This window comes from Varroa jacobsoni, unplaced genomic scaffold, assembly GCF_002532875.2.
Source record: "Varroa jacobsoni isolate VJ856 unplaced genomic scaffold, vjacob_1.0 scaffold_1436, whole genome shotgun sequence".
NCBI lineage: Eukaryota > Metazoa > Arthropoda > Arachnida > Mesostigmata > Varroidae > Varroa > Varroa jacobsoni.
This window is the reverse complement of record NW_019214338.1, coordinates 100,477-153,789: the sequence shown is the minus strand read 5'-3', so window position 1 is coordinate 153,789 and position 53,313 is coordinate 100,477. Positions and strand designations below refer to the sequence as shown.

General features: G+C 40.8%; 2 protein-coding genes and 1 long non-coding RNA gene across 8 annotated transcripts in view; 2 read left to right on the top strand and 1 right to left on the bottom strand.

The window, feature by feature from the left end:
* The first annotated feature begins 9,894 nt into the window (after positions 1-9,894).
* LOC111270053 (uncharacterized) lies at positions 9,895-21,521 on the top strand. Its single transcript, XR_002686110.1, has 2 exons — positions 9,895-10,492; positions 21,040-21,521. It is a non-coding gene; the product is annotated as an uncharacterized LOC111270053 (long non-coding RNA).
* Positions 21,522-22,156: 635 nt separating this feature from the next.
* Zwilch (zwilch kinetochore protein) lies at positions 22,157-45,655 on the bottom strand. 5 transcript variants are annotated; one of them, XR_015314823.1, is made up of 9 exons: positions 43,412-45,422; positions 42,169-43,070; positions 36,560-36,853; positions 35,295-35,420; positions 34,869-35,027; positions 34,406-34,642; positions 32,883-33,095; positions 28,109-32,313; positions 22,157-27,529 (listed from the first exon to the last, which is right to left on the bottom strand). XR_015314823.1 is itself a non-coding variant. In XM_022850048.2 (9 exons), exons 3-9 carry the CDS (start codon positions 42,655-42,657, stop codon positions 31,588-31,590), a joined length of 2,244 nt encoding a protein of 747 aa, XP_022705783.1. In that variant the 5' UTR covers positions 42,658-43,070; positions 43,412-43,572; positions 45,517-45,655; the 3' UTR covers positions 22,157-31,587. The 5 variants fall into 5 exon arrangements, 4 of the variants coding, with proteins under 4 accessions (XP_022705783.1, XP_022705782.1, XP_086828467.1 ...); XM_022850048.2 differs by adding an exon at positions 45,517-45,655 and having other exon boundaries at positions 22,157-32,313; positions 43,412-43,572; XM_022850047.2 differs by lacking the exon at positions 43,412-45,422 and adding an exon at positions 45,517-45,655 and having other exon boundaries at positions 22,157-32,313.
* A 2,093-nt stretch (positions 45,656-47,748) lies between these two features.
* LOC111270049 (uncharacterized) overlaps positions 47,749-53,313 on the top strand; it is an 8,374-nt gene continuing 2,809 nt past the window's right edge. For both annotated transcript variants that reach the window (XM_022850044.2, XM_022850043.2), the window contains exons 1-2: positions 47,749-48,297; positions 52,628-52,814. In XM_022850044.2, the coding sequence (XP_022705779.1) occupies positions 48,133-48,297; positions 52,628-52,814 (352 nt within the window). In that variant the 5' untranslated portion in view covers positions 47,749-48,132. The remainder of the gene's footprint in view (positions 48,298-52,627; positions 52,815-53,313) is intronic.

Here is a 53,313-nt window from a genome sequence, read left to right as displayed (position 1 = left end):
AGGGGCTTCATTACCGGAATTTGAGGGATAATCGATAATTGTCGAATCTCTACGTATCTTATGAATCCATCAAAATTAAGAACTTTTTCTCCGAAATCGGCGGCCTTCAGTTTTCACACTGTTTCTGAAAATCAGAGGAAGAGATTCATAGGGATAGAGTAGAAGGTCTTCAATATAATCTCGATTCTAAGTGCTTGAGAATTAATCAAAACGGCTTGTGAAGCTTTAGATCGTACTTGGCGGTTGCTTCGAAGAGCACAATATCGATCCTCAATCGTTTTAACCATTTTTAGAATAAGCTAAAAAAAGCGTTTACTATTCTATGGAGCTTTTGATCGGCTGGTATTTTAAAATTTAACTCAATTTTTCACGCACCGCATACCAATATTACTTGAGGCACGCTTACTAAAATATTAATCATATTTTATATATATAAATAAATATATTAATATATAAATAAAATGAAGACATTTAATAATAACTATGAATAAATAAATAAAAGATTTGGAAATGACCAGTGAATGATTTACATCCCCAACTGAAGCCGTAATCCTGTTAGATGGTGGCTATGTTAAATCAAAACGACCGCCAGGAGTGACATACACATGTAAAAACTCTATCACATGTAAAATTTTCTTTGAACGATCTATTTTCGTATAGATGGTCTTCGAAATAGCACATAATCAAACCTGCTGTACTACCGAACAGAATAGGGTATTGCCGATACTTTTTACGCCGACCCTAATCACCTACGTGGATTGTGCACGAAGTGAGATCCGCCTATAATATTATAGATGACATTATCCGAAGCAGACATAAGCATCACCTTTTTGTAATACCTTCCAAATAAAATAAGCCCGTGGCTTCATCCAACAACCGCTAAATTCTATCTATTCCTCCGATGATAACAACGAGGTAATGGTGAATTAAATGTTGTAAGCCATTTATATGGCTGAGTATAGCCGAGTGTGCGAAACTCTTATCGCAGTAGGCCCCCGAACGTTTCCTTGCCGTAGGTTAGGCTGTACTTGGCCTGTTTTGGGTTTTTACAGAATGTCAGAGAACACTGTTGATGTACGCGCGTGCCTATATATCAGACGTTCATCTACCGAACGAGAACGCAGGTCTGGCTTGAGTAAAATTTCCGTCACTCGCTGCCGTAACGCCCATATAATATAACGTTAGATTGAGCTACTTTTTCAACGTATCTATTCGATTAAGTTAGGTTTAAAATTCAAACGACTAAATGTATAAAGCACATCGAATAGCCTGCTAGATAGACTTAAGCATCTATTGTATAGCTTAAATAATCTGGGACGTGCCCTTGCCTAGCTTTCCATCAATGAAACAACGTATGAAAAAAATTGTTACAAACGAGTGTCTGGCAATAAATGCGCGCCAATCAATTAGCGCATATCCAATTGGGAAGACTAGGACTTTATTCCTACAACAAGTGTTTTGTCGACTCGCCCACCCAAAAAGGCCCACCCAAGTCTTAGGGAGATTTTTAACCTCATCAACAGTTACAGAGTTGAAGAGCAGACGTTAGAGACGATCGCCCACTAAAACATCAAGTATCGTTAACATTGCCTTACTCAACCCTTATTTTTTTAGGCGTTTCTCATGTAACATCTTTCATTTTTGTAAAACGAAACATTTAGCGCGAATGCTGATCAACTGTTCTGCCGTGACTCTTCTGTCTTCTGCTATTTGTCACACAGACAGAGTGGTTTGTGGTTTGGCCGGTATTAGAAATCACGCACTGTTAGGATTTGTCGTGTCTGACTTAGCCCGCCGCGGGTCAGTGTTCTATCCATAGTCCATGGACGCGTCTGTTTTAACAGCCGTGCGTTTTGACGTCATAGGAACGGTATTGAAAGACACCGTCGTGGTGCCATATAAGTGAATTGGTGATGTGATGGTCATCGTGGGGCGAACAGAAGCCCATTCACTAGCTAGCGTCTATCGGTGACTTGGCCAGCGAGTCAAGATCACCACGTTGGTGGCGGCGGCGGCGGCGGCAGTAACCGCGAGACGGCACGATTATTTGACGGATTGGATATGTAATAATCAGCGACTGAGATTTCGCTGTAGACAACCGATTGCTACCTTCACCCACATTCAAAGATGCTTTTTACTATTTACCCAGTGGTATACGTCCATTGGCCAATTAACGTCGTCAAGTAATAATAATGATTTTTGTCATGACTGTTATTAGGCTGTGTAGAACGCTGCTGCCGACCCACGTTAATGATCTGATCCATTCAGGCGCACTGATGCCAATGACGGTGAAAACAACTAGCAATAAACGACAGCGAGGCATAAACATTCATAGCAGAAGCGACGTCGGGGATATAGTAGTCATTTGGGCTAGACCGATCTCTCTGAAATATTCACGTATTTCGGAGAGGTGCCGAAGTAGAATTTGATGTCCGTTGTGAAATACCGCCAGGGTCAAGCTATCATCGTATTGATAAAAGAGGAAAAATGTACAATAGATTACTGTACATATTCCCTTATCAATCACTATTACGACAGAGAAAAGAAGCAACACAAATTAACGAACATTAATTATTTAGATAATTAATCTCATTTACCAAGAGATAGGCCTCGTTGTTATTGTTAACGCAACACAAACCTTAAAGTATTGTCCTCCGAGTGCTACGCTATTAGGATGAAACCTACCGATGAGGCATGACGCTGGGGAATATTTGAGGGAAAGCATCAGAGTTGGCTTTCGTCCTAGTCCTTCTAACATCGCTTGCATAACATCTTGGCGCAGGCATCGGTGTCATTTCAATTGCCTCGGAAAGTAACTAGGGGCTTTATGCCTGAAGTAATGAGACCGTAGTAGATGAGGCATGCGGCCGGCAATAGGTCTTCCAGACATGGATAGCTCTTCCGTCGTACGAAAAAAAATAGCCAATTCTTGTTTAAGAGCTCAGCTGAATTTCAAAGCTTTGCAGCGTTATGTTACTCTAATGTATAGCGCAATGAACAGACACAATGCCCCATGTCAGCCTCCTGCATCCTGTAATAATGCAACGTTCTTTGAATCCATGCCATATCAAGAAAGGATTAATTGGGAACCATTCACCCGCCCCTGGTTTGATTGAAAACAAGGCCGGAATAAAGAGGGCAACAAAGACCGCCCCAGGTGTTGCTCCCGTATCGGCTGCAGGATAGTTAATTATTTAACAAAGCTTACTTGATCGGTTAGTTGGTCGTTGGAAACATGGCCCAACGAATGAAACCAGTGAGCGAGTCGATCTGACTGCTGTCTACCTCTACTTCGGCATAAATCTGGTAATGCACGAAAGGAGTTGACGTAGCAAAATTCCGAACACTTTCATCAGCAAATTGATTTCGTTGTCGTTTATGACCCACGGAATCGGCAAGGGGTAAGGTTTTGGCCTGCACGCAAGTATTATAGTTGTTTCTCCATTTCTGAGATATGTTTTTCGACAGGTGTGGGTTTCGAATGTTATTTGTAAAACCTTTTTATTGATCTCATGTTGTTCGGTGCACCAAAGTTGACGCATTGGTATATAGCCATTCCTTTGAAGCGATGAGTGCTTCTTCATACCTTACCAAAAGGTAATTGTGTTTCTACCAACACTGGAAACTTTTCTTGATGCGCAATACACTCGAACAGACCTTCTTTCTGCTCATTCGCTCTCCCACTCCCCGGTCGTAATTAACGGCAATTAACACCGTGTAGTATTGGTCCTAGCCTCAAATAGGACAATTTTAAGCAGGTTGACCCAACCTCTTATCGTCTACACTATGTCACCGTATCGTTTGTTAGAGCGGAGTGGTTAACTCCCGTCTGGAACGTCACGAACTCGCAAGGATATGCTGACTCTATGGACGATGGTGGGCCGTGTGCCGACAGTCGTAGTACAAAATGATTCTAGCCCTACCCCTCGTAGAAGAAATAAGTGCCTATTAAAGATTGCATATATGTGGTACAAATAAATGTGTTCAGGCGACCGTTGTCGACGGGGTAACGTTTGGCGTTGGTTGCACGCGAGATAAAATACGGAGAGGGCTGAAGAGCTTGGTTGGTTCTGTAGTCTGTTTAATAAACTTAATAGTTTTGCTCTTAGTTCAAGTTAATATTAACTGAACGAATTCGAGAGAATGTTTTACTGTCGACTCTTTTTTTGTTGTAAATGTTTAAGCTATCGCAATGCGCCGAATGTAAGTTGACATCTTCGAACCTTCTTCTAACGAGTAAGTTAGTGTGATTAGCTCGAACCGCAGCTGTAGGTTTCGTATACAACAAATATGATGGATTCTTCATTTGCATAGTTTGTAGCTGAAAGCTTGAATATTTTACAATGATCATCTTGCCCATCTCAGCGTTTATCGTTTTAACTCGTATGGTGTCAGGCAGTTTTTTTCTTCTTTTTACGAATGTCGGGTTGTGAGAATTATGATAAATTTCATTGCAGGCTATCTGGTGCTTTAACATTGGATTTTTTTTTCTTTAGAAGACACTAGAATAATATGGCAGCTATCTAAACTGCTTGTATTTCTCTTAAACGCTAAGGCTAAGTTTATATAAAGTTTAGTTTCATAACATAACATTTTCAACAACAAACAACTAAGGTATACAAACTTTTAGTATATCAGGATTTTGAAAACACAGGCCAACTGAAAGCAGCAGATGAAGGCTGACCAGCCTTTTGACCAGCCATTGAAATACACACATACGTCACATTTCAATTGAATAAAATCATACCCAAACCTTATTGCGATGCTACTATAAACAAATCGTTTCAGAGTTTTTATTAAATGGGGTACGAAAAGCGAGGATAGGGTATAGCAGCCCTCTTTTCGTCCCTCGAATATTGGAATTCGATGCACAGCCTCTAAGTCAACGGTCGACCCACGAAGATATGTTCTTCCAGACAGCAAAGGCCTCGGCCCCTTTCAGACCCAACGATATCCACAACGCGAACGTACATGAATCAAGGAAAGTTATTGTCTGGAAATAATGTTGCTTAGAATTTATGCCCCATTCATGAGGAGGAAGTTGCTATTAGCGAGAAGGCGCAATTTAGAGCATTGCTAAAATAACCAGCAGACAAAAATATTACTACGACTATAATAAAATCATTATTTACGTGAGCAAGCAAATATAAACAAGAACGAAACTAGTACATACTTCAAAGATGACCGCCAATTGTGTTCATATGAGGCAAAATAGATTGACTAGGCCTGCTCTGATGACGCTTATCAGCAATATCGATCAACATCACCAACAAACGACTGCGAATTTACTGTTGTTCTCTTCAAATGTACTGTGTCTCGACGTCCGGCTTCGGTTAATGCACAAGTTCCTAATATTTAGTGGACTTTACAGCAAACGTTAAACGTTCACATGTAAATAGTATTAACTTATTTGTTATCTATTTTTGCAGCCTTTACGCTATCGAACTTGATAAGTTTGCTACACACCAAATACGCCATCGCTCGTGTCGACCTAAAACATACATATTTAAAATAATAATCGCTAGCACGCCAAGCTACGCCAGTCAATTCTTTAATCCAACGCATAAGATCGTTCTTAATTTCGCTTCCATTTTCCTCCTTTGCAGCCTTGCCCACTATCTTCTGGATAATTCGCCCACATCCCGCACCGTTAGGGCTATCTCACAATCACTACGTGTGGCTCTGGCTTTCATCCAGAATTCACAAGGTAGATAATGCGTACCATGTCAGGTTGTTTATCTCGTTTCTTTTGTTGTTTATATCTAAATTGCAGTTTAGTACAGTCCTCTACCGTGCTTAGCTTCAGTTGTGTTTGCCCCCGAACGACATTTTATAATGCTTGGCCTCTGAAACGTCGCTAGATTGCACTCTTCTTCGCTTGCCCATATTTTTTTAGGTGCCTATCGAGCCCTGAACACGGAAAAGCTCGTTGTATCTAGTCCAACCAGCCCTTGTCCTAGTTAATCATGATATTCCAATCAAATTATGAATGGTCACGTGACTGGTAGATGCTATCGTCGTCAATTTGTCGGAGTAGTTCGACTACAAACAAACCGAGCTCCTTCCAGTAGATCTGAGTAGATCGATCAAGATTGCGCTCCTAGACTCGCGTTAATCTGGCTGGAACATCGAACGCTTTAACGACACCCACGAGCTTGAGGCGTCAGGCTATAGCGTGCATGCGTACCCGGCGCAGTGAGTTTTTCTGAGACGATCCCACAAGACCTTTCTGGTAACATCTGACTATTTACTGACAAAAGACGATCAACTGGGTGATATTATCCAACAACAAAAAAATGATTTCCATATCAGGTTAATCATATCAACAACATTGCACAACCACATTATTAGATATCTTTATTATTAGATATATTTTTTTTTCTATAAGCATGATCAGCGCTTAGTTAATAGAATTAAACAATTACGAATAATGTTAATTCGTTTTTGTCTCCAGCATTAGACTGTACATATAGTGACGTCGTCACACAGTCACGGCACAGTATCGAAGGATCTTCATTCTGTAAGTGCCGATCAATCATAAATCGTTAATTTGCTAACGATTTGACGATCGATTGTTGTCACAGTAGAAACACTACTATAGAAGTTAATAGCAGGAGCTGTCAACCATCGATGTTTAGAGCGTGAATTTAATTTTCAAGAAATTATCAAATGTATCCACCGTTGGCCAGGCCAGTGGTGAGAACTAACCAATGTGTTGCTATGATATAGGGTATTTATGATGCCCAGATGCTGGTTTGTTCGTATAACCATTTCTAGTTAAACATTTTCTCCCTTTGCGCCCAAGTTCGACTGGACAGAAAATGAAAAATCTGATTAAAACAATAATAACTTCTTAATCCTATATATATGTATGTATGTATAATCAGGCTAGTTTACGCCTTCTGCGCATCGATGTACCAATGATTCGAAATAATTCGGCGTCTTCACATGACAATCACAAGCGATATGGGTCAAGCATTTTATCATGTGTCATACATTCGAATCGAATCCGATCCCGTCAAATAGCCTATTGCATCCTCTATTTTACATTTACCCCATGTTTGATTTATATCCCATAATACATACAATAAAATTTATACTCCTAGATTGTTTCCCGAATAAAAAATTCGCAACGGTGATTAAATGCGACGACATCCAATCGAAAAAAATGTGTACATATCTAATGCTTGTAATATAGGCCAGGTGATGTAATTGATCCTATCACGGGGAAGGCCTTTTGAAACAATATAGGACAACGCGATTCCTGAAACAGCGGCAGCAGCAGCAGCACAAGCGGTTACGCTACCTGTAAATAAACAGTCGGTGGCAGGCTGGCTACCACCCACAAACGGGGCTCATTTTGAGTCAGGGGCCAGCTGTAGTTATCGCGTCATCTATAGCAAACACCTGTACGTTTGGCTATTCGCGCCGTCGGAGCATCTATCACCCGATGTCGTTCTCGATTTTTCGGTGGGTTCGAACTGAAATAGCTTAGCCCATATACATTACATTGAGATTTCCCAATGGTTGTTACTGTTATTTTGCTCGCTTACGCTTCCTTCCCGGCGCGTTGGCAGCAAAGATGCATCGCGTAACACAGTAGCGAAAGCGGCTTCTCATCCGCTACCCGAAAGCATTCACTCGTCGATCTAAAGGCTATCGTTATTACAGACTATGATACTAGCAACATCGCGCTTTGTGCAGTGCCGTACCTTTAGACCCCCTTTTCCTCCTCCATCAAGCTAATTATCACTGAGGCACAGTGAACCTGTCCGCAGAGAGTTACGGTAGCCGTTACCGTCCGCATTTTCGCCAGTAGTAGTCGACTGATAATAACAATCGCATCCGATGCATTGGTATCAGCAACTGTAGTGCCCCCTGCACTTCGGCAGATGATCTGACGAGTCGACGGGCAATGCTTCTACCGCTCGCTGTCTTGGTGCCACTTGGCACCAATGATCCGATATAGTGTCACGTTACGCATTGCTGCCGATCCAGCAGGCAGCATTGCTAACACCAAGACGATCATTTTGAATTTTCATTTCCAACGGTTCGCTCCTATCCCTGTCTACGACCTTACGAAAAATCCAAGGGATCGTAGCACATCAGCAACTGACTGCTGAATAGCGTAGAGCCGAACCGCTTAAGGATTCAAGTAGGCTTTAATGCTGGCTATTCGTTTCTTGCCGCTGAGGCATTTTACATTTGAACCACCAGCCGTTATAACCAGCCAGCGTTTGTCTGACCACCGATGCTGACCGGCGAGATGTGAGAGTTAATGGCTGACTGTCGCGTTGGCTGCCAGGCTGGAAGCACACTACAGGACAGCTCGCAACGATCAGCAACGACAGTCGGAGAACCTTAACAACGACAGAACCGATAGTTGCCAACGGTTAAGACGCAACAGGCATTGCTGTAGCGGGGTCCGGACAGTTGCCGTGCTTAAGTTGACCGGGCTACCCTCACTGAGTCAATGGTCGATAGTTCAAGCTGGACGTCACAAACCACAGATGAAGGGAAGGGGAAGAGCTGGTCTGAGGAGGGTAGCATGTTACCACACACACAAACACGTACATGAGGCCTCGTTCATTTGCATGCGTACATGCGTGCCGGTATTACTGATGACAAAATGATGGGAGATGAAATAAGGCGACACGTTGAAGAGATAGTGATCAACAAAAAATGCATACGTAGACGGCGAATGCTACAAAAACGAAAGACTCAAAGGTAATCACGATGACAGATTCGGCGTTGAAGGTGAGGGTATGCAGCTTTTTTTCCAACCAAGGACACTCAGGTGTCCTTCTCGGAGGTGGTTGCTTAGATTGTCGTCTCATGCCATTAAGTCATAATAATGACACTAATTATCATCACAGTTTAGTGAAATGGTTATAACAGAATTAGAAATCGAGGAATCATTGACTTGGGTCTGTCTAGCTGTGGATCGAAAAACCCACAAACTTCACCCCTTCGTTCGGCCAATACTCGATCAGATGAGTGTTGGCCCACTTGCTATTTTTGTCAATGTACACGTGATTTTCCTCCCTCACGTGTACTGTGTATAAATCAATGGGGTCTTCATACATATGCGAGCTAGACCATTCGACAGTTGACGATTTTGTACACGTGATATAGAACTGCGGTAGAGTAATATACTGTAAACTTTCATTTCTCTCTGAACTTCTTTTGGTAAGCTGCTGCCCCGCATACACACGTACGTTTTCTGCGAACAGCCGAAAAACCGCATTCAGTAAATTTGATCACAATGTGTTTATAACTAATTGGGACAGTTACCAAAAATCCGATAAATATCAGCCTATCAACACCGTCTTTCAATCTACTCTGTGAGTTATTGTGTTTCCTCACGCGCGAAAGCACGAAGATTTTACTGTACTAGTACTAATTGATCCGCCAAATATGCCATAGGCAAGATCGAAAGAGAAGAACGTTAAGCAAAAGTTTTCAATTGTGCTACATTGTCTCGCGCAGATCTGCCTGTCTTAGTTCGTTCGGTAGGAAACTATTCCGACTACCGCGACCGCATTTGTACTGACCGTTGCGATAACCACCACATGATTATACCGACAGCGCTTGTTTGATGGCCCGCCGCTGCGCAACCGGCCAGCTATCCCTGGGCCCTTTTTACGAGTGGGTCGGAACGCCAGTCCACGGCCTAGCACTAATAACGGCATGAGTGAAGGACCATTTCCAGACGTTACCAAACGGCGCAAACAAGCAACGCTTTTCGTTCCGTTTTCGCAGGTACTATAGCAACGTCGATGACCGAAATCGACTTTTAGTCAACAGCGTCGCTACCGTCGCCATAACAACGAGCAGTAGCAGAAATAGCTACGGCTTAATAACGAACGACGAACGAGAAATAGCGCTGGAAGAGTGAACTGGTGCCCGTGTCATAAAGTCGAAGGACAACGAACACGAACTACTTTGCCAATGGCTTTGATAGCACCACTAACAGCAGCATCAATGCTGGAATCGACGTCAATGTTGACGACATCGGCTGTATTATCACATTGCTGCACAGCCATCGTGGCGTCACCCCCCTTTCTCAGCGATGAAGCAGCGACATATAGCGACGTAAAGTGCTTTGGTAGAAAAAGGAGTACAAACCAGTACTTCAGTAACGTAGGACTGCGCAAGTACGTGGAGAAATCAAGCTACAAATCAATGAAGAACTGATCTAGGAAAACTTCGATCGGTGAAGTAAAAGAGGATTACGACCACGCATCGGTCGGCAAGGGACGCATCGATGTCCTTTCGAACTATACAATGATGCACTGACCGAGCGAGCAAATTATCGTTAGACTTTGAAAAGAAGCGAAAAATGCTCAATAACAGCAAAACATGAATTGAGAAACGGCAATAAGCGAACTGGTGACCGTGAGACGTTCCGGAAGCGCTCCGTCGTCTACTTCGGTTGGTGTACACTAGGCTTCCTTGACCGGCATTGTTTTTTTCGTCCTTCCAATTGCAAGTAGGTTTCACTGTTTGCCTATGAGACTACAGCTGAGAAGAAACATAGTAACACCACTAGAAAAAAATCTTGTTACTGAGTAATGACAAGTTATCAGAACTGTGAGAAACGCACGCTAATCCGGCAATAAAGTATGGGCTTTTTTTAAAGACACGCGCTAACTGCTACATCTATAAAATCCGTTAGAATTACATAAATACGTTTTATTTTGATATACAAATAACTTGCTCGACCACATAGCTTATCTTTGTGCCAGGAATATTCCTAATTTTTCGTCACCTTTGCTTTGGAGCTTGCTTTGGAGACAAACACTAAGGGAATCCTTAGCACAAGGAACCTTCAAATCATAAACCGCATTCTCTGTCATGCCTGCAACCGACAAGTAAATCGACTCGAAAACGTTCAGGGGAAAACACGCTTTCCAGTAAAAGTAAAACGAAAACAAACTGTTTGTATGGCACAACTCCCTACCTATAAAACAGACAGCGCTTGTGTAAAGTCCTTGTCGCTTATCTAAAGTGTTAAGTCATCTGCATTCGTTTTAGGGACGAAAGCTAAGGGATGAAGTCTTCTGGTAGTCTTGGGACCTTCACTAACCCCCTAATGTCGTACCTGCGAAATAACAACATGTGCGCCTAGTAAGACACGGGTAATGGTGTGGCAGTATGACTCTTCTATCTATTTTCTAGCGCAGGTATCTATATTTTAGTATGCAATAGTCAAAAGAGCGCCCGCCGCACATTGATTTTACTATTCTTGCCTTCCGAACCTGGCGTAGAGTACTGTATTAAAGTAATTAGGTTACGTTGCAATAATTAGTAAAAGCAAATTACAAGTTCTGATTTAGTTCAATGTATGCCGATCATGACTTAGCATTGTAAGCTATTCAGACTATCGAATTTTACTGCACATTAATAACTAGACTACAGGCTACCTCAGTAACGAGCTGCACCTCATCCTGAATTGGAGGTGACGCAACAGCCGTGGATGACATCCTTCGAATGTTTTTTTCCGCTTATTCGTGATTTACGCTTAACGATGCAATGTCCTCGTTGATCGAACGATATCCAGAGACGACCAGCACAAAAAAACTACTTCAAGATACCTGCTAACGTTGTATTACACCGGACTGAATCCGCAATACACAGTACTTCGACGAGGTATTATATCGCACTGTTGAACTTCACGCGAGTGACCTCGAAATCGTTCAGCGGTCTCCGTAGCACAAGCACTTGTAACACAATCACCGATTGAATGAGGCAGCCAAATTTGAACGAAGCGGAGCTAGGCAAAGCTTAGACACTTGTCTTTCTTTTTTTGGTATCGTTGTGAGAAGCAGAGTCAGGAACTAGCGATAGTAACAGCCGCAGCAGCAGCAGCAGAAGCAAAGAAGGCAGCTATACGTCGACCAACAGACATTTACGGAACTATCCAGCCAGTCAGTTACAGGTCCGCACTGAAACCAGCTGAAATAGAAACTTAGCCTGTCGTCGTTCCGTCGCTAGCTGAACAGACAGACAGACAGACAAGCAGACGGGCACACAGCTCGCCGGCCACACGGTGCTCACCAACTTTGTTGACTCTTTTTCTCCTTCTTACACGTGCCAGTTGGCCGCAGGAGCTCGTTCCTCACGAGCCTTCTCGCCCTCGGTCGGGAGTTGAAGCACAGGGTCGGTGTCGCCAATACTGCCGATACCGCCGCTGTTTTCGCTGCTACGTCAACTGATGCCGTTTCTGTACCAAAGACCCACGAAGGTCGGCCCAGTCTGTTGCAGGCAATCGTCTACGCTGAGCTGCTGCTGCTGCTGCCGCCGCGTTACTTCGTTGCTGCCGAAGCCCGTGATAGTAACGCGTGTTGCTAACGCGTTCGTTGCTAATTTTGCTATCGAAAACGTTCAACCAAGAGCTACTCCTTCTGCTGCTGCTGCTGCTGCTGCTGCTGCTGCTATCCAGTCAAAACGCTTGATGCCAGCCAGCAGTTCTGTGCGGAGCTTCACTACAGGGTATGCTGTTGCACGTATAGCGAATGCGGACGCGGACGGGGGGACAGCGAGGGAAGGCTACAATGAAAGCGAGTGGTATCTGCTTATCGACATTTATTTGCCTACTGTTTACTCACTACCTTGGCCAATACGCCGTTGCGTCTATTGGCAAGTCGTTCGCCGCCGCTTGCGAGTAGCAAGTTAACGGTATGGTCGCGAACAACATTCGCAATAGCTGGTACCGGAAACGGAGACCGTCTGCGCGACGTCAAAAGACGCCACAATCGTTTACGTGCATATGCGTTAGCCGCAAACTCACAACGATAGCGCAAAAAACATCGCACTTGTGGGTCTTGAGTGGCGCCGATGGTATGATGCTGGCGACGCTGCGTGAAACGTAACGGAATCGTTAACCGCCAGCTGTGGCTGCACAAGACTACTGCTATATTGTGAAGTAGCAGTACCGAATCTAAGAAGATCCAAGGAGAAGGATGGGAGACAGACGCCCAGCCCGGGCGGTCAGTGGGTCGGCGAATCAGAGAAGGTTTTTTTTCCAGCTGGCTGTACCATAATTCTGGCTGCATCAATAGTACCATGGATTTTGTTGACGTTGGATTGGGCATTGACTGGACTAAGCGCCATTCTGCTACAGAGTCACTATCGGATGCGTAATCGCATCAAATTACTATCACAGACTGCCTACAGTGCATATACGAATCGAGACAACGATAACTCTGTGATCGTAGCCACCATAACAGGACGAGGCCTGATTTCGTGCGCTCACTGCAACAGAATCTTGTTCACAGATATTTGCTAACAAAGACTTAGATTGGTGACTTGAACAAGAGTAGGTACTTTTTTTTTCGACTTATTAATTATCAAGGACTGTCCTTTAAAGCAGAAAGAAAATTTAGACTGGGACAAATTTTACGATCATCGAAAACGTAGAGAAACTGACATCTTAGGGGTATTTTGTATTGCTAATGATAAGATATGCCCGGAAGACGCGTCCATTAACATGCATCACCATGTTAATGGTTACGGTCAGTGTCTATCTGCCAAGTGATGCTTCAATCTCACCATGCTCGGCGACTTTTCGACGAAAAGTCACATAGTATGACATTTATGATTCGTTTGGTTTTTTTTTTTTTGTGTATAGGCGAGACTAACGCGAAATGCAGCGAACAAGAACCGTGTCAGCGGAAAAAAACAAAAAAAAAAAGGTCACACAGAAAAGATTCGGGACCCGCTGGTTTTTGATAGTAATATTGTTAATGATAACACACTTTATGCATTAACTTGCTATTAACTTATTTACTAACGATGGAATCGTCGTTTCAGCTACTCATCATTATAGTAAAATATATGTAACTTTAAAATTCTATCTCGATAAACATGACGTTGGACGGTCTGTTCTTAATCAATATTAAATATACTTGATCTCTAGTTGTTTCGGCTAGTTAATCTCAGCTTGTGTAAAAATTTTGAGTTGGTACGCTCTTAAGAGATCTTGTTGTGTTGCCGTACTCTGTAGATCTACGGTATCGAAGACGGCTGCATTGTAGGCGTCTCAATCAGCTCATTTAGCAATGGATCTTGAGAGATGAATGATAAAAAATGAATGTTATGAGTGTTATCTCGCCTAACTTTGACACACCAATATCGCAGTGTAAACAATCCCATACTCCGGAATAGGCTTATTGCGCATTCCATCCTACAGCCTGAGTGCCACAACCTGAGTTGAGATCAAATAGCTAAAAATGTCCTTAACAGTGATATGTATTCAAGATTTCTGACTGTGGACAAACTTTACGACGAGTCACATATTACTTTCGATTCTTGCTATTTTTTGGGCATATTTTTTATCTTCATTATAGTTTCACAAAAAGATATTCTATCTTAAGTGAAGCAAATGATGAAATTTTCAATAATCGCTTTAGACCTTTTTATAGTCGTTAAATATTTTTCCAATCAGAATTATCTTTTACAATAGGCCACCTCGTTGCCAGAATATGTTTCTCCGGAATTAAAGTCCCAGTGCCTACAGAAGTTGAACGAGGTCGAATAGAAGGTTGCCCATGATTGTTCTCGGTTTTATACGAAAACATTCAATCAAATACGGATTTTTCAAGGATAGACAGCTACATTTGTGTTACGTCTGTCATATCAATTCCACCCCATCCCCCCCTCAGGGTAGGCTGTGCTAAGAAAATAAGAGATACCTTTAGAATCGCGAACCATAAAACAAATATGGAAGGAAGTAAGCCTCTTTACCTCTCAACCAGTCACTCGTGTACACTACCTTGATTTCTGCCAGATCTAATATTTTTAGAAGCAATTTAAGCAATAAAATTCGTTGGCAGTTACTGGACGTTCGACGAGATATTATTGAACCTTGTATAGATGATAGTTGTATCATTGTACCCAGATCGTTATAGACGAGTTAGACTACGAGAAGTACCACTTTACCAAAAGTAAGCCCCCATAGAAGGGCCCATGTGAACAATTGGTTTGACCTGTTTAGATCCTGGCAGGATACTCTCTTCATCGAGCTGATTCAACATAAATCAGAGTGATGTTTCACCGTGAATGGGTGGGTTAGATGGTTGGATATATTGAAATATGAAAATTAACAAAATGCAAAGATATTCCGTAATGCTTAGGCGACGCCATTAGTTAGTTATTAAAAACTAGCTAGTAACTACTGCTAATGGTAAACAAAAGCCCGTAATGTAGCGTATAGAGCAAGCTGGTGTGTAATTCGCAGTGCTGTTTGTAAGTTCTGTTTATTTGGGTTAAAGCTTATCATATTAACAGCCGTGTGTTATTAATTCAATCACAGATCATGTTGTCGAGAAGCTCTATCGTAGTTCTGTGGGTAGTTACTGCTCCCTAGTTTTATTCAGTAGAAAAATAATAGAGGGTGACAGTTAATAGCTGGCTGACCCTGCTAATAGATGTTTTTCGTAGAAAAATTTATACAAAAAATGACAAAATGATATCTATGGCTTGTCTGCATTTCTGCTAGACTTTAATAAACCGGCATCATGCAAATCAGATCTATAGCGTTTTAATGGACCCGCTGAAACAATGGGTATTCATGTGTGTGAACGGCCAGAAACAGCCTTGTTTCTGGGCTAAGGATTTCTCAGAATCACATACCTTGAAACAGTTTGTCAAAGTAAGCTGATGAATATCATCGCAGCGTCCTTGACTGCATGTGGAACACAATAGAATACCTCGGGTTTACAATGAGGCTTTGATCAATATCAAAACAACCTCCGCCAGCCCCGGCCATTATGTCTTCGTTTCTCGTAGGGTATTGCAACCAGTTTTAATGTCTAGCTGCGTTCCGTGTTCGTTTAAGCAGCGATATACGAAAGCGCGATCGGTCGGCTTTTCTCGGTTATACATGAGTCACTTTCAGTAGTTAATATTGGACTGCATGATACCATGAAGAAACAACATGTCGTACCCAAGCAAATCCGATTCTCAGCCAGTCTTTAATTTTTCTGCAAAAAAATTCAATTAAACTTTTCTTTCTAAATGTGCAATCCTAAGTGTGTATGCTAGAACTCATGTAGCTAAAAGAGCGAAGTTTCCTAGTGGTGTATATCTGGATACTTTGAACCGCTAGCGTTCTTACGTTATCTAATTGATCTTGTCACTGGACGATCTATTCCTGTTTACACACTGTTGAAATTTTATATTCCTAAATTTGAACGTATCTACCTTCACTGACTAAGACTCAAATCATTATTATCGGTAACTCAGTCGTCCAAAACGAGGCATGCTCAAACAGATTCGAACTATATTTAGTTCGCCACAGAGTAAAATCAACGTTACAATGGGTTTTCTAATACGAAACTATATCTATTTGTGGATAAAAATACGCCCATTCTAACACGTTGGACTCTCATGCACAGTACCGTATTTCAGAGTTCGCTCCATGTTCTGGACAAGCCACTACCCATTTTGAATACATTCTTATCGATGTCCATTCTTAACGGTGTATTTATGTTTTAAATTTTCTCATCAAAAGTAGCTGAACTAAAACCAGCTTGGAACCCTGATCTCTCCGCTATTTTTTAGCGCCTTTAAACACGCGACGCAATGCCTGGTTTAAATCTAAGATCTACTCACAATTCCAATGTTTGGCTGGTGATTCTCACAAAGCCATACCTATCCGCAAAATGGCTCTTCTGTTTACCTCTACTTAAGTTATTGACCCACTAAAAGCTTTTTTTTTTTACACGCAAAAGAAACGTTAACACCATCTTCCGTACACTCTACAGACCTTCCGCCGCTACTGTTCGTGGCACAGCCATACAAATCGTCATTTCGACCTTTTCCACACGCGAAATATAAACGTTCTATCAATAGCTACCGACAACTGTGAAAAAACGCTCTGTTGTATTTTGTTTTATCTCAACATCGTTAAAGACAAAAACACAGGTACACAAGCAGCTTAAAACACTTGATGCTATATTTAACTACTTTAGTATTGTTTTTATAAGCAGACTGAGTGGGCTCAAGAACAGAGCCTTCTCGCTGGTAGGCTACAAAAAACTCTTTGTGTTTCTTTTTTCACGGTACTAGATTAAATTATAATTTTAAAACAACTTGTTTTATTTAGATTTTTACCGTTCTTAAAAAATCAACCATGTGTATAAGTGTTTTGTGTATTGTTATTATTATTGTGTGAAAATCCCAGCTCCGTTAGAATATCCCTATGAAACGTTGCCCCGCCCATGCGACCAGTTTAACAGACTGGCGTCGGATCATTTTACAAACGCTTTCAGTTAACAAGCAATATTCGGTAGGGCAACTTCTGCCGGAAAAACTGAGCAACGAATCTATATGCTCATGTCTTCTAATACTCATTGAACTTATAATCGAGATAGACAATACAATGGCACTTTTATTTCGTCCATAACAAGTTGATAACAAGATTCAAGCCGGCACCTGAGTAGCTGTCTGGTTACGTGCGTCTAGTATCCAGCAGCATATAGGTTAGAAATCGACTTACTCCCTTTTGTCTCTTACCTACGACCATCTATTAGCCTAAAGTTTGCATAACTTTGCCCCCGACGCCGTACATGATTACGATTACTAGTGTTGGTAAAATAAGTTACCATCTAAAAGGACGCGGCCTAATTTTATGAGGAATAGACGATTAACTTAGCTACGTTCTGTCCTAGTAATAGATTAACAGGTTTGCAACAAATGCAACACAGCCTGCCGTCGAAGAGCTATTCTATATCAATACGGTACTGAACAATTCCATCATTTCAGTAACGCATTCACGACATCTGAATATTGCACACATGTTCTAATTTGACTGCGTCGATCACCGAAATGCCCCTCTAATCGTAGTACGCACGGAATCACTTCGTTTGTGCGGCTGATTGTTATTTGGTCACAAATCCAACCGCCGTATATAACGTACATCTTCACTAAAGACCGTAAATCTGTGCAATCTACGTTGGCATAAAAGGTTATTTTTATCTACACTATGTCATTTTAAAGGGGAAGGAGTTCCTGCACAGCCGAGCGAAACACGTTAGACACACGTCTGCGATGATCCTTTCGCGAAGAGAGGAAATCTGTTCTTCTATTTGGTACGTGTATTAGCCATGGATATCTTCGGTGAACGACGATATCATCTGGCGCAACAGCGTCCACGAGCCGCCTAATATAATTGTGATTATAATTGACTAATTATAAAAACTTCCGCGGGCATAGCAATCACAACTATTTGACACTATTATTCCGCGTGGTTATGTCCACAAGCGCACACTGTTATATCGTAAATGTCTGTGTAGCAGCTAGTCGACATTACGAAAGAATATCTGGTAGATTATATGGAAAAAAAGTCAAAACTTTCTTTGTCCGAGACCTCCCCCAGACCGCACAACACCCCTCTGTTTATTTATCTGTATTCGAATGGATCTGCACAGCAGTTTCATATGTCTCTTTTTCTGTACAATCCAATAACTAAACTTTCCTCATCCCTATGAGTTCCTAGAACAACGTCAGAGATCACTACAACCTCTATATATATAGCAAATATACATAAGTGGTATAGCTATTTCTACGCGATTTTGACACTAAATTGAAATTTTTCTACTCAGTAAACTAAACGAGCATTCAGGAGGACTCTAGTTGAATCTATGAGTTTGTGTTGCAATTATGAACGATGGAAAGTAAGAAGAAGTTGTCAACAAACGTATTAGACGGTGGCGTGTCTACGGCATCCAATGAGAAATTACTTTCTAGCTTCACAATAAACAGCTCCCCTTCGCGTTGCTAACATATCGTCGCTTGGTAAGCAAAACACATTCATTTGTTAATTCTAGATATTTACGGGGTCGCTCCAGGTTTGTTTCACGAAATTAAACACCGATCTATGTTTAGTGGTGAGGCAAATTACCAATTTGCTCTACCACTATACAGCTAATGTCCAAAAATAGGCCGTAGAAACCCTTCGACGACTCTAACAGGCAGTTCATTGTAGCACAAAATACATTTGCCAGATTGGCCTTCCCTAGAATTGCTGTAAGCAGTTTTATGTAGCGTTATATATTGCCTTGGTAGCGTATGACGGGGCAAACATCATGGACACTATTTTCGTAGGCCAAAAAAAAGGCCCTGTTTTGAGCAGGCCCTTCGACGGATGTCGCAACGGACATTAAACTTATCTTCGCCCTGACGGGACATTATTTACGTCGGCGCCGTTTCGGCTGACGAGTCAGCCCCCTGAAAGGGCATGGAGGAAAAAGTGGCAGCTATAATGAGACACGAGATTGTTCCTTAACTAACTACTTGGGGTCTAGCAGCCGCCTGTGTACCACACACTATGTCTTTATTTTTTTATTTGAACCGACTTACTGATTCTATATTGGATATTGGTCCCGTGTGAAAGTACGCTTTATCAGCAAGTTCCACCGATTTCTCCTCTGTGTCAAAACATGACCGTTAGTGCGACTTGGGCAGCCAATAGGCGTATTACACATGGCAATTTGGTAATTACAGCACGACTGTACAGATATAGTTTTTAAGAATTGATTACCCTAAACTGATGTTTTTACAGTAGAAGATACACCTGGTTTCATAAGAGTGTTAGTGGGTAACAAACACCCTATCTCGTACTACTTGTGGAAAAGCCATATCAAGTCCAAGTCAGTCAACCTGGTAAAAGCCGCGGTCATAAAGAGCATCATATTGACCACTAACACGAGTAGTGAAGAACAGCATATTATTGGCCCTAAAAAGGAAGAAAACCATATGCTCTTTCTATCTAGATTATATGTTCAAATTGGTCAAAATTATAAAAACGTAAATATTTTATATCTTCCTGAGAACCTACAGCTGATTCAAAAGTCTTCGACGTATCTTGCGTACATTATACATTAACCAAATACGTGGATCTTCTCAAAAGTATCCTAAGTCTGGGTGTCATGTTGCTCGCATCAGTGCAATGGGCCATAAACTTGCATTTATTATACCAATAATGTCCTGCTTTCCTTTCTCGGACCCATGTCTTAACTGGAGAGAAAGAAATACTGCGGATGTCTGCCGTCGGACTCTCTGGCTGCGTTAACTGGGCCTTTTACTTTCGCTGTGAATTTATTTTTGTGCAGTTACCGCCATGTCGTCGGTTGCTTATGAGATTAGCCTACTCTAGTAGGACAACATTACGACTCTAGGCTCATCGTGTCCAACATGGAGATCTCACGTTGTTCAGGCGGGTCCTTTTGCCAGACTAATGCGACCACACCATAGCGAGTGACAGATGGCCATGTTGGCAGCCCCGAAGATAAACGTTACTTCGAGGACCTAAAGCTACCATCTAACTATAGAGGATAGCGCAATAGTTTCATTAGTTCTTCTGACGAAAGGTTTAATATCTAGTGGCTTTTAGCCACTAGATAATAAACCTGTAGTAAATACAAGGTAAAACTGGCCGACAATTGATAAAACACGATTTGATTGGTGATCCTAGACTCACAATCGGTACGAAGTATAGAAGATAATTAGCGTTTTTTTTGACTGAATAATTAATCAAGAATCAATATTTACGGTAATGCGCTGCTGTTTAGTGAACTGCGTGTGACTGGTGTGCAGTTTCAACGCACTAAAATGAAATTCAAAGTATCTAAATGTTTCTCCCCTGATCTAGACCATAAACGTGAAAAACTAAAAACTACCTTTATATAAAATTTCCATCGATTTGTTTATATTATATTATCATTTATATTGTTTATTTTATAAACGCATATAAAAACATGAAGGTTCTTTCTGCTGGGCGCTCTTTAATTTGGTAACATTTTCTGCACTCCTGAGTCATTTTGACGGAATAGCAGACTTCTACGATATTATATAACAGCATTATATGACCAGCGGCAGAGGAGCTCTGCTCAGTATTTTCCAGACTATTCCACCTGAATAAAGCTATGATGGATGGTGATATTACACATTTGTAGGGCTAAGTGTACGGAAGTATGGATTAAAATACGAAAACGATGAAACTTTTCTACTATTATTCGTATTCTTACCCCACAGAGGTTTCCATCATGTGCGACCGGTGTCGTGACGCAGGCAGCAACAGCAGCGTAGAAGAGTTTATCATTCGACCTCAGAAACGTGCGCATAGCGGAGACGTGATTGACTACCATCTTGGGAAATCCTGTGAAGGTCTGTTGTGCACCAGACTAACTTTCAGAGAACCTAACCCCTCTCAGTACGTTCACATGCTTATCATTAGTACTAAGGTTAGCGTACATATATCTTAAAACGTTGATCTTTTAACCGTTCATATTTTTTGTCTGATAGGAAAACATTTCAGTGTTGCCAAACTAGTTGCCTTCTATTTCTGTTTGCAAATCTCTGTCGTTATATACGTTCTGGAGAATGAAGGACTGTGTTAGACCTATCAGCTCGCCTGTTCGTTGGAACACCAATACTGTGAGCGCTGTGAATACCATTTCAAATCTATTACGGTAAAGGAAATAAACGCAAATTTTGGTAATCAATAGATAACCAATTATCTAGATCTTTTCAATCTATGATATATGACGACGATATCGTAGGTTATCTTAGGGTAGGTGAAGGAAAGTTTGCTACGCTCATTTAAAATCACTTAGCTATAGTTATTAAGTATTACTGAACCATGGAATATTTTTTGAAGAAACTATTCTTAAGCAGGTAGTAGAATCTTGATTCGTAATGATGTTGGCCGTGCTTTTCTATGATCTGACATATAGTGAACGAAAATGTTATAGGATCTAACTGACATGATCATTTAAAGAACGTTTAGCGTTCCATATTCAACCAACATCTTAAAACGTTTCATAAATTCTGGAGTCATCTGAAGGATCTACAAAGAAATACCCAATTACGCATTGTATATGATAGCGAAAAGTGACAAAGCCCTTAAGCTTGATGAACTACCATAGTTAATAAAGATAAAAACCAACGTATCGCATAGTGGCGTATAAGTAGATTTTACATGGTTGACCTACTTCTCTCACCATGACATGCTTCAATCTGGCCCCTACTGTTGCAAAAAAACCGTGAAATTATAACATAAACACTGCACTCGTCAGCTCGAAAGCCAATGAATGTTAAGTTACAGATTGGTACCACCTACCTTTTAGGTAACTATAGATCACATCGAGTGTACGAGTTATCGAGAAAGGAGCGTCTACATTTTATTTATTCTTATTAGCTTTACATGATTACTATTAATTTGTTTTATCATTAGTATCATCTCTCTCCTCATAATCCTCTTCCTCTTTCATAATCGTTATTACTTCATGTCTACTATAATAACTTTCCATTTAATTTTTTCTAACTATTGTTACTATTATAATTTTTATTATTATGACTACTTTATTATTCCTTCGTCGCCGGGTGTTTCTTACTCGTTGTATATCGACTACTACTTAAATCCCAACTTTATTCGGAGATCTTCATTTAGCATTGTCTACTATAGGAAATGGTCTACGTTTTCCCACTCAGTTCTGTGTAGTCTCGCCATCAATAGGATTAGCATAAACGGTGCCGACGACACATATTGGTGAGCAATGCGAGACCTTGCTAGCTTAGCTAGCTCGTGCTAGTTCCTACAGTGGGCGGATCGTCACATTGTGACAGTCGATCGCGTCTTCATTAGACTTTGCTTGTCCGCGTGCCCCATTCTCCCAACCTTTGCCTACGTCGACCTGTCGAACGTGTCCATGACTGTACTATTCATGTATTTGCCATTATTCGGTTTTTTCATTTGCATCTCAAAACCTTTTTCCTTCATATCAGGTCCAATATACAGGTGATGGAGCCATATGTAACGATAGATAGCTATACAGCTGTAGCAATCTCGGTAACGATTATCCTATACTATTTTCACCAGGAGTTTTCAGCGTAGCCGTTGCCACCTGGTAGCGTAAACACTCACAACGATGAATTCAGCAGAAGGTTGATGCATCTTTTCGTCAATTTCGTAGCCAGCCAATGAATATGTTGGATTCTCATCATTGGTTTTGCAATTATCAGTTATTCAGTCATCTGCACGCACTGTCTCTTATAGTTGCTCGCGTAGTCTTTTGCTGTTACCATACAATTAACAGGTGATTATTTTTCTCTGATGTTATGGTATAGTATACTTTGTCCTATTTTATCCTCCTGTCCTAGGGTTATCGTAATTATTATCCGCTATGATCTCTACTAGCGTATTACTGAGGGGTTATTTGCAAGGATTAGATCTCCTACCCGAACGCACGCACTTTCGTCCCGTTCATCCAGTCGTTAGCCTGATAATTTACAGCGCACCGTTTATCTAATTGGTGTATATTTCTAACGTCACTTAAACACCATCGAGGACGCGCCATTAGCGAGTTAGTTACAGCCATGTTTTTTGGTTGGTGCCGCTCACTGATGTAAAAATCATCTCGTGCACCTGCGTAAGTGTCCTGTCAATCGTGCTACTTCTATCCACTTCGTTTCTAATATATCCATTCGTTTTATTCTCAAGCAACAATCAGAGAAAAAAAAAACTAGCGAGATAAATACATCAAATCATTTGCACACATCCACCCTTCTTGATGACTGAGTATATTTTTTTTAACTGCTGAAAAACTTATGTACTTTTAGGGAATTTCCATGTAAACTTACGTCTGCCGCAATCATTAGACCTATTGAATAACAACAATGATTTTGTCAATTTTCTTTCTTTCTTTCTTTCTGTCGTTTAGTGTACGATTTTGTACATTTGTGACTACTGATTGCTTGGTTCTATACTGAGTCTATAATACGTAAGCACCGTCCAGTTTTATTGTGACTTTGCAAATAATCGGTCACGGACAGGTCTAAAGTCGATTTAGGTATTTTATCAAATACCATTGATGAACAATAGGAGGATATGGAGGTAATTAGTTCCTTTTAGCGTTGCGACGTCAATTGGTGTGACCGTACCCTGACTCAAATAATCACTCATAAAACTATGCCGCGTAGGTCCTCGTTTGACTTATTGTCAATCATTCATGAACTTCGAAAACCGTTCAAAGCTTACGCTAGATCTCGTTGCATGCGGCGGGACCCCGCACCACTCTCGTCACCTTCCGTAAACACGGCCTCTTGCATGCATTTTTTGCGTTCCCGTCAGCCTTACGCCACGCCTATGTAGATCATCTACAAATTACGTAGGCGTATCCTACGCCCAGGCGGTAGTTCAACCGGGTTGCAAGTCTGGTCACTACCCTTTATACTCGTCCTTTGTATCAGAAAATGCGTCACAATTCGCCTCGAACATTAATAATAATATAATTAAAAGTTCGTCTCTGTTCGATTTTCAGTAGAGAGAAAAATACGGTATGCGCGATTGTTCGCACTTAATGAGTATTGTATACGCTACGTACTACATATAATAAATGATTCAAGTAGTAGTGCTATAATTAATTATAATTCTTTGAATGTTTTAACAATTGATTACTGTCGTCTGCATCGGCATTATCATATATATATATATAGTAATCTATTATAGGTTCTTATATACAATTATAGTTTGAACAATGGTATGTTCAGTCAGTTATATTGCAGTACGTTGTTGTAGATGTTATCTGCGTTTACACCTCTAACGAAAGAAGAGGTTTTTCATTTTTCCTCGCTGTCTGCCTTTGCCTATTAAAATCCAATGTATAATATCGTTTCCCACTGAGTACTTAATAAACCATCGAACTGGCTCCAGTTTATGTTTAAGCTGCACCATAAACACATCCATGTTCCTGAGGGGAACAGCAGATACGACTCGAGCTATTTTAGCATTCAAGACGCATGAGCAGAACTTCATTTCATATTAGGAACGTCTGAGTACTGATGCCAGCCTAGAGAAGATTCCCATTAAAAACATTTGTGGGTAATATCTGTAGCAGCACAACTATCATCAGGAGCCATTGTTATTATTGCTATTGATATTTGATTTGAGATGCTGTTTTAAAGTCACTTTCTGATCGAATATACAAACTTTTGCGAATTGAATAAACTTTCGCCCGACTTCTCCGACGTACATACGGAATCACACACAAATCTTGACGGTATCACAGCGCGTTGAGCAGAGCTCGTTGACCCCCTGTTAGCGAGATGGATCTCGAACGCTACCGCCTCCGCAGCCCCGGCGTATCATCCCGCTTCATCTGTTTTCATCGTTCCGTCATGGAACGCTCATTGCACGTGTACGCTATTCACGCTACACAGCGAACTATCGTCGTTTTGTCATGTTTCGCTGTGTCACTGTCTTTTCTACCGTTTTTCTATACAGACGTTACGTCAACTCTTAGTTCGTATAATGTGCTTTTACTGATCCGAGATCTGGTTATTGTTCCGCCTTTCAAGCGGCTGAGCACATCACCTGAGCGAACGTGGGCATGCGCATTCTTCAGTCTACATCTGATATTCTTTTTCCGATACTGCATTTGCTATTCTCATTAAACTGTCGCTATTTTTTTTTTTGGTGTTAAAAATTGGGCATTGTTATGACAGAGTTGTGACAGAGGAAGGCCCTAGATAGGCAAAAAAAAAAATTGTTTCCAATTGACGAAAAAGCGTCTATATTTTTTGGTGCAAAGCTTTGATGATTTGCTTAGACATAGCTCAAGAATTCACTGGTGCAAAAATCATCATGATATTTTCAAATCAATGCTCTCAAAAGCTAGACTCGTTTGAATGTCGTTTTGACATTGATCCTTCATCGATATCGTATGGCTTTGATGCATGAAAAATACCAAGGCCGACACGATGACCTTCATAACGATTAGTAGCAATATTTCGAGCCATTTTACATTTTGACAGGGGAGCCTTGGACGAGGCCTAACAATCGCCATTGAGAATATCAAGTATCCAATTATTTATGCACACATTCCTTAGCTAATATCTTCAAAAAGAAACTGTTCCAGCAATGATTTGAACAGCTTTCGGAGATCTTTGAACGGTGGTGATTAATCAGTAAAAGTGCCTCCATAATTAGCAATGCCATATATACAAATCGATCTGACGCGACCCCCAAACGCGCGGAGTACGAATAGACTCGGTCGTACAGTCGCCACAATACCTGATTAAAAACTTTGTTCTAAGTATAATGTCGTGTGTTAGTTAGCTTGAATCAGCGTTTATGTCTCAACCGACAAACAATGCAATACTATGAAACTCCACCGGCATTCAAATACTTGGCACCTTCTAAGTTTAGTATAGATCTTAGTTCGGGCAGAACGGGAGAAAGATTCTCCCGTAATGCGTTGCCCGATGTCAGAGAATCGACTGTTCTCTAAGTGCTACCTTGCTTCTCAAAGTTGCTTAGTTACAAAGTGATTATTTCCTACGCGCTCAATTGTCTCTTGATGATCCCTATCGTAACCGTTTTCGAGCTATGCTCAGTTGTGAGATAACCTAGTTAACTAGCTGGCGTATTTCTATCCTATTCAGTTTTTTGCGGAAGACAGTCTGACTAAATAGGTGACAACAATTGATCTGAGTTCTCGATACCTTATGAACGGGAGCAAATTCGCTACGTGGCACCTTCACCGGCGATGTCAAGTCCTGCGACTGATGACTAGCCTGTAACGGTATCCCTCACGTTGTTCCTAGCTAATTGCCCGTTGATTATTATTGCTTGATTCAAAGCCCACAGGTGTGTGTATTCATTAAGCTGATGCATTCTGACCCCTTGCTATTATCCGCTTAGAATTCTCCTTCATTCTACGTTTCAGCCAAGGTATAGCGTTTTTTTTTTCCTAATCAGCGATGCTTGTGCTCTTTGGACGCGTAGAACTGGTTTAAATGGATCAAAACTCGAACGCAATGCCACCACTGGCCCCAAACTTGAACGTTTAAATGTTAGAAGCTGTCATACGAATTTTGCGACTGTAAACAATAACGACTCTCTGTTCCGACCAGCGTAGAATTCAATCGAACGGACACACAGGACTCTGCATATACGTGGTCATAGAACCGATAATCTCTGCTTCTTGGTCAAATCATGTTGGTCCAGTCATTATCAGAGTTACCATTGACTTGAACGCGCACGCTCAGGGAACGAGCGCCCATTCATGTCGAGCTTCGCTATCGTCGCCGCTATCAACCTTATTTCAGCATGTAGGTCATCCAGAGTTTATTATTATATTCAATGTTTACATTTGTTTTTTTTTTATAAATAATCTAGTATTTTAATAAATAATATAATAACAATAGTGTAGCAATCTAAGCTCTAACCATGTCGATATGGCTACTGTTGAGACAAAATGATATAGATTAACGATGGCCGACGTATTGGATATTTGCCCCTCTTGGCGTTATGATAATTGCCATACATTATCATAGCTAATTATTGCCTGTACAGCCATTATTATAGTCATTATAATGGAAATGATTTATTATCCGTTCATCTGTTCGTTTGCTTAGGATAGAACACAAGCGGTGCTTGATACGCGAATTTCTGTTGTTTCATGCAGTTATACTGTGGTCGCCGTCGGCGTCTGAGTAGCAGCGTTCAGACATTACTGTCATCCTGTTCGAGTATCGACTATCATCTATTAGATATATACATCATCTTCCCTAGAGAAGAATCCACTATTGTTTGAATAGTATTTAACAGATGCAAAACAAACTTCTGTATTGTTGCTAGATATACACATGTACTAGGTGGTTGAACATCTAGTCTTTCGTTTGATTCACACTTTGCAAGATGCGCTCAGCAAGTGACTTCGGCATCGTCATCGACAGCGTTACTATTATAACCATTGCTTACAATCATATGAAAACGGTAAAAAGGTTGCGCGGGGCGCTCGATTCTATTTCCTATCGAAGTGTCTTGTCACTAAGTTTCAACAGATCTGATAACGCGATTGACGTCAACATAACGATCCTATACTACATATCCTCGTGCTGCTTCTAGGTTTTTATGTCCATAGTCGTGCATATTTGTGCTATATGAATTGTACAAGATAGATAGTGTAATTACATCGATCCAATTAGACAATAGGTCTTTAAGAATAATGCTATATATTAGCCCGACATGAGACATACGGACAGACGGTTCAATAAAATAGGTAAATTAGCCAAGTCGTAACGTCATAACTATACTTACATAAAATTTAATAGTTCGAATAAGAAACGCGTAAGAATCGAACGCCTAAATGCAAGTAGAGAACCAACGGTTTACATATCATGGTTACAGAAACACTACATGTTACTAATCCACTGTTAACGTCAGAGAGTTATTGCTTTTAGCAAAAAAAAACTTCTAACACAATAGTTGCAATACGCTTCTTTCTCTACGAGAAATTAATATTTTCGTACGAAACTACTTTGCAATCGTACAGTTTGTCGAACAAAAAAACTGTGTGGTCGTCTTGTTAATTACGCACATTTAGAAGGACAGTGTACGGGTACTTGCAAACGATTGTCGTATAGAAGCGTCCTCTGGCGACGAAGAACTATCCCAAGAATAATTTCGAAAGGAACAAAAAAGCGGGTCCGTTACGAACAGAACGAAAATAACAGCTAAAATAATACGATCTATATTTTGTTAATGACATTCAACATGTTTTCTCGGCTTGTACAACCTAGTGAGTGGCTTAGTGGCAGCGCTGAGACGGATCTCCCAAGTCCTTGAACCACCAGCGGTTATCACGCTCGATTTATTGTTATCACATTGTCACCGGATGTTAAGATGCTCATAAACTAGTGGGATTCTAATGACAGAGATCATTAACATGAATAATGTTAAGGCTGTTAAAACCTAACTGTAGGCTATAAATGACGAAAGTGCGAGAAACCTAGAATAAGTCCATGTGCAGTAACCAGTTAGACCTAAAAACGTACACACTAAATCAGATGCCAATAAACGTCGTCAGAACATTGCGCCCAAACCACAAACTCTATTATTTAACGGCGCTAATTATATCACTGTAAATCATCATTTTATACGTTTTCGTGGTAATAGAATGAGACAAAGTTCCGCCGAGAAAAACTTTTGTCTATTTTCACTGCTACTGATGGTAAAACTGCCACCACAACTTGCGATATTCATCCATTTGACGCACAACGTCCTTATTATTATTATTGTTATTATCAGTAACGGTCGATTTGTATAACAGCATTGCATTTTATGCTTGCGATTTTTATGTACGTGTACAAAAATCATCTCATTCGGTACCATTTTATTATATGACATAACAACACACATGATATACATAACGCAAGCACATTATAACGCGGAAACAACCCTGACATTGTCACATAGTGGTAATATTCTCTCTGTTGTCAGGTAAATTTTCTTAGTTCAAGTTCATCTTAAAGTTTAAATCAAAATTTATCAGATTCATTCACCCGTTTAAAGGCTCTATGCAACTCCATTATACGACCCCGTGCCCAGATTTACCCGCCTATAACAACGAGTGAATAAACGCCATTCACTCAAAGTCATTCGATCTTCCGTAATTGTTTCCACTCGTGTACTTGTCCTCATTAGCTTAGCTATAAGCATGTGTGCACGGATAAACTTTCAGAGCAAAGTATCCCTAAGGGCTCGTTTAGAACAGAATTACAGTGACCTTTATAACCTGCTGGTAAACGCTCCGCGCAGAAAAATTGTTTACATTTATTGAAATGTTTCCATTTACATTAACATCTCATAACGATTCTGCACGTTGTAGAACAGTCATAATTCGCTACAACGTTAGTAGTACTTTCTATCACTTCTAGGATAGATCGTTGCGTCAGCCGTTCCCATACCTACGCAACGTTTCGAGCGTGGAGCCCTTCGAAGCAGGACTATGGACGCTGTCAACTGTAGGCCTGCATCATGCATTGAAGTGAATTATAACGGCAATGACGGGCCATCGCTATACTTGGGACGATAGGTTTACTGTACCGACGAATCAACCGCGCATGAGCTAAGAATCTTACCTGATACCAAATACATACGCGTATGTGCAGTTAACAGAAAGGAGACTATGACGAGACTTCAGACATCTCAAGTACAACTTTTTTTCGTAACATATCGTACTTTTCCTATCTAACTTGTCATGGTTCATCATGGTGGCGACGTCTTTTCGTTTTCGCCTTATAAATTCAGTTTCATGCAAAAAGTTTTACGCAAGTACTTTCCGTTGTCGTTTCTTGTATCTCACTCAATGTTATACAGTACTCACAACCCAAACATCACTTCCTCAGATCACCTTTTAGGTTGAAGCTGTTTCTTTCTCCACGTTTCTCGAGAATAAAGATGGTTAGTTCGAATCCTGAGGGACATCACACCCGATCTCACTATGATTTTATAGACTAATCAACTCAGAAAATTATACTCACGCCTTGTTAATACTCAATTTTTCAACGATCAGGTCATTTATGACGACAGATTTTGCATGTTTGGGGTATGATGGCCATTTGGCGTACGCCGTGTTTTTCTTTGTCATGTTATTATATTTTCACCGGCGTTTACTAGCGTGTCCCTAGTTGTTTCGTTTCTATATCTTTGTAAATTTGTTTTCTAATATGTACTTGTTCTTGATTTGTTTGAACTTTGATTTTAAACAATTCATTCTTTTCTGCTCCGGCACGATCCGCTTCCCGACCCCACCGAAGGTCAATGTCTATCTAAATACTGGTAAATAGGACACGGTCCTCGCTCGCTCCATGTTTTGGTTTTCCGTTACCTTGCATCCAACATCAGTCGATAGCTTGGTCCAAATCCTTATTTCAACGTGACCTTGGCGGGGTTCGCATGAGCACTTGTCTTCGCAACAACAACAGCTACTTCTAGTAATGGATGTAGATTTAGAGAGATTCATCATTGTATGGTGTTAATTGTTGAGGCGGGAATTTGTGTACAGAAGGATATTGATTTAGTTTGGCTGACAAAAGTAGATGTCTTTCGGAAAATACAAGCGAATATTCGTTGCAGAAATAAGATGAAAAAGATAGATACAACCTGATTGAAGCAACCAATCGCTTCTACAAAACAGCAGCAGTATTCGCACTGGTGGGGACGGAGTTTATACATCTACCCAACCGACCAGCTGAGGCAGATCGTGCTTATATTGCGTGTAACGAGCGGTTTTAGACATATTCGATAGGAGGTAAAGGCTAAAACACAACTTTGAAAAAAATGGCTAAGTAAACATCGATATGTAGAATATAGGAAAAAAAAGCCGAGTGAAAATCGTCACAAGAAATTTTGTAGCTTTTAGATGTATAAGCATGCACTTCTGAGACATATAAACGTCTGGTCACTTGTGTCATGTTCCTATCACCTACAAATATGGGTGAAAAATGGGCCGGTAGACAAGCCTACTTAACCGATAAAGACAAATGCATTACTGTGCTCTATGTGTATTGCTAGCTGACTAAACCATCTATCCACAAATTGTAATTGTAAGAGTACCGCAAAAAATTGGTATAGCGAAAAGATTTAAAGCAGAAAGGATACAAAGGCATTGGCGGGAAGAGAGATACGTGGGGCTGAGGCTAGGCGAGGGGTCGGGGAGACAGACCAAAGGGAATGAGATTGGATATAGAAATGCTGTTGGGGAGCACTGCGTCTGTGCGAGGCTGAGGTTACACTCATCGGAGCTTGTCTTGTGTACAGTTCACGAGGGTACAAAAATAGTCTGGATCTCGAGGACTGTAGTGCGCCTCGTAGCTTGTGTCCCTCGTCAGATGATTAAATGGGGCCCGTTGTGAGATGTGCGTAATAGTGTGCGCCGCGTAGGCGCCTTGCCGACTCTTAATCGAGGCCGTCCACTCGGATGGCGGTAATGAGTCGAGGATAGCTCGGACGAGTGCAACCTTTAGTGGGAAGCGAAACCGATGCCCAAAAAAAGAAGGCGCCAAGGGCGCTGGCGCAGGAATTGGCAGCGCCGGTTGCGTCGATGGTCGCGTCTCTATCTGCGATTGGGCCTGCAACTGTTTGAGTGCTTCGCGAGCGTAGCCGCTCAGATAATGAATGGGCAGATGCAAGTTCGTTTTGCACAACATGACCATATCGAGGACGCCCTGCACCCGAAGAAGCTCGTTGACAGCTGTGCCGAGGTCGGGAAATGATCGTAGAGGTCCTGCTCCGCGGAAGAATGGCGCCAACTGCTCAGCACTGGCGAGCTCGAGACCGCTGAATATGTGCAAATAATCTCGCTGCAACTTTTGGAGACCCATCTCAGCAACAAGCGTTAACGGCGTGACGCCTTGTAACGTCGGTTCGGAACAGAGTTGTGCGGACATATCACGTAGCACTTGCGCCATCTGTGTGTGATTGTTCGGCGCTACGTACGGTTTGATTTGGCCACTCGACACCTGTATCGAAAACAGTTATATTAAGTCTCGAATAAAAAAAAAACTATGACTTATGGTGACAGCAAGTTCTTTAAAAAATGTCTAATTGGACAGACGCTTTAATATATGCTCCATGTCGTGCAAAATTACAGCAATATGACATCGGAATTATAACAATTACTATCGATCATAGATGGAGGAAAGCACATCTTTAGGACAATTGATCTCATGTTGGCTAAGATGGGTTTATTTGTTAAATGTTAAATATTAAATTATCCAAAAACCACAAGTGCGTTTCTATGTGAAACATTAGTTGATTAAGATGAAAGAGTTAAGATGAAAAAAGCAATGGCGCAGCAATCTCTTAGTTTTTAGTAATTTAATAGAGATATGTCTGCCAGGCTTCAGTCCGCTATATTCTTTTTAAATACCCTTTTAACTAATCGCTTGACAACATATCATACTATTAAGTTAATACACTTCTGGTGCTCACTGGTGATCCACTAGTAGCTGTGAAAACCTAGTTCTAGGTGATAACTAAATAAAGAGATTTCCTATAGCAATATATTATAAAAGCGAGGCCAGCCTACTTGACTGAAGACGTACGACAGAGCGTCCTTGAGCTCTTGATAGTTGGCGCACCCATAGATGATTGTCCACAGTTCATCAGTGAAATCAACCGGCTGCCTTTTTGAGGCAACGACAGTTTCAAGACAGATATTAAAATCGGCCATGTCCCAAGCAGCGTCAAGTGCTGATTGTTTAACATTATTTGTTGGACGAATAACGCCTACCCGCGCACTCTGTTCGTCAAAAAAAATAAACATAATTCTGTTAAATCGAATGGTTAACGGCCATTAGGCGACTATGCTAGCAAGATCTCAAACTAGACAATATAGTGAAATATAATTAGTATCAACATCTAATAAATTACTTTAGGCTGTTACAAATTAATCCAGCGTATTTTGAAAATGCTAATTTGGCTAAGGTTATGTTGGAAGATGTTAGGGGTGTTTTGCTTTATTTTTTTACAAACTTCTCCCAGCGCCCTGGCAGCTTCTGTACAGCCATATACCGACCACTTGCGTTTCTGAATTTCGTTACCGAAGTAAATCAACAGCGCGACATGCTTGCCGATCAGCTGCCCTTTATAGTTTTGGACAATCCCGTAATTAGATCGAGAGAAGAAGTGCATCCAAGAAGTAATTGAGGCGTGGAGATGAGGTCAGGCGTTGTCATCAACCAGACTTAGTGTTTTCGATCCAACGATCAATGGGTCTCTTGAGAAATCAAGATAGACTAAATTCATTGTTTCATTTGTGGCAAATCTCTCAGTACACATATGATATTCTTTTCTGGCAGATGCCATTGATGTCTATTGCAGGTTCTACTATCACCGTACTTCTGAACCTACTCGACGCTGCCACCGAATTTCTTTCCAGGTCGACGCCATTCCCTCGTCTGGGAGTAGAGATTAAACCATGCCTTGTCTGCGGCGACCGTATGTTTAGTATTGAGGTTACAACTCGATAGCATGTTACATGTGAAAGGCGAATTTTTGCCAACGAAGTCCTTTTATTCTAAAATATGTTTTCGCAAAGACCCTTGATGCGGCAAAACATTATTGTCTTTCGTATACCGACATCGAATTTTTTCAACACGTCAGTTTCCCAAGATTCGCTTACTGTGCTCTCGTTTAAGATCGCCTTACCGAACGTTTTTACCAGTCTTCAATGAAGTTCCACAGCGCTGTGGTCTTCGAGAAACAAAAACTTAACCACTAAGTGCTGATTTTTGAGATTAGAAGGTGTTTTTTTCTTCGGAACTCATATTTTCTGGAGCTAACTTGACCGATTTTTACTCACATGTTTCTAGAAAGCTAGAGTATTTAGCCACACAAATTTTGCCTGTTAGCATTTTTACAACGTTATTCAATTTAGAGTTCGCCGGACTCCCTTGTAGCAGTCTAATATATATTTATGTAGAAGTTTGGCTCTTCTACAGCGATATAAGAATACAGCACAATGGAAGTATCTTCTTAATATATACCTTTATGGGCGCTTTGATGAGAGCTTAAAGTTGTAGTAGAATTGTTTTTGAGCGTAAAACTTACCTTGCAAAGATTTTTAATTTTCTCCATAAAGGGGGGGAAAGAAAAGTCTTTCTGCCACGCCATTTCGCCTGAACTTAGGCAACTGACGAGATTCTGCATATGCTGTAGTTCCTTGAAAATGGATCGACATGGCGACTTCTCGTTGCCTGGCGAAATCTGTACCGTCAAATGGCACACAGCATCGATCACAGGGGCTTGCAATAAATGGGTTGCCCGACCGTTCCAGCAACAGTCAATCTGCAAAAGCAAGCCATGAGAAATCACTAAGTAATACCTCTATTAACGAATTATAAATAAGGCTATTTTAGAGTAAATATTGTTGAATTTTTATACAAATTTAAATTGTACAAAAAAAGTTTTGAAAAAATCTAAAAATAATATTGTGTTTCATTACATACACCTGTATTGCCTAGTAGTGTTGCATTAGATGATAAGACTCCACGACCTCTAACGTTTAAATTACCTGCATGATGTCATTGGCGCTCGAAGCAAATCGGGGCTCGGAAAGCGAATAGATGTTAAGGACGTCGTAGCGAGAGGAGAGCTGAGTAGTCGTGTGGCAGTGGTGCTGGGACAGACCCCAGAAATGCTTTCGTAAAATGCACCCATATGTCGGCAAATCCTGTTGTGATCAATATAATCATTCGATTAGATAGAACCTAATTAAACATCATAGGTAAACATGTGAACTTAACACATAGACTTTACAGGGCAGTTAAAAGTTGTAACTTAGAAAGTTACAATCTTTTCGAAACCTAAACCCATCACGCTTTATAAATGCATAACTAGCACATGTATTTTGCATTGTTTACGGTTTTATGGTAAATCAAAATAAAGCGAGCAATATATTAGATGAACATTAGGAACTCGTGACGAAAAGTATGTTCACTTTTGACTCAACGGGTCCGCGGCATGTGACGACCACTCTAGATGCGACTCCCTCGGCTCGATGTTGGCCAAGAAAGGCTGTATACTGTGGGTCGGCACCATCGCACGGAATCCACACCGGCGGAACCTGACAAGCAGACAATCGCATTTGATACAATTACCGTAACTGCAATACGTATAATGTAAGAACTTGGCACTGCATACGAAAGACGTGGTATTAGTCACCTGTTAAAATCAGAAGGAGAGCTTGTGAATCAAGCGCACCTATTCCTTGTCTTTATTAGTCAACCCCATTCTAGTCATTTTTTGGGATTGCTATATGAAAAACTCATTTATGACTTAGTACGTCATGGGTGTTTAAGACCTTAACTTTACTGGACGCGAATGGACAACACGACTCGCAAAAAATAGAATGCCGAACGAGATGAAAAGCGTTAAGATAAACGCCTGCATCATAAGTAGTTGCCAAAAAAAAAGAAGACTTAAATTGTATACGAGTTGTACTAGTCACATCTAAGTAGTATAAGGAAAGTTTGGCAGAATGCCCCGGCCAAAGTGTCATGCGAAAGATTTAACTTTGAAGAAGTTGAAAAGCAACGCAAACTTTTGCACTGACGATTGCCTTTTTGTCGCAGACACTGATTATTTTCAGTGAAATTTTTTCATTGACAGGCGCTAATGTTCACAAATGTTACATTATTAATATTGGTCACAATGAATCACTCGGACAACTAACCCCGTGAGGGTTATCTAGGCCGTCGACTACTCCTTTGATGAGATTTTTATTTTCTTTTTTTTATTTTGATGGAATATATTTTGAAAGCTTAAATTAAGCACATCTTGTTCACGTACAGCAATACCGGACGTAAGAGATGCACAATTTATTTATTATAGCATATATATATAGAACTGAAATTAATTTGTCTCTTATGAAATGTTGAAGATACAGATACCATAGTTCATAGCGCTACAGGTTTTGGTACTAATGTGTTAGATCATTTGTAGTCGCATATCTTTTTTTTCCCTACATTAAACGGCCTGTAATATACCCAAATCTAGCTTAACATTTCGCTGTTTCGAAAAGAGAAACCTGTCTAAACAAGACCTACTTTAAAAAAGAGAATAATATACCTACAATTCAGCTATTTATATAAAATGCGCTAAATAACTGAAGTAAATCTTTCGATTTATGTAGCAAAATAAACTAACACGACTTCGACGTAAGTAGCTCTGAAATTTCATGGCTCTGACTGAACATAAATTTACCTGTCTGGGTGGTCCATCGGGTGTGGAAGCGACAGAGTTGGCCAGCACGCTGCTCAACGAATTGAGGACCGAAGTGGCTTCATCTGCGGGAAGGGGTCGCAGCGGTGAGGCGTAGAACGTACCACCGCTTACGCCCGAGGACGATACTGCGGGTACTCCAGCAACTGCACCTGCTACTCTACTATAGAGGACCATCTGTTCCGAGTTGCCACCACCTGAAACCCCGTTAGCGACCGCACTTCTATCGGGGAGATATGAGGACGGCGGCACGCTCGGAGTGCATGGGGAATTTATCTGTAATACGAAAAAGACGGCGGTAAAGTACACGCACACAAGGGTCACGAAACATTGTAATGACATGGTCAATGTTAACTAAAATGAATAGCGCGATACGTCAACGGCACACGTAAGAGAAACTATCTAGAAAAGACATATCAAATGTAGCGAATACGGGACTTCAACGTGATATGATCTATACTAAGTGCCAGTGCTGCAATGAGAGAAAATAAGTTCAGCTAAGAACGTATAGGGGGTTAAAACCAAGGCAGTAGTGATATAGAGTGGACTAGAATGTAAACTTCTAAACTTTGGTGATCTGTTTATCGTAGCGGGCATGCACTTATCTGTTATTTTTTGTAATTGATGAAAATCAATTCCTTTCAGAATGAAACAACAAACTCTTCATAGCGGAAACTGATGCGTTGTTTTCGCACTTCGGACAAGAATCCAACTATTTTCAGGTTAAGTTAAGCTATCCAATCCCTTTGCGTCGGGTGAAGCGTCAACGAGATTGAGCAATTTCTTTTTTGTTCCAGAATCTATAGTTTCAATGCGGTTTTTGAAAAACCCAAGGAAAATTTTTGTGAAACAAACCGGAAGAGCGTTTATATTAAAAGGGCTCAAAAACTAATCAACATTGTTAAAAAGAATTTTTTACGTACCCGAATTTTCATAAGTTCGGTACAGATATTAACGGCTGTCTTGGGAAAGGAAATAGCCAAATGAGTTGTTCAGATATATAGGAACAGGTAATCCTTCTGAGATTCTTTGCTCCTTTCTGGGTTTTGGTGAACCTTCTGAGCTTTTCGAGCTCTCGTCTTTTTTGGACCTTTGCTATTAGCTGAAAATTCGATTCTGTTGAAATTTCTTGTATCTAGCATATTTGAGAAACCCTTTAAGAAGTTTACACCTACTAATATTGCTCGAGGCTCATATATATTAAGTTCATCCGTAAGAAATGCGACAAACACCACATTTTTCCTAGATGACACTCTTCTGTAACAGTGCGGTATTTCGTATTATTTTGTGTATTCGAGAGTCACTTGTCTCCTTCCAAAATCATAGGCCGTTCACTCCGGCTTTTCGCAAACAAATTATAGATAGCCATGTAAAATAAAGAAAAAAAAACGAGTGGTTTAAAAGTGTAAATTTTATCCTTCAACTAGCGCAGCAAAAACAGCTTGCCGCATCAACCTTTATTCAATGAAAGTTTTACTACTAGAAGTATCGAGAGCCGTCCGTTCAAAAGATACCGGGAAAGAAATTTTGAATTGGAAAATGGATTTCGTAGAAGAAGAATCAGATTTAGACCTCTGTAAAAATAACTAACAAGGAGTTGAGGGTTAAGGTGAAGCTGGCCTATTTCAAAGTACACTGACGTTGGCATTCAGTTTGGTGTAATAATGATGCAAAAACATCATCTCTATTTGGATGGATACAACTGGACCGGCGGAACGTCGTGCCAACACAAATGTTAGGCTACAAAGGGTTATGGTGTCCGTTTGGTGGTTTAATCCAAACGTTTTACGAGCTCCTTTAGCTATTCAGCTTTATGAATCCTAGTTTGTAGATTACGGGTAAGTGTGCTGTTAACAACTGGTGAAGATATCGAAAAAAACTCTACATTATGCAGCCAACACTAGAAACTCATTTTTTTCGACACCGCTCAATCTCACACCGCAAGAGTAACGGTGGCAAAAGTGCAGAGGTTTCTGGTGGAGACTCCCTGTCATTCATCATAGTCGCCAGATCATAGTGTTGCTCTTACAGGTGTAAATTTGTAGTTCATTAACGTCCACCCACTACTGTGACCATATACATATTTTGTACAGGATCCATTTTCTATCACAAGTTACGATCCGATAAAAGAGTAGATCACTGCTATGACATGACAGCAAAACGTGTCGACCTTTTCGTTGTTAATTCTCGTTCGAATCGTCCGCACCCATTTGTGAAGTTATTCTTTTGCAGGGGGTGGTCCACGAGACTAAGTCGTAAACTGAAAATGTGTTTCTCGCAATTTTTTGAACCAACAGCTCACGGTGTTTCTAGTAGTAAAAGCCTTACACAATTCAAAATTTAGGCGGCGAGCTGCCTCCGCCGCTGTAATTCCACGATAAAATTCATATTTCTGAACCGCTCAATTTTCTTTGATTTTCTATGACTCACTACGACTCGTCCACTAAAAGCCAGTGATGATATTTCGAGTAACTGGTTTTAGATTTGTAAGAGTACGAATATGTCTTAAATAAAAGGTATCACGAAATGTCGCCCAGTTATAAAATGGTTTCATCCTGAAATATCGGATCAGTGTTTTTCATATTTCACACGTAACGACGCTTTAAGATATGAGAATTTTCAGAAAGTAATGTTCGCCTAATTTTTCAATGCATTGTTTGAAAGCACCTGGTCACCTCTTTCTTACTTCTGTTCAAGTTCCCTCATATAATAAGGAACGTTTCAGTCCGAGTTGGCCCCAACAATAGATATTTCGAGTTAAATACTGCTTTTCCGACCCTTTTTTTTATTTCGCCCTAATTATTAATCAAAGATCTCGATCCTGACACATAACGTTCCTGTCAGCCGCCCAAGATCCATTACAACCTTGGATGGCCACAGCTCATCAATTAACGGCAAAGATGCAATGAGAACCCTCGACTATTGTCAGGTAGCAAAAACCTATGAAATTTTATCAAAAATTAGAAGTCTTTGCGTTGATCTGAAGCAGAAAGACGGATGAATATTTTCGGAAGAAACTAGATCTCCATAATAAATAACTATGAACTGTACTTGACTAAGCTGGGACATTAGTAGGCACTGAGAAATGCTTGAAAAAACAAAATGAACAATAAGACCATGCATATGGCCTAACAGCATAAAATAGTTGAAACTATTCAGCAAAAAAAGATTCATAGATAAAGGACTTTTCTACCCAGGATAATTCGGGACCTTACATGGCAAACGTCATTGAATCCATCTTGTCTGGGCCTAAGTGACAAGTTCCTTTGAAGTCACAATATTTTAGGATCTTGCATTGTCGTGGCAAACTTTTTTTTGAAATTTAAGTCAGGTCAGGCTTTTTTTTTACTGGATGGACCGCCGGATATAACTTTCTGACTAGAATACCAACAATTCTATTTTATTATTCTTGTACTGTAATGTTTTAGTATTACTAGCTTCGTAACTGAAATAAATTTATTATATATTTTACTTTATGTCAAAGTTGAAAAACTCAATACATTATATGGCCATTTGTTTTGTAAGCTTTTGCCCCTAGCTACCTTTACTATCTAGCAATTTCGAGACTTTCGATGTAGTTTTGCGATAAAATTTTTTTAAATATTTAAAACGTCCGCTAGGGTAATTCGTTGACGAAGAAGTATTTGTTCGGGCAAACATTTTATACACATAGAAAAAGATACCATGACAAAATTCCAGAGTCCCCTCTCTCGGTAGATGAAAGCTCAGACGCGCGTAAAAAAATAATACCATCTAGCCAGATTATGGCCTGCCCTCTTAAAGCATACGCAGGTGGCGATCCTTGTGTGACGCAGCCTGCCAGATAGTTGTCCCAACATCCTCACACTACGCTTCAGTGGCCATAGAACCTAGTGACCACATGCTGTCTAGTAGTTAGTATTTAGGGTCCTATGAGCCCAAAGTAGAGAAGGAGAACCGTCAAAACTGCACGACGCTGTTAATGAACCTTATACAGCATCATTATAGACAGTTATACAGTGTAATAGGAAGGGTTCTGAATAGGTGGAAAGAGGAATAAAGCCTGCAAAGGCTCTTTGGGTAAGCCTATAAGAGGAACAACCGAATGATTAGCGAATTTCAACAAAAAGAACTTGGATATCTATAGTAGGTAGTTCAGTCAGTTTTGATAGTGCAGTATACTATAGGTATACTGCACTATCAAAACACATGAACACGTGAACATATAACCAATTACGTACTCTAACGTAGACACGCTGACAGTTTTCGATATCGATAACTGCGATGTTTTGTGTGAGTGGCCAATGTGCGATAGGTTCGATGAACGAATCGCCAGTCGAATTACAAGCTGGTTGAGATTTATGCTTTCAGCCCCATAAAAAACCGGCTCAGTTGATTATATATATATACTACCGACGCTTATGCAAAATAAAATTGGACCACTAAAACTACAGCATTTCTTTGCTTAATGTACATAGAAGAAAAAATATAATGATATCTTCACAGTTGCGTTATTTGTTACGGTGAAGATAAGGCTGCGGTGAACAGAAGACCATAACTCGGGCCAGTAAGTGGCAGAACCGAGCAAAGACAAATAATTAAGCGAATCAGATTGCAAAATAGCTTTATTGACTTTATAGAATACATTTTGTGGGAAGGACATGCTTTTCCTTTGTAAAAGTAAAACAGGAAAAAAATGTTGCTGCCTTTGCAGTTTATGCATAGTCTATTACTTTCTCTATAAGGAGCCACGAGCTGACTCGTAAGAAATGGTTCCTTGATCGCCGTATGGTTATCGTTGTAGGTCCGTCTTCGAATATCACATAAGGAGCTCTCCTTCATATAATCGCCGCTTGACACGCTAACACAATAAGTACAAAACCATATCTCATGACATGTATGTACCTTGGCCAAGGATTGATAGAAGATTAGGCCTGCGTGGTTTTTTGAGTTCGAGTAAACACGCCAAATATCAATATCTACAAAGTAAAGATCCAAGGTAAATAATTTCCGAAATTACTGGAATTGCTCCATGCCGCGTGTGTATGCTGTATAGGAGCAACGGCTTAGAGGAGCCTTGCTCAAATAGTTCCAAAAAATTATTACTAAAACGCCCCCCTATAGTGTTTCAGAGTAAATATAAAAACCATGCACGATCTTTTCTATTTGCTATGGGGATAGTGACTAACTTGCATAAATAGTGCCCATGTTCTTTGCTGTTTTTTCTCAGAATCCTATTAGTTGACGCACCCGTCATCAATTGGCCACGAAACACATATATGAGCCTTCAATAAAGTCTAAGCCTTTCAATATACAATATATAGAGAAGTACATATTATACATTGTAATCACTTAGCTCTACGGTGAGTGCACTGCTTCAGCTCAGAACGTGCGGCTTCCATTAGCATGTGCACGTAGATCATCTGATTTGGCAACAGTTATTATATTAATGTTCTCGTATTGTGTGGAATTAGTACGCAATACTACCACCGTCGGTCGTATCCATCTCGTCTGGCCTACACAGAGCTGCTTAGGTCATCTTTGTCTAAATATAATACCATCATTCCGTGAACACAAGCAATGGTCAGCCACCAGCCCACTGGCGCACCTACCTGAGAATCATATGGGGGAGATTCGAGGAGACTCATGGAATGCGTGTTGAGCCCGCCAGGGGTCCATTCGAAAGGACAGCCTGTCAGATCGGCGAGACATCCACCAGTCTCCTCAAGCGAGTCGTCATCGTCGATGTACAGCGTCGATGAGCCCGAGCTTTTAGATCGCATCATGTTTCCACCCCCGCCTCCGCAGCGCTGCGAACTTCGTTTCAAAGGCTGGATCATTATGACGCTTCGATCAGGCAGGTCGAGTCGCTGGAGTAAAGGACAAACCAAGGGACGACGTTCCATCTCAAATTTGGCCATGTATGTCACCGGTGAGCCGTCCCAAGACCCGCTCAAAAGATGCTTTACCGCATCGCTGTTAATGAGATCACTTAAAGCCGACATTTTTTCTTGCTGTTTACTTTCTGTTCGTTCGTTATTCTCGAAAATGACAAAACAATACTTTCTGTTGTTGCCGATGGTTTCGACAACAATTTTCATGTGCTCTTGTCGAAATGTCTCAGTTTTCGTATATACGTTCGTGGTCGAAGTCGTTTATCCTGTCTTGTTCTTTGTGGAGAAAGAATACATTTTTCTATCCCATTCGATGAGCTATCAAATCTTCTATGTATCGCAACGCTTGCTAATTTCGTCGCAGTTATGGTGTGCAACAGGGTTCTGATAACCTTTTTCTCTGAACAGCACTCCTAGACGCTCACGCCGAGCGATCTACACGATGAAACACTGATGAGCAAAGCGACGTGCAGCAAGATGATGAAAAAACACCGCATTCCAGGTGGCTATAGGGCAACGGAAATATCCTGCACTTCCATTGCGGTAGACCTCACGGATAGGAATATATCTTGATGCTCTCAACGACAGTAACAACGATGACCAACAACATGGATTTTAACCTGTGAAGGATACATCGTTTCAAGTCAAAAAAGTCCCCTTTTCTTTTTTTTTCCCTCCCAGTTTCCCTGAAGTTCCTTTTGTGCCCGCTCCAACTGGTGCTACTATTTCATAAAACGATTGTCACTCTTCGCTAGGCCTGGGCCTCACCTCCTGCTACACACCCAAACAACAGCTATCACCACCACTTTGACAGCGAATTCGTCCCTGCTCTACATTCTGTTATTCACGCGAGATGCCCACCGTTGACAGGTAAGCAAGAAAAAAATGACTGATAAATACCTTCCACCTGTGAACAGCCGCACCAAACAAACGCAAAGACGTATTCACATTCCACACTCACCAAAACATACAAAATGCCAGAAACGAAGCCCGCTCACATCCCAGCTTTGCGAATTTTCTCGTTCATTCAATTGGAGATGCACCGATAGCAGCTCATCGGTTAAGATTCCATGAAAATACTGCTGACCGTCGTTGCGGCACTCCGTACTGCTACTGCTGCTGCTGCAGAAACACACAGTTTCTCTGTATACATGCACGAGTGCGGCAAGGAAATAAAGAGTCTCTAGGTACGGACAATACAAAGGAAAGAGGAAAGCGCCAACAGCATCAGACAAGAGATGATAAAAAGATTTAATAACAATCAGAAGAAGAAGGAAGCGAGAAGGCGAGCTCTTCAAAGCTTGAACCTGTTCCGAGATAGTCTATACGAGCAGATATTTTTCACTCAGCACTTTAGTTGCTCAATAGACGCACATGCGCAGCACCAAACCATCACCAGTAAAAGTAAGCTACCAGACACCGACCACGTAAATAAAATCCAGTGACTTTCTCATTGAAAAGCCATTTACTCTCTCTGCTACTGCTTCTCGCTATGGCCGTATCGGACCTGATTTTCTTGCCTGTTATTTCGCTAACATTTTGCTATGTCTGTCGTCGTTGCCGCTGCTGTTGTTGTTGTCGTTGCCCGCTCTCTAATTGCTGCCCTCGCTGTCGGCTAACCGAAACGACGGCAGCATCGCGTGTCACGACTGATTCTGCCGGTTTTGCTGCTGCCGCTGCTGCTGTTGCTGCTGCTGCTGCTGGTGTAGCTGTTGGTACGATGGCCGCGGCGACATTTTTTCGCCTCGCAAACAAGAAACAGATTGGCGCGCTGGTAGCCCTGTCACGTTCGGGTCACACTCGGTTTTGATGGTCGTCGGGGTTTGTGATACCGCCTAAAATGTAGCCTGTGCCACCGCGAATAGGACAGCCGTCGCGACTCAGCAACAAATGCATACAACACTACGAAAGAAATGTTTTTACAACACCCGTTCTGTTACATTTGCGAACGACGGCTAGCGACGACCCGATGACCACGAGTATGAATAGAGTCTACACCATCATCAGCACCACCAGCGCGCTGAGTGGCTAGCGAGATCTCTACATTTCTACATTCTACCCATCCAAGATTCGACTTTAGTGGGCCAGCTGGATCAGCGGTCTGGTCCGATCCGGACCGACGGGCCGACCCGATCGCCGAAATCTTGTGGCGTTGGTGACAGAGAACGGCACTGGCTGCCCACTGCTCGCCAACCAATCCAGACTAGCATAAGAGGTGAGAGCCGCGCCACTACTACCGCCGCCGCTTCGGCTGTCGAGAGCAAAGCGCGCTATAAGGTTCGCCCTCAGCAATGACTAACAGTGAGAGAGAGGGAAAGCTTGGCGTTAGAGACGAGTCTTCGAAGCATGGAATAATCCGTTAAGCCGTTGTGTGCACCACTTATGTCGTTCGGCTATGTCCCCCTGAAGGTTGATCATTGCATGAGCTTCTGTTCGGCTTTCCTTTTATCCCGTAGCAATGGCCGCTATCCAAGCCTCTCAGCTAAACGCCATTACCCAAACTCGATGTCTGACAACCACGTCCGTCGAAGCTGAGTTACTAATGATCTGGCTTGATTCGGCACAGTACACTGCAACCGCCGCAGCGAAGGTGGCCGACACGGTACGGTCGCGTGCTAACCGTCCTGACAACACAGAGAACGCGAGCAACAGCAGAGGCCACACCGCAAACCAACCAAATGACTTACTGAACAAACAAAATCCGAGCTGAAGCCCGGTCTTCTCTCCCAATGGGTTGGTTAGACGGCAGTTGCTACTGACGATGGCCACCACGGGGTAACGAGACAGCTTGGTTGGTATAGGCAAGCTCTAAGCTATACTACGAGTGAGTGGGAGCTTACCCTTCCACTGGGCCACGGGCCACCGCGCCAACGGAACCCCCCATGTGCGGCGGAGCGAAAGAGCGAAGGGTCACAAAGGATTTAGGATATGGCTAACATAGAGTAAGACATTCTGCATTTGGTGATGGATGTTCTACTTCACCCAAAAAAAAAAAGCAAATAATGACAAATCCAGGCAGATGAAACATGAAAAGAAACGTTACTGTACAAAGCACAAAAACCTTACATTGTACTGACAATCACCCCATCACAAAAATACACTTCCAACGATAAGGTTGCGCCAAATATAAAGAACACCAGGATCGCCGATTAACACATTTTTGCTCACAAGTACCGCTACAAATATTTGGCGCTCTGATGAATAGGACAACGAGCCGCGCCGAAGCAGACGAAAGTCCGCGAATCTTTAAAACGTAATGTGGTTACACTTAACCACCAAGAGAAATATATAAAAATAAATAATCGATGGCTACAAGCTGAGCACAGTTTGTTGATAAGCGCAAAACGAATAGATTTGAAAATTCTAAAAATGTTATTAAGTGTCGTATGATATACTCAAAATGTACCTCAAATGTGCCATGCTCGAGTCGTAAAAAAAATATTGAATTTAATTTAATGAGCTTTATTATAATAACTAAGTGATACAGTCATGTCCCAAAAATACTAAAAATGAATACAAAATTAGCGCTTTAATTAAAGTATTGGCGAAAGTGCTGTTAGTCTGCCTTTTTTTCTAACATAATTTTCCTGATATAGACGTAACCGATTTAAACACCGAGCAAACGTAGGTATTTAGAAATATTTTTACTAGGGCGTTTCTTGAGAAATATTATTTATGTAAGTTAAATATTATTTTTTAAAGTTTTGTCGCAGGATTTTTCTAGCAGGAAAAACCACAAAATTTTGATCTGGATTTTTTATATTTTCTTAATTAAATAAGAATTAAACTAACGAAGCGTTTCGACGAGGAGAGTATGGCTCCACTGCCGCATCTAACAATGGCTTAGAAATTCAGGCATAGTTTTACTGATAATCGTGCGGTGCTATTTAACGGAGCGATTCATTTTTCTATAGTACATATATATTTTGTAATAATAGTCCTGCAATAATTGAAAAACGTTGCATATTATGGGTTACCTACACGGTAGTGGAAATAAGCGGTCTACCGTTTCTTTTTTTCATTAACAATCAAGCGAGGAAAAGCAAACGAAAAATGTGTTATTGGACGACGTTGCAGCTAGGTTCAGCGCATTGTAAGATAAATTCAGTTGCATGCGATATGTAATGTAATAGTATTCAATGGTCATATGGTCTACGCAGGACTTTTCCGTATCTAGTATTCGTGGATCTCTGCCTGGTAATCACTGCGGCCCCTTGAAACCTCTAATGGGATCTAAGCCAACATATATAACAAGCATATTCCAAGCTGCACAAAGCGCTGGAAGGGTAAACGACAAAACCGAGGCTCTAATTAGCAAATATGCAGAAAAGCGTTTGTTCAATAACTTAAAAGATAGAATAAGTAAAAAAAAAGCTAAAGGATAAGAAAAACAGCATAACCTATTAATCGCAAAACCATATCAGCAATATTTGCTCCACATCTGCCACCTAAGTTTGTCAAATGATCTCCAAGCGACCAAGTTTATATTGAGACATTTTGAAATATACGAAGTAACTATTGTTCAGGATTCATCTGTGAAGTGTTTAAATTTTAAGCGTCCAATCCTAGCGACAGGTAAATCCTTGGTAAGGAAATCGCTTCGGGCAAACGTCATTATTACAAGCATTCATATTCGATATCTTACACGATGGTGTACTCATGCGTTTAAACAATTTATGACATATTAGTACAGAGCAAACATTCCTCTCAATTTCAATTAAATGCGTTTTCGTAAGTTATTGTTGGGTCTTCATATGCTGTCTGTTATTTCTCTTGTACATTATTTGTTTATTTTTCCAAAACAAGACAGTAATTCCATGTAGATAACATATACGAGACTAAAAGCTATCGTTTCCTTTTACAAAAACAGTGCGCCATCTGACAGAAACACAAAATTCGATTGAGGGGCTTTTTTAGGCGAAACATAGAAAACAAAGTCACATGGGTAATATCAGAACTTTTTTAAGCGGGTTACCGAGTAAAGAATGAAATATTTATGCTTCCTGCATATACATCCGAAAAATACCGGATATAGATATGTATAGAAATGCAAAAAAGATCGTAACCAATATGGAAAAAAAATATCTTTTATGAGGGATCCTATCGTTTCACGTATAATGTTAGTGGGAAGGTTAATTAATAAAATGCGCTGGCTTTCAATCGAATCCGGTCCCGATCGCGAGCCATTGATTCATCGTGTACAGTCTACAAAGCTCGTTGTTCCCCTCGCCTGCGGTAGGGTAAGGGAAGCCGTGGCTAGCAGGAGAGCGCATCATAGAAAAGGTCTTATACTTTTGGGTGAACCATATGTGCAGCATGGCCGATCCTTAAATCCGTGATCGGCGGGACACTCAGATGCGTCAGTGATTTGCACTTCATCGAACGTGAACTTGGATAATCTTTTGATCTTGATGTACCCTTTAGTAAATATTGGATCCGTGCTTTACTTTTCTTTTAATGAAACGAGGCAGCTCTAACATAATATTATTAGCTTCGTTCTATTTTCGTACTATGTAGATATTTACCAATCGCGCTACATGTGAGATAACAGTGGGCTGACTAGAAAGTGAATCTAACGGAACTTTCATTAGGAGAACGTTGTGTTTGGGCCACAAAGCTAGGCTGATTTCTATTTAAAAGAACGCGTGAAGCCGAGAATCAACCAAGCTACATCAGATCAACATGAAATCCGTGTATTTGGTGCTAATTTTGATGATTATGGGCACCAGTAGAGGATATGAACATAGTCGACAACGCTGGAAGAGGCATCTCGCCTCGGAGGCTGGGAGGATGCCTCACAACACCACGCACAACTTCAATATTGAACTTCTAAAGGAACCGCGAAAGGTGAGGTTCCTGTTATACATTGACAGCACAAGACGTTCTTTATTAGGTTGACTTGGTTGTCATCACGTGTATACATCTATAAAGGTATATTAGGCACAAGTCGGCGTTTTTCCCCGCAAGAAGTTGATTTTAAAACATGGGAAGTTAGCATATTAGTAAACTAATCAACTAGCAGTTGTGCCAAGCCAACGCAGTGATTAATTTATCATATATTGTACTACTGAAGGTTTAGGTCCGCGAACCTAGCCCAAAACGAGCTCCTAAAGTACATGCATTAGGCTAATCTTTTTACGGATTCCTAGATTTTTGTCCTGGAAAAAGTTCTGTGGAAAACGAGGCCGACTAAACAAACGCGTTTAGCCCCTCTAATTTCCCTGCATAGAGCGTGTTAATTTATTTTCTCGTAAACAAAAGCCGTCAATCTCTCTATAATTTGGCCCCTTGACACTATTGTCCACAGACATAGAGGCGGATAGGTGCGTCGTTCTCGCTTAAATATCATCCAATGTATATTTTTGTGAAAATTGCATGAACAAGCGCGTCTTAATAGAACAAGCTGCAGAAGCCAAAATCCGAGCATAGTGATCTAGTATTACATTAAAGTAAATATGTTCAAATTTAAGAACACATATATATGTACATATATATCGTTTTACTATTTACAATAGCTTTTTCTTTGTCTCATTATTTCTTTAAGTTTAACAAGACCTGGCGATGTCCTTTGAGCTGCCGGAATTTAACATAGCCTACTTTAAAAAAGTAAGAATTGTAGGAGAAAGAGAAGAAGGTCCTTTAAAGTAGAAAAGAATTCGTTTTCGATTGTGAGTCGCATCAGTCCGAAGCACTCTTATAAACCAAGGAACCATCTAAAAAACGCTAGAATTAAAAACGTTAGAAAAAAAAACACAAAAATTGGCTATTGGATGTGTCGCAAATTTGCGCCTGTCAAAAGATTGTGGATTAGCCTGCCCATTCAGTCTGTTGCTGTGGGATGATTTTTAGGCTTATTTCACGACTATAACATACAGCCTTGTCATCGTATTGTTTTCGTTAAATGCACCGCAGTCTGATTTATAGAGTTTCGTTCTTAGATGTATGATCTACCCGAAGGTCTGTGGGCAGATGGAGGTCTAATCATACGTCCTTCGCGCTTAGTCTTGTTTATGCAGGTCTCTAATTGTTTCTGATGCACTAAACGCAGCCGCGTGTTCAAGGAGTAGCCGTCTTGGCCTAATCCTTGGAGTTATTTGCGACGGTACGGTCGTTTGTCCCTATTCCATCACCTCCAGAACTTCTAACAAATACCCAATCAGAGGGTCCGCGGGAACGGTTAAGCCGACCTACTCCGATCTTAAGGATAATTATGCAGGCTTCTAATCAACTGTAAGATTTTCTACTAAAAATCAACGCTTTATACTATCGCTACTGTAAAAAATGAAAGCTAAAGAAGCATATAGTTTAATGGATAATTTTTCAAAACTGAGTGATAGGGCTGCAACTATCCAGGACCACTTTAAAGATGAATGATAAAAAACTGCCTTGGCGATTACGTCAATCGCTAAACTCTGTCCATTAGATATGGTTTTAGTTCGAACTCTCATAGCATTATACATTGCGCTTATATTAGTTATTTAAAATCTCATATAAAGTTATAGAAGATTCTTAAACAGCTGAAATTGGCTAGTGCCTTATATTGATTTCGGCAGTTATAGAAGTTGCGATTACTGTTCTATTTTACCCATTTAGGCTATACTTGATTTGATGCTCATAATTATTTTGGATAATTTTCGTCTTGCTACAGCCAAACGAAGGTATCTAAAAGCCAACAATTTATCTTACACATATCCTTTTGTTTCACTGAAAGAGGTTATTGGTAAATTGGCACCCAATATTGGCTGCGAACCGCTATGTCTTTTCTCGCGCTAGCTTTTTCGCCAAACCCAGCTTCGAACAAGCGTTGCCCGTCTTTTGTTCTCCTTACTAAATTAACTCCCAATAACTGTCTTCGTTCGCCTTCCGTTATACTCTCACGCTTTCCATCCGCACTTTCACACGGACTTCAGTATAATGGTGGAGCTCTCGTGGCGAATCTTTTCATTTGGGCATCATGCTATCGCGGCCGCCGCCGCCGCCGCCGCCGCCACTACTATCACGAAATGTAATTACAATGGACAGTTGCAAATGCACGGTATTGTTCGTCTACTACAGTAATCGATCTCTCGTTTGCGTTTGCAATATAAATAACAAAATGCGAATCCAACGTTGTCGTGTGGATCGAGCTGTAGTTTGAGGCTACAACGACGCTTGAGACCATTTGCCGGTGAGCGAACGACCGCCAGCAGCCGTATCTGTGATTTATTGGCGCTCGTCTGCAAACCACCCACTTACTCGGTGTCCCCTTTGATGGAGGCAGTACAGTGTCTATTTCGACAATAGATCAGGACGAAGCGATGAACGATGGGAAAACGCGAGCAAAAATTGCTTGTTCGTGTTTGTGTGTATGCGTGTGTGTATGTATGTATGTATGTGTATGTGTAAGGATACATATTCCATATGAACGCGTGTGTGCGCCTATTGTTTGAGTTTATAGAGCAAAAAGATTTAAACCGTTAAGTATATTCAGTTTTCAAACGGCTGACGATACACCTAAAAAGACCATCGTATCATCTCCCATTGACATTGATCTAAATTTGATATTAGCAACATTTTGAAATGGATATTGATACGCATGAGTACATATTTATGCAGATCTATAGATACAAGCTTACTATTCGTACTACCGATCTCTGTACTTTTTTTCCACGCCTGGCTGATTCTACTTGACACGTATTACATGTTTATGAAGCATTGACACACTGCAGCTATACCTATTTAAAATCAGTTCAGGCTCTACTCTATCTAAGTCCTTCCATTAAATATCGCTAAATTAGGCGTTAATTGTACGCGAGAATAATTTGGCTGATAGCTGCGCCAGCGCGTTATCGAAATGCATATATGATTATATCTAACGGATAGTGCACTGATCGACTAAGGCGCCTCCTAGGAAGTTTATTTACTTAACTAACATCTCCGAAGTGGGCAGAACCAGTGAAGGGCCCCATAAAGCCCCATAAGAAACAACGGCACATTCGCGGCCAGCGTAAACATCGCTTTTCAAGACAGTGGCTTCCATCCGTGCTTTTCAACTGTGCGCGATGAACAGGCGACAAGAGCGCCACCACGTCACATATGCATCCGCCATCTGGTCAGCGCGGGCAATGAGAATGGAGCTGTCCCTCGTTGACGCACCAGACGAAGGCACGGGGCGAGTGAGACAAAGCCAATAACAGGATCTGACCGCTAAGCAGACAGCTGATATCTCAACGAAATTCAAAAGCCAACAATCGCAGAATATATTTGTTTCTGAGTTTTCGGCTTTTTAAATGGCCTAGATTTAGATACATGAATCAATTAGCGGAGACGTTTAGTAGATAAACGGTGGTCGTCGTCAGCGTAAGGGGTACAGTAAAATACTTCACAGAACAATATACAGATAGCTTTTAGCTAATATAGAGAGAAAAGCTATAAAGACATTACTGTGTAATGTTTCCATTGTGCCTAGTCAGACAAAATCATTCTGTAATAGCTTGTGTGGCCTATTCATGCCAATACATCTCTTTTATGTGTTATAGTCTACTATGTATAAGATAAAGTAATAAAGTAAAATAAAAACAAGAAGCTATCGGTAAAATTAGTCAGACAGTAATATGCATTTTTTACATTTAGGGTTAAATAGTTATCCATTTTCGGTAACCCATAGTAGTTTTCGGAAAGCGTCTAAGTTTTCCACAATAATCATTGCTTATATGGTGGCCGTTAAACAGCTTTGCGGGTTCCCAGGTAATGGTGCAGCCTTCAAAGTTATTTGCATTGAGGAAGCAGACGATTTAGAGACGTGTAGAGCACAACACCATCATTGAAAGTTCCCTGAAGGCAAGGAAGAAGTACGTCAAGTTTCTAACGGTACAGAAAAGTCATGCTGAATCCACTCCACTACTCTTCTTCGAGGCTACCGATTTAATTTACCAATATAATTGGCTGAAGACAAGACTGAAAAGCACTTTATCGAAAGTTCGCAGTCTTATATCCCATAGGAGACATATCTGGTTGATATAAACCGAGATATATGTGTGTGTTTCTCAGAGTGAGCTTTTTTTAAAAAAGAAATGACCACGTTGGTATACATAATATCAAATGAAACATAACATTATAAAAAAAATACAGTAACAAGGGCACGAATGCGAAAGGGGCTAGCATTTAACCAACACTGGGTTGCTTTGGCGCCTTTCAGCCGAATTCGTTTCATTTACAATTCGACCTACCCATTTTGAATACTCCACCGCCACGTGCACACAGTTTCCCGAACCTATCCACAAGAACAATTGTAGAAACTCCCCGAAACTATAAAAATCAAGCCCGAACGTCCGCTAAACTCCAGCGTCCTCGTTCGCCGAAAGCAACAGCTTTTAGCATAAACGGTAAGTTGCTATTAATGAAACACTTGACAAAATTAAGTTTACTAGATGGTGTTAATTTTAAAATTTGCCATGAATTGCGCGCGCTTTATTCGAATTTTTTAGCAAATATAAAATCGATATAATTATCAGCACTGAAATATTTCAGCAGATTATGGTTTTCTGTTGGTTAATTTATATCCGTATTCTATAGTATAATTTTGTATCCGTATATTTAGATAGTTGTTAGAGTGCTTGTCACATACAATCAACTGATACGAAGAGGCGCAATAACATGATTAGAGTTTATAAGAAATGACAACCTTCATCATCTATTCAAACACTTAAAAACGCCATTTTTTGTTCTAATACACAACAGTTATAAAGTTTTACCAGCTTGTTGTCGACTTACCTAATTGCCCTTCTGTAATTTTTTTAACCTCTTATAACATATTGAATCATCGATAATGAGATTATACTGGTATTTGCGCCTAGAAGAAAAATAAAACTATTTCAAATATAT

Coding starts and splice junctions, on each gene's coding strand:
- Zwilch (XM_022850048.2), bottom strand. CDS start 42,657: ATGAAAATTGTTGTCGAAACCATCGGCAACAACAGAAAGTATTGTTTT. Junction 35,421..36,559: donor CCGATGGACCACCCAGACAG/GTAAATTTATGT, acceptor TCTGCTTGTCAG/GTTCCGCCGGTGTGGATTCC. Junction 34,643..34,868: donor GCGCCAATGACATCATGCAG/GTAATTTAAACG, acceptor TTGCTTTTGCAG/ATTGACTGTTGCTGGAACGG.